The 71937-nt window shown below is 42.7% G+C and overlaps 3 protein-coding genes across 9 annotated transcripts in view; 2 read left to right on the top strand and 1 right to left on the bottom strand.

Annotated features, from left to right (window-relative positions):
* adcy7 (adenylate cyclase 7) overlaps window positions 1–1358 on the top strand; it is a 45670-nt gene extending 44312 nt beyond the window's left edge. For all 7 annotated transcript variants that reach the window (XM_058992902.1, XM_058992898.1, XM_058992905.1 and 4 more), the window contains one exon: window positions 1–1358. This exon is cut by the window's left edge and continues 574 nt beyond it. The gene's annotated coding sequence lies outside the window, so the exon portion shown is untranslated.
* A 456-nt stretch (window positions 1359–1814) lies between these two features.
* On the bottom strand, window positions 1815–10148 carry brd7 (bromodomain containing 7). The gene is made up of 17 exons (XM_058992918.1): window positions 9988–10148; window positions 9337–9548; window positions 8625–8748; window positions 8439–8500; window positions 8180–8320; window positions 7615–7725; window positions 7040–7245; window positions 6608–6728; window positions 6235–6310; window positions 5921–6028; window positions 5427–5562; window positions 4164–4275; window positions 3835–3891; window positions 3387–3480; window positions 2774–2917; window positions 2325–2468; window positions 1815–2034 (listed from the first exon to the last, which is right to left on the bottom strand). The coding sequence occupies exons 1-17, from the start codon at window positions 10034–10036 to the stop codon at window positions 1970–1972; spliced, it is 1962 nt and encodes a 653-aa protein (XP_058848901.1). The 5' UTR covers window positions 10037–10148; the 3' UTR covers window positions 1815–1969.
* A 36817-nt stretch (window positions 10149–46965) lies between these two features.
* On the top strand, window positions 46966–70750 carry LOC117424069 (protein naked cuticle homolog 1-like). Its single transcript, XM_034040101.3, has 10 exons — window positions 46966–47392; window positions 47587–47619; window positions 47892–48034; window positions 61024–61081; window positions 64476–64579; window positions 65381–65476; window positions 66454–66601; window positions 66794–66866; window positions 67576–67703; window positions 67938–70750. Exons 1-10 carry the CDS (start codon window positions 47368–47370, stop codon window positions 68753–68755), a joined length of 1626 nt encoding a protein of 541 aa, XP_033895992.1. The 5' UTR covers window positions 46966–47367; the 3' UTR covers window positions 68756–70750.
* Window positions 70751–71937: the final 1187 nt, after the last annotated feature.

Here is a 71937-nt window from a genome sequence, read left to right as displayed (position 1 = left end):
AATTAAGAATTACCTCATAATGAGGAATTGACAGGGTCATGGTAAGGCTGGGGGTTCATTACACAGAGGGGTTTTAAAAGAATGGCTGTCATACTGCATTTGACTACACTGGGAATTAGTCTTGATTAAAAGCTGGTGTCAATTAGATGACGGGGAAGGTTTACTATGATGCCATATTTAGGAAATGGCAGCATGTACCAAGCCCAAATTCATTGCATTGCCTGAATGACATTAAACTGAGGTTTCAAGTTGAGTTTTAAATGCTGAAATATAATACCATTGCTTGGATGTATTTCCAGGCAGTTGTTTTGCACTTACGTGAACAAAAAAAAGTTTGCGGACTTTTATGGAACATTAAAAAAAGGTCAATTTTTTATGTTTAAAATAAATGTATACATTTTTTTTTTTTAATTTGTGACAATAAAAAGCATACATTTTTGGGGGGAAAACAAGCATTCAGAATCCACATTAACAAGCTTTGATAGTAATGTGCACTTGTCTTATTACTGTGGAATGTTATGATTTTAGATGCGTCATTATCTGAAACAAAGTATCTTATCTTTATTCACCTGGTAATTTAAAGTCTTTGTTAACAATACAGTATTTTATATCAGAAATCTGCCACCAAACAACATACCAATAGTTTACGATAAACTCGCAACAGAAAAAAAATAAAAAGTATACAAAAAATCCAGGAATGGTATCTGGAAAGATTCCCTTAAACGAAATCCTGTTTTTGAAAATGACAGCTTTTAGGTCAGATTTAAGTTTGAGCTGTTCTTTACAAATTCTTCTTTCTTATGAAATTTTAGAAAACTGCCGATATCACTCCTGAAACTGGAAATCTTAAAGGGAATGGCATTTTGTTTAGGTTAACAGTGGTACATAAATATAGTGATATTTCTAGATCAAAGTCTATGTGCGCCATTGAATCCATGCTGCCATTTTAACTGTGTAGTTACTATTCAAGCACTTATGCGCTGTACAGTATACATTGTTGTAAAAAAAAAAAAAAGCAAAAAACAAACAACTTTGTTTTGTTTTTTAAATGCTTAACTGCCAATTTAATTCTTTATAAAAATAAATAAAAAAAAAAAAACCCACACAGGTTTGCCACTTCAGAGCACTCTGTGGGAAGACCAGCTTTGTGACTTTGTAAAACCTCTTCTTTGCCTAAACAATCTATACAAATGAAGGACAGCCAATCTATATGGAATGTAGTTAAAATGTTACTTACTCTCTCAGTTTCCATGTCGATATTCAGTTTCCCCAGAATATCGCATTTATAATTCAGTAAAATCCTGCAGAGGTTTTGCATTTTGTAAGGTATAAAATAAAGGATTTACCAAACATCTTAAGCTAGAGTGATGTATCCTCCTTCCACATCAGCAGCTTCCTCTGGGTGGAACATTACCCTAATGTATCACGATGCGCTACATGCGATGGTCCTGATGTATGATGCATAATAACAGCAGATGATCATTTCATATTTTAAGTAAAAATAAAATAAAAATGGGTTAGGCACACATTCATTGAAGAACCGCTTTATGAACCACACTGAGCTATGAGTTTATTCTTGTATCACGATATAAATAATACATACTGTACCTCTATTACGATTCGACATGTAAAGAAAGTATCTCTATTTCATCGATTACATAACGAATCATTACACCCCTAATTCCAGATGGCGCAGACCAAGCTTGTAAAACTGACTATAAAAAGGTTAGCAGGTATACCTTTAACAAAAGATTAACGCACCACATTAGTGTGGGTGCAATGTTATTTAATCAGTCCATGTCAATGATTCACAATTTGTATTACATAAAAAGGTTTATTGTTTAAAACCAAGTACAAATACCATGTACATTCTGTACAGTACAAAAACACATGCTTTGTTTAGTTTTATTAAACACAACTTGCACAGACAGAATTTGAAAAAAGCTTGCCAGTGAAACAAGGTACTGGCTTACACTGCTATAGGTGGGACGTCTTCTTGGTTGGCATACAGGCTCCTGTCTGAGTCTGAAGCACCTGAAACAAAGATAGAACTGGTAAGGTATACACTGTATACTATAAGACCAATCCCATCCCACTTTACTAAAAACTGAATTGTTTACAGTTCTATCTAGTGTGAATATTTTCCAATGCCTAGAATAGAACCTCAGTAGCTGGTATAATATAATTAAGGACATGTTAAGTTTGTTGCTGTGGATTTGCAACATACCAAGAACTTGCTTCTAACCTTTTAAAAACCAATGACACTTTCATATGTATTTGTATCCTGACCTTCACAATCTAACTGCAGCGTGCTGCACACTCACCTGCAGTCAGGTCTACCAGGCTCTGCTCCAGCAGACGTGCAGGCACAGCAACGCCCATGACCTTCCTGATCCCGTACACACTGGTGATGTCACCAGGAGTCACTTGGCTGGCCAGGTGCGTTAGATTTCCAGTCACCTTCTCAGCTGCAAACAGAAATAGAAAAATTGACCCCCACTGCTTTTGTTGTAATTTTTCAAATAACTATACGATTCTTTAAAATCACCTAATTGTTAAAACAGTTCTGTTTATGACCTCAGACCAAACATGGCTAAAATATGTGCTTGTGTTTTGTTCCCCTGACCATTAAGAAGGGGGCTACACATTTCCAAATCAATCTGACAAGTTGTTCACAAGTCACAAGAGCTACAAGCTTTCATATAAACAAATTAATTTCCAAAAAGAAAGAACCTGGAAGAACAGTAAGCATGCTGCTGCAGTGCTCACTCACCCAGCTGGATCTCTTTGACGGTGGGAGCGAGCAGGCAGATGATGTTGGGCGGCGGTTTTGCACTGAGCCGCTCGTTCTGCACCTCCTGCAGCTCCTGGAGTAACTGGGTGGTTTCATCCAGCTTCCTCTGGAACTGCTCCGACTCTGGAATACATTGACAAGAGAACCCGTCGCTGGAAACTCTTTGGATCGGTTTCACAACACAACGGCAGTTACATTGTTTTTTTTTTTTTTGTAATCATTTTTCTTCTCCCCAAATGGGTTGCCTCACTACAGCAATCTCCACAGCAGCTCAGCAGCCATGTGCAGGCTGGAAGGTGGTGAGAAACGGCTTGACGCATACCAGGAAACTAAGTGGAGATTACACCAGCATGCTATAATTAAGCTTGTTTAACTTACAGCTACAATTTAACTTAATACAGTTTACTGCAATGGCAGTGGTGGCTGTTGAATTGCCACCTGCATTATTATAATTTTTTTTTTTAAAGCTGCCAGCTTGCATAAATTTACAGCTTTTCTTAAACGTGTTAGTCATCCCGCAGGTGGACCATTCCATTCATTTTTGAAGGATGTTTAATAGCTGCCATTGACTCGTCCTGAAGTAGCTACTTACCTTTGGAGTCAAAGGATGTCGTCTCCATTTCCAGACCCGCAACAGCACTCATGGAGGTAAATCCGTCCTTGCTGCTGGCATGTGCTTCAACGATCTAATGAGACCATGATGGCAAACGTTTAGGCACAGCGCGGTGTCAAATCAGAGTTTCTCCTTATCCCTATTCAGCACCAAAAACACTGCTGCGGAGCATGGCACTTGGCTTCGCTCCACACATCACAAACATGTTCAATAATAATGTTGGCGGGTAGATGCAATCTGTTTTTGGAAGAACTTTTTTTTTTTTTTTTCTGTAAGATAAACGTAGCAAAGTCAAACAGCGTTAGACTGCCAAACACAGGACACACACTTGTTTGTACAGCTGCAGCCATGAAGTTCATCAAGGCTCCGGTTCACTAATGTTTTCCGAAGCTCGTGCTCAGTACACAGACCAAGAAAGATGATTTACCTCGACATCATTAGACTCATCAGGCCCGTCTGTGCATTCCTCACTTCCTTGCATTGTCTGAAAGGATATTGACTCTTCTTAAACCAATATATATCTAGTCCACTCTAAATCCCATAAAGAACCAAACCCCTTTGTTGCTGATAAAGGAATTGACAGGAAACAAAGAATTGTCTTCGAGATTCAATACCATGCTTTACTTTATATAAAAACAAACATGTGTTTTACTCTCCGATTGAGTCGTACTGGTCATAGGGCTTTAAATAAACATGTGTTTAAATCTGACCGGCACTACACTACACTAGCTTTTTTTTTTGTATTCTACTTCTTACCGTTTCCATTTCTCTCAGGCTCTTGGAATGTTCTCCATTGGTCAGTGCATCCAGTATGTTGTCTGCCATCTTGTAAGTATATTCATCTGCATTTGCCAAAAACTGCTGTATACTGTAGATGAACAGGAAAGAGACATGAAAAAAAAAAAAAATGAAATGAACCTTTGTAATAAAATTGGCTGGCACTCAAGCACTACTTATGCACCACTTTGTAATAGTGTTCTGTAGTGGGGCTCCTGAGTGGCGCATCCACGTGGAGTGCAGGATGCGCCCTATAGCCTGGAGATGGCAGGTTCGAATCCAGGCTATGTCATTGCCGACCGTGACCAGGGGTCCTAGGGGGTGGCGCACAACTGGCCGAGCGCTGCCCGGGTAAGGAGGGATTAGATTGGCAGGGGAGTCCACAGTTCACCGTGTACCAGCGACCCCTGTGGCTGATAGGGCACCTGCAGATCCGCAGTGGAGCCATTCAGATCTGTGTTGTCCTCCGGCACTATAGGTCTGGTGGCTTTGCTGTGGATCCGCAGTGCGAAAAATTACGGATTGGCAGGAACACGTTTTGGAGGACGTGTGTTTCAGCCTCTGTTTTCTAAGTCACCGGGGGGTTGCAGCGGTGAACCGGGATAAAAACAATAATTGGGCTTTCCAAATTGGGGGAAAAAAACAGGCTAAAAACCATTGGTGACGACTACATTTATATATATTAAAAAAAAAAAAAAAAAAAGAAAAAGGTGTTCTGTAGTATATCGACATGCTACTACAGGTCAAGGTCAAGACAACCAGCTTCCCCCCAAAATGCTTTGACTACAATGACCCAAGATGGAAAGCAGTAACAGACTTCCTGGAAGGTAAGGAAAGCAAACTGGGAATTTCCTTTAAGCTAATGTACTGCCAGATGTTTTTAAAATGTGTGCTACAACATGTGCTTCTTTTTAAAATCCCTTTGGATATCTGTATAGATAAGGCCGTGCATGACTTACTACATGATTCTACTAGTGACTGCACAGCCACTTGAAGATATGTCCCTTTATATAACCCAGCAAATATGAAATATGTAGCTCAAAAGGGTTGAGACCAAATCCCTAGCAGGTGCTGCATGAAGTTAAACTTTTTGGTGGTTGACTGGAATGTTTCATGATTCTAACCTGCGGGCAGTGAACAGTGGGGGCAGAGCTGGCTGAGAGGATCACCGATTGCTGCTAAGAGATCAGCCTTTTCTCAGGTCTGCCATACCAGAATGTATTCAGTGGTTACGGTACATACCTGGCTGGGCCCTCCAAGCTTGATTCCTCTCCGTAGAAGGAATATATGAGGTCAGAGTCTGCTTTGCTGACATTTGCAACACTGGAGTCGTAGACTGGGGCGTAAGAACTGTAAGGCCCATAATTCATGTATGACACTGGGAAGAAGTCCAAAATGATATACAATTATAATTACAGGCAGCTATTACTCTACAGGTGACAAGATGGTAAATTCCCCTCTACTCCCACATGAAACCAAAGTTACAAAAACAACTAATATTTTATTATATATATATATATATATATATATATTAGTGACTGCATGCTCTCTTAACAGCCAGTAATTAACACTACCACCATAACCAACACAGGACCCTCCTAAAGACAAGATTAAATAAATAAAAACAATTTAAAAAGTACAGTCAATGTCAAATATGTGCCGCATCCCACTCCACCATCTAGATTACAGCATTCTTAAACACAGCTTGGGCACCCCATTAGTTTGTCGGGACTCACCTGGAGTTACTCGGTTGCGCTTGTCTTCTTTAAATCCCTGCAGAGTGTTAATGCCTGTCTGTAACCTGTCCATCATCATTCCCAGCTTCACCGGACAGTACCCGGGTTCTGCAGCACAGACACACACACGGTTTAATTACAGGTGAGAGAAGTCAAAGTATAAAAGATAGGGGCAGGTTAACGTTTGGCTTGGTGTTCAGTAAGCTGTGAGCAGTCAAACGGTTGCATTAGTTACTGAGTTACTTCTGTTTCATTTGTCTCACTAGGATACACATGTGTGATGTGGGTGAAGATCTTATTTCATTGACTCTTACCTCCCATTGACAGGTCTGCAGGGTTCAGGAATCCCAGAGTTGTGGTCCCATCAGATTTCCGTCTCTCAAATTCCAACTAAACACAGGGAAAAATAAAACAGTCAGTTCTATATAGCAGCGTCTGTTCACTAACAATATTCTCAAACCTGGCAATAAATCCCTTCCTGACCATCTTGTAGGAGTTTGTTTCTGTCCAGTCCTTGCACTTGTATATAAAAAAAAAAAAGTTTACATTTGTGCATCATTAGGCCATGTGGTTCTATCTAGAAAAAAAGGCCACGTTTTCAAGAGTGTGCCAGGGGAGTTCCAGACAGTTTATTTCAATAAACAGTCATATGGTCAGTTATACATGTAAGCAGTCCATTACACATACCTGGCTCTCAATGTTTCTCCGGGTTAATTTTCCACCCGATTCCTCAATGATTTTCTCTATCTGTTCCAGCTCATTTTCTGCTGCACTGATGATCTTTGATACAGAGTCTTTGGAGTCTTGCCTGGACAAAGGAGAAAGATTAATTAAATGCAATATAAATGGTGTCACACAATCACATGCAATATTAATTACTTATATAACCTTAGTGTGTACAAAAAGTGACGGGTGGAACAGTCTGCCCCTACACTCCCCTGTATCTCTAATGAAGGGCAGCTCAAGTTATTTCAAACGAGCCTCGATGGGTGGACAGTCTGCCTGACACTCCCCGGTATCTCTAATGAAGGGCAGCTCAAGCTATCGTTTCAAACGAGCCCTGATGGGTGGACAGTCTGCCTGACACTCCCCGTTCTTGGCTCCCGTGTTCAGTATTACCTTCCGGTCTCCTTGTTTGCTGTAGCGGAGGCTGTCTTCACCTCGTCAGTGTCCATGGGCTCAGCTGGCTCTTTGGACTGGTCGAGCGCAGAGTCCTCCTTCTGGTCCATCTCCTCCTCCTGCTGCTGCTCCTTCTCTTTCTGCTTGTTGGCATTTTCCAGGTCTGCCATGAATTCAATGCTCTGTTTCAAGCTTTGGAGCCTATCCTATAAATAAAACCAGAGGATGAGAGCATTTTGAAATACAAATCTGAATGGCTTAGAATTCAGAGGACACATCACTTTCCCCAACGACTTCAAGCTGGAACATGTAGAGAACAGGCTCCGCCACATTGGGATTGCAAAGTAATAACATTTAAAAGAGTAAACCTGCAATCAGTCTAAATCGGGCTACTTTACTATCAAAGCTCAAGAGAACAGGCTGGGACAATAATGCACAGTACGAAAGTTCAGAAAACCACTACCTGGTGAAAAGCACATGACCTCCTCAATTCCTTTACAGTCTATTTCATTATGTCTTATGTACTAGGTCTAAAATGATTTCAACATGTACCACTGTTAATGACGAAACTTTACCTGGCTGAGGATTTTGGTGCCGGAATGGAGCAGCTTCTTGGCAGCTTTAAAATAAATGGTCTGTGGCTTGTTGTACGTCATCGCGTTTTCACACATGGTTTTGAAATCAGCCTACCAAACAGAAACAGTTAAATCAGTTAATCCATTGTTCCCCTGTATTTAATCCAGACTACTGAAGCACATTCACAAAGACACTACTGCTTTAAACCTGATGTTTACTGACAGAAGCACACTAAACTTCCAGAGGAATTACAGGGGTGGAAATAAGCCTCCTATGTTTAATAAGACACACCTGAACTTGCTACCTAGTATTAAAACCAAGAATGGGTAAAACTGCTATGCAATAGGAGTCTTATTTCCATCCCTGAATTGTCTTGGAACTCTGTATCTAGATCCCTGGTTTGTTTGGTTGATTAGTATCAACTTTATCAACACTTTGGATAACAATTTACTTGCAGCATTATATATGATTTCTGCAGACACAGACCATCTGTGTCTCGGTGCTCTCTAGTGTACCAGAGGATCACCTGAATAGTCTATACAGTAAAAGAAGCAGCAATTCTACCCGGAGTTCCTCCAGAGACTGGTACTCATCAGCCTTGATTTTCTCCTTTATGGTGCTGAAGTCCATTGGGTGCTTGATGATCCGAGAGTACCCAGGCGCAATGAAATCTGTGACGGGGAATGAGAAGAAGGCACGCGGGTCCTTCCTGTAGGCAAAGAACAACACAGCCAGACCGGTTAAAAAACACTGCTTATTTATTCAAATGACTCACATATGGTGTCCCAAGGAACCTAAACAACAATACAGTACAATCTCACACTCGCCTCTGAAGCTGCCGGGTCAGTTGCGTTAAAGCTTCTTGTAGAGGGGACTGTTCCTTTTCTGTTAAGTGAAAAAAAAAAACCATTTTTTTAAATATATATCTCGTTTGGAGATGCTCTAGTTTAGTGCTTCAGTGCAGGTAAATGTTACTCCTTCTACACACACTTAAATCCCAAAAGCTCACCTTCTACTTTGGCCAGGGATGAGCTCATGTGCTTTTCATGCAGCATCTCTGCTCTCACAGGAGTCTGGCTTCTCTCATCCATGTCTGTGTCCATGGAGTCTTGACCCTTCTTCTTCTTTTCAGTCTTTAATAAAAAAGAAAATAACTTATTAAGATCACAGAGCTGCTGCTACAAAGAGATAATTGACAATCAAGCCAAGAGCATGACACTCCGTGCAACTGAACCCCTGGATTCATCTGTGTGTCAGGGGGCTCCTGGTTTCTGATACTGCACCACACTGGCCTCACAGCAGAACAGCTTTATACAACCACAGTGCCTGCTTAATTATACAAACTCAAACCAGGGAACAGTAAAGCCTGCATCTTCTCACATTGTCATGTAATGGGAGTCTTTGTTTGTCTTTTAGATCATATAGTGCATTAAAAAAATTCAATGTACGAGTTTGAGGTATGTCTCTAATGATCGTCATCACTTAAAAGCTAGCACAGCAGTAGTGTACAATCGTGGTCCTGGGTGGATTCCACTCCAGGTTTAACAGGTAACATTAGTCTGGATGGGGGTTTAATTAAACAATTTTGAACAGGGTAGGAAAAAAGACCAGGAGTGGAAGGGCCAACTTTGGCCACCCCTTCAGTACAAGTCCTACAGTGTTTGTATCTGACCAGGCTGTTGAACCACTATGATGCTGCATGAAACGCTATTTTCTATTGCCTTTTTCTTCTTCTTCTCCTGCACCACGGGCACGGAAGGGGGCTTCTCTTTATCACACTTCTTTTTCTTCTTCTTCTTCTTGTCCTTGTGCTTGTCGTGGTCCGACTTGTCCTCGAACATGCTGGAATCGTGTCCGGAGCTCGCCGTGGACAGCTCGGTCACTTCACTGCCTCCCACCTTAAGGACCAGCTTCAGAGGCTTCTCCGCGTACTCTGAACAGAAATGGAACAGAATTTGCGGTCAGTGGTGTAGCACGGGCTACTTTTTATTGATCTCTTTATTATTATTTTTTTTGCTAGCTGCCAAACAAACACATTTTTTAAAAATAAAACACAGCAGCGATATGTCTAGGCGCTGGCTTTATGCTCGTGTTAGCCATTAAAAGCATTCAAACAAACGGAAAGCCAAAACACTTAGGCCAAAAACAGCTTAAACTATTTTTTACTAAAATCCATTCGGCAAAACACACCGTATATTCGTATTCTGTAGTTATTCAAGCACCGACGTGACTTGCATAGTATTATAAGAGGTACATTTCTGTTTATTGACAGCAGAGAATGTACCATCAACGTATGCCAAGATTCATCCGCTCTCAAACGTTTTTTTTGTTTTTTCTCCTACAGCAATAATTTCGCCTTTTGCCTTTCTTACCTTCATACGCGTGTTTCTCGGACTTGTGCTTTTTATGCTTTTTCCCCATGTTTGGGATTTTTAGTGTACAGTAAATGGCTGAGAATTAAAACTGTAGTTAACTTCCGAAACCTGCGCGTCTGTACCGTTTTTCTTTGTTATGTATACGCACAGGATTTATAGTTGATCGCAGAGCGGTTCATCAGAATACCCTTTTTCATCACAGCGCCCCCTGTTAGATTGGAGGTCTGTGGGGCCGGTTTCACAAACCACTTGAAGCTCTATTCTAACTCCAGTTCAGTTCTATTGAAGACATGATGTAACTGAACGAGAAAACACGTGCAATGTGCATCCTAAATCATTTGGACTTGCAGAGAATATTGTTTTGCAAAACTAAACCGCTCTGTCTTTAAATATTGTTTTGTATTGTTTGCTAGCTAGTGCCAGCTGAGTGCTCGAATTGTATGGTGCCACAGCTTAACAAAATAACGTATTATCTCACGTTATCATTACGATACCAGGGTCTGTCTTACTTTTTGTGTATTGTGTGTACATGTTCAATCTGATGGACAAACATGTTAGACTTTACTAGGTAGCAATTAAATGAGGTTTTTTATTAAAATATACAGTGTGTATATAGAAACAAGCATGATCCTGTTGGTGTTCACCACACCATACTTATATATTAAAATAGTTCAATTCCAATCCACTGATACTCTGATTTAAAAAAATAAAATAAAATAAATCTACAGAATTGGATGCTGTGCATTGTTTCGATGTACCACAAGGTGGCGCAGTTTGATGCTACAGAATTTGCACAGTATTTTCTGGAGAGTTCCAATCCGGCAGGAGGCAGTATGTGAACACTGCAAACCAACCACACGCACCCGGATTCACGGTTACTGCGCTGGTAAGTTTCCCAGGCCATTAGAGCACATACATATGTTTCAACACATCCACTTATTTCTGTTCCCGGGACACCTTCCTCAAAACCGGGATGATCCAGGGAAAACAGGGACAGGTGGCAACCCTACCCCAGTACCATCAGGGTCAGAAGAGCATTACTTCAGTGTACAGAGTCAATGTCAGTGTGCTCAGTTAATAATAATAAAAATAATATTCCTTTGAACTTCCTGGACCATGTTGTTATTTTAATTATTTATCTTGGTCTTGCCACTGGCCAAGTTAACCTTTTAAGTTAGTCCCAATTGTGTCTCGATTAACACAGCCCTTTTTAAAGCTTCTTCTATGTATAATATATTTGTTATGATCTGCAATAAACACACCCGATGTTTCACTTGGTATTATACACAGTTATTTGACCTGCTCCAGAGTTGATACAGCTTCAATGGATTTAACTCTGGAGATATGGTAACCCTACCTGTCTAAGCTACACATTCTACACATCACCATGTCTGCAGACAGTCGTTTCTGCTGTCAAATCTCTATCTGTAACGCGACACTAAAACAATCTGACTTCTTTATTTTGACAGGCTTTAGGAGACAAGTAGCTTTTGAGATGTACAGTATCGTTGTGCTATTGAAATGCAGTTACACAACCACCCAATCTTGACAGTGTCGGGTTATTCAAAGAGGATTAGCTTTAAGACTCTGTGCTCCAACGTGTCGCTGAGTGAGGGGCTGACAGTCCGTGAGGAACCGTAACCCAATCTTCACTGTGAAAACCCGCTGAAGCGGGTCACTGCACACACACAGAGGACAATGGAGGCCCTAACCTTTTCATATCTGACAAACCCTGAACATGGCAGAGGCAGACGATGCTGCTCCTCATGTGTGAAGAGAGGCGGTGCTGCCAGTGCAGTGAGCTCACTGTGCAGCTGGCAGTGACAAGGGGCTCCGTGCACGGCAGCTTGTCACTGGTACAGTGCCCAGGCCGAGGGCTCGGGAGCTTATTCTTGTGATGGGAGTCTTAGCCCTTCTGCTGGCCCATGTATTTTATACTGCTTTCATTATTTTCACTTTAATCGCAATGGAGCATCAAATGTCATTTTAATGTTTGCTAGTTTATTTTGTACCCCTTTTTCATTATGTTTATCTTTTGCAATTATTCCAAATGTTCTTTTTTTCCAACGCTGGGATTTCATGTTTTCTCTATGAATGTATCTTTGGTGAATGTCTTTGTTTCCTGATTGCAGAAAACTTCACGTGGGCCTTTTGAACTTTGAACTTTGGCCCCCACCTGCTTCTGTAAGAAACGGCACAACTGGTTTGCCCACCAGATTGACTGGATTTGCACTTATTGTATCTCTTCACTGAAATGCAGGCCAGTGCTGTCAGCAGTATATATGCTCCTGTTTCTACGCTGTTGCACATTGGGCAACGTGTTTGTGCTGAAGAAATTCAATTACAGGGTTGTATTCAACAGGGTCAGTGACGGATTGGGAAATCCAGGAAATATCTGGCAATAATGAATGCAGTTCTATTCCAGTGTAGATCATGCCTGCTGAATCGTGCAGTGTTTGCTGCCACCATCCATTTCTACTGTGTATCACTCCCTCAGTGTTCAGTGTTTCCATAATACTAATAATAATATTTTCAGATGATAGTACAGGTAAAGCATTATAATGGCTGTAGTGGGTAAAATACTTGTATGTCATTTATTGTGCCATGTATGAACTTGCATGTGTAAGGCTTCTATTTATCTGGGACGACCTTGTCAATGAGATATTTCATCTCTACAGTCTGGTCCTGGTTAACACACTCAATGAATACATCAACAATCTATAATAAATGATGTTTTTCCAGATTATCTTATTTGGAAAATTAATCTTGTTTTTATTTGTAAACATTCTTTAAGGTTAGAGAGAGTTTTGAAATACCAGATTACTGCGATGACAGATTATAATGGTCAATGCATTTATCACAGTTCCAGATTTAACACACTGATGACAGTTTACAATGCTTAATGCATTTATCATAGTTCCAGATTACTGCGATGACAGATTACAATGTTCACTGCATTTATCATAGATCTCCATAGGTATCCTTTGCTTTACCATGGTTTGACTTTGCTTTAGTAAAAGCATAGCGAAGTCTAATAAAGTGTCATCTTTCCAAAGGGACCTTTTCAAAGGCAGTTGAGAAAGGCTTCATGGATACCAAGCACCAGTGTTTAAAGTGGATTTTATGAGGCAGGGCCCCCCATCTCAAATAAGATGCACAAGTGCTCCTTCCAGATGCTGGTCTGTTTCATTTCAGCTGTGGTGCATTGTACGCATCTGGAAGTTCATGTACGATTCAAGATTAAAGTTGGATCAGTTACACCAAACAGGGCTAACAAATGGCAGATGTGTTGAAATTCATTATCTTTCACCACAACAAAAAGATTAGCAGGAACGAGAAAACGAATGCCAACATGAAAGCTGGCTCTGCACAGAATCTGCGCTGTTCAAAGTGCATGAACCCTCGGCACCAGCAACAACAAATGACATGCAGAGCATCTTTCTAGATTCAGAACATAAGAACATCTACGCCAGGGTCCTGCCAGCTGATTGATCCCAGAAGTTGTTTGTCTGGGTGGCACTCTTGAGATCAAGGAAACAGTTCCTGTCCCCACCGTCCTGCAGGGCATGATTGAAGAATTCCTCTGCAGAGCCCACGTCTGTTCGCACAGTTAGTTAAGACCTGTGAAAATTTCTAGCATGTGTTCTGCCCACAGATGTTGGCTTGCCCAATTCAGGGCAGTTACAGTGGGAAAGCATCTGGGAAAATAGCTTTCAACTTTCTCCACCTACTGGAGAGGATCGGTACTGCACACTGTATAATGCACACTGCACACTATAGTACACGCTGTACACTGCCAATCCAGCAAATCTTTTGTGATGGTTACATGTGCTCAGTACATTGCATGCATATTTGCTCGTTGCCTCAACTCAAAACACCTCCTCCTACAGCAGTGGCTGTGAACGAGCGGGCTGGGGATCGTTCTGTATTCATTTATAACTCTACCAGACGGCTGTCTGTGTAACTGTAATACGTATAATCAATAGCAGACTGATGGAACAATCCGAGAAATTTCCCAGAGATCCATCATTGTAACGGGCTGCAGGGAACAATGGAGGAGATGCAGCATTGAAATGAAACGTGATCGCGGGGGTGTAACACATAGAAAACCAAACAAGCAGGTGGCAGGATCGTCCAGCGGTGCACCCCCTTCCCTCCCTCACCACTCCTCCCACTCCCCCTCACTCACCACCCCTTCCCCTCCCCTTCTCCCCCTCCCCTCCCTCAGCCATCACTCACCCCTCACTCACCACCTTCCACCCTTCCTCACCCTTCACTCACCACCTCTCCCCCTCCCTTCCCTCACCACCCCTCCCCCTTCCTCACCCACCTCCTCCCTATCATTGTGTAGGTGAGTCTGGGAGGGGCCTGAGAGAAAAGGAGCTGGCTGCTGGAGGTCCCGACAATCCCAGCATCCCCTGCTTTGAGGTCACAGGCACATGCCTGCATGGCTGCTCATTATGAACACTACAATGAGAAGGAAAGTCATGACAGGGCACAGCAACCGCAGGCAGCAATAACAACAATGCCATGTTTGATGTTTGTTGGTTGGGTTTTGTTCTCTTCCCTCATGCATTTTGAAAAAGTGATAAACAAATATTTAAAATTAAAATATGTGCGGTTAGACTTTGCGTTTAGACTTTGCGCAAGCAACGCAAGGTGTCTGAAGAGGGAGGGGGGTTCTTGGAAAGAATGCCGCACATCACAGGGTTCAGGATCAAATGAAACCAGCCTCTTGTGTGAATCAGAGCGTGACGGCTCACTGTCTGTTCAAACATGTCAGCTGTCAGCATGTAAACAAGTCTCCTGTCCGGTGTGCTTTTATTGAACAGGAAATTAATTTCAGATGAGAAACAAAGACGCACACATTAAACACATGAGAACGCCGGAGGAGGGCTGGAATAATTGTCTAATTGCTCGACAGATGGCCACAGGTTAAATTGATTATTGTTCCCTATTACAGCCCTGTCTTCGGCCCTCCTGCAAAGCCTCCGTAAGCAGATTCCCCCAATGTGTTCCCGCCAGCCATGGCCTCGGTGCTCTGCGCGACTGCTGCATGTGACACATGAAAGACAAAAGCCCAAATCAACAAATCTGCCAGGCAGCCATTGTTGCTTTGAAGCGACTCTTTCAATCACTTCATTCGGTCTTGATGTCAGTTTGCCAGATGGCGCGGGTCTTTCTGAGGTCCTGCAGCGACCGGGCTGACAGAGAACAGCAGCAGCTTCAAAGGGCCTTTCTAATCTGACTGCAGCAACATCACAGGGGCTGAGAAAGGGACTGGCTCCCAAAAGCCTTCTCCGAGCATGCCTGTAATGAAAACCAGATAAAGGGATTGCTGGAATAAGAAGTGCAGGGAAAAAGAGCAGGAGTTAGTCTTTCTTGTAGCTTTTCATTCTTTTTTCTTTAAGGAACTCTAAGACAAATTATGGGTTTGCTCATGAAAGGATTAGAGTGAGAAACTGGTGCTGAGGCAGAAACACTTTTACCTTGAATGTACAAGAGGAGCGGGAGGCAGCAAGGGGCGGCAGAGGCTGGGGGGGGCGACGGGCTGGTGGGAGGGATGGAGGGGGTGGTGTGGGGGCGGCGGGCTGTTGGGGGGGGGGGAGTGGGGGGCTGGTAGGGGGTGCGGCGTAGGGCAGGGGGGCGGGTGTCGCGGTGGTGGGGCAGCACGGAGACACAAAGCTGCTGTGCTATGACGGGAAGGCAGGTGTTTGATCCTCTTGAGGAGGAATCTTGTAAAATGTGAGAAGCTGCTTAGTATAACAATTGAACTAAACAATATATATGTTGGTCTCTTGGTGAGCAGCCTGCCATGGGCCTCATTGGCGACTGGCCTGGGTGCAAGGGAATAAAAAGCAGTCCTCTCTCAGTCCTCTGTGTTGGTTATAGCTTGCCCTTAAGTGCTGGACAATCAGCAGTTTATTTTATGTCGTTTTTTTATTTTTTTATTGGAATTAACAAAGTGCAGAGCCAGGGAATAAAAAATAAAATACAAATAAAAACAATAGCCAGAGATCTGTGGTGCAATTTAATTAGCGACAAGTTGTTGACAGCAAACAGAAGGAAATGAGCACATAAAAACAGGAAATTAAGTTTTTGAGGTCAGGGTTAGTTTAGGGGGTTACAGATTGACCTGGTATTGAGACATGGTTAATGTGAAGGATCAGCTACTAATAAATTAGTATCCACAGTTCTTCATACACAAGGGTCAATCCAATCTCAATAGACTATGGGATAGACTTGCAAAGCTATTTACTGCAAGGAGAAAATCATTCCAATTCTAAAATGAACAAGAAACCATTTAAAATGACTTACAAGCTATTAAATGTAAAAATCCCCCCCATATCCCATTCTAACCAGGAATTTCCTGTGGAGAATGTGGGAACCGACACATCTGGGAGCATGGTTCCCAGATCAAAGTGAGCACTCCTGTGTAACCCGACTGAATCAGCTGGCTCCAGATCTTCCTGCCACGGGAGACACCTGGAGGGAGTCCAGCCTGTCCGGGATCACTCCTCTCCCTTCTCATCTTCTTCTGAACATCACTGCAATGCACACGTTACTGACAAGTACAACACTGCAATGCACATGTTACTGAAAGTTACTCAGCACTGGCCTGGGGTCTTCTCTTTCAATGATCCATGGAGCCTCAAACACAGAAGAAATGTCCTGCCTGTTTTTTTGCACCCTCGTTCCGAGCCAGCTTGCTTCTCGGACTACCCTCTTTTTCAGATTGTGCTGTGTTGTGTGCCACACCTCTGTTAGGACAGTGCTGAACGCTGTATACAAGACGAGGCGATATGATATCCAGTAATTTCTTTTTGAAGAGGATTGTATTGTTTCATACGCTAGTTAAGAAGCTCTCTTGTGGTCTTTGAGGTCGTATGGTTCTGTTTCCTAGCCTGGCCTGTGACTCGGATGCTGCAGGTGATCCCCTTGGTGTCACATGACACTTCTGTGACTTGTATAATGCTGAGACACTAAGGATACACTGCCTGGTTACACAGCGCCTTCAACCCCAACATTGTGTCTGTCTAAATTGTCACAAAATTGTAAAATAAACGTTTCTGCTTCCACGTCCCCTCTCCTGTGCAACATATTGGTTTCCTTTGAATCAGACACTGTGAAAACTTCAAAAGGCTTTTCCCTTGTAACAGGTTGTTAAGGACCAAAGACAAATTCAAAGGAGATAAACCTGCATTTCATTGACCAAAGCTGTAAAGTGAATTGGATCAATGTAATAAAAGATATGACACAAGAACAAAAAAGAAAAAAAAAGAATACATTATTTAACCATTCAAAACTGTACCTCTCTCTGACTCCTTCATACGAATCGATCCAGTGTCCATTGAGCGGCCGTTCCCTTGATGCCGGTACAGGTAGATCAATGCCCTTCATTCAGCTCCAAGCTGCTAATTGCATGCCGCTGCCCATGCAGTTGCTTCAGGTAACTTGCTAGCGCTGCCTGGGCTCTGAAGTACAGAGATGCAGAGATGAATCGCAGCTCTGGGGTTCTTTTGAACTACGGAGGGTTTGGAGTTTCTTATTAAAGACTGAACAATATTGAGATGTGTCTCCCTGGTAACTGTATTGAACTGAACCCACTTTGTTTGGACGCATCAGCAGTCCTCTCAGCCTACAGTTTACTTGCCTTTGATACTGTGTTAGTATAAATCAAAGGGAATGACAGTGCAAACTCAGACAGCAGAAAGAGTCCCAAAAGTTCAAATGTTTTTATTATGAGCTAGACCAGTTTTGGAGTTGATTCACTTTATTTCATTGAAGGCGTGAGGTTCAGCCTGCTTTGCTACCTTTATTGGCTAACCAATCCTATATAGACCAAGCCCACCTTTCCCTAAATGTTCTGAAAGACTTTCTCCCCACCGACTCCTTTGCAACTGTATCACTCGGCCTAGGTTGACTTCAATTGAGATCCTGGTCCAGACAGACCAATCATTCCATGCTTCTGTCAGTGCTGTGCCTGGATCTTTGAAGGCTTTTCCAAGTTATATATAGTCTGTTTACTCCACTGATTAATTACCCCTTTACCAATGTGCTTTTCCTAGCAGGTGTGTACAAAGCAGCTTTGAATCGAGCAGGTTTTCTTGTTTGATCTGTGGTACCACCTTCCTGTGGAAACCTTGTTAAGCTACTTTGAGCCACCTGGAGTTTGGTTTTGTTTTTCATCCACTCCACTGCTGCCTGTGCATCCGAATCAGAAACAGGAGACCGGGCGAGTACAGCAGGTTCCTTCTGGCTTGGGTGCTTCTGATTGTGGGGTGCCTCGACTGATCCTTTCACTGCAAACCTCTGGAGCTGAACTGAAACAAACAGATCTGGAAACCGTGGGAAGCTTTGAGCTGCCACCTGGACATTCGCGGAAGGAACTTGAGCTTGCTATTGTGACCAGCAAAAGTTAGGAACGGGGGGGGGGGGGGGCGGGGGGCTCGAAGTTGCACCAAAATGCAATATTTCCCAGACCCTGAAAAATATATACTATATATATTTTTGTAATGGTCATGGATCTAGTAGCAGTAGTAGTACTGAGGCACGTATGCACTGTCACATGATCATTACAGACTGTCGTATTGAGAGCTAAGCAAAACACTGTAATGACTGGCCCCTGTGAGCACAGCAGTGTTCTACAATACAGAAATACACAAGGACCAGGAGAGACATTACTATTAGTCTGAGATCAGGTCAGCCACCACAGTGGGGGGTAACCACCTCTGCCTTTGCTGGGAAAGCTTCCCTGGGAGACAAGAGCATTTTTAGCCTTTGCACTTTTGCGCACGGGTCACAGTGTTGCCCGTATTGCCAGTACAGTATGTTTCTCATAATAACAGAAACAAAGAAAGAAAAGAAAAAATAAGAAGTTGGAGATACAGAGTAATTTTTAGCGCTTTCGATAAAGCGGAACTCTGGAACTCCAACAATAACTTGTGCGACCCTGTTTCCTTTAAATAAAAAAAGGGAGGGGGAGATAACTTCAAAAGGAATATATAATGGTTCGACCTCGTTTTGTTGTTCTGATATGGATCGCCGGAGCAGCGAGCGGTAAGCAAGCTGTCTTTGATTTGCTGCAGACATCCTAGCGCGGGGCTCCCCGTTCGTGTCAGTGTGTTGCTGTTCCTGCATCAGGGTAGACAGAGCCTCTTGATTAAATTCATAAGAACATAAGAACATAAGAAAGTTTACAAACGAGAGGAGGCCATTCAGCCCATCTTGCTCGTTTGGTTGTTAGTAGCTTATTGATCCCAGAATCTCATCAAGCAGCTTCTTGAAGGATCCCAGGGTGTCAGCTTCAACAACATTACTGGGGAGTTGGTTCCAGACCCTCACAATTCTCTGTGTAAAAAAGTGCCTCCTATTTTCTGTTCTGAATGCCCCTTTATCTAATCTCCATTTATGACCCCTGGTCCTTTTTTCTTTTTTCAAGTCAAAGAAGTCCCCCGGGTTGACATTGTCTATACCTTTTAGGATTTTGAATGTTTGAATCAGATCGCCGCATAGTCTTCTTTGTTCAAGACTATTTTTGTGTCGTCTGCAAATTTAACGAGTTTGCTTACTATATCAGAGTCTAAATCATTAATGTAGATTAGGAATAGCAGAGGACCTAATACTGATCCCTGTGGTACACCACTGGTTACCTCACTCCATTTCGAGGTTTCTCCTCTAATCAGTACTTTCTGTTTTCTACCTGTTAACCACTCCCTAATCCATGTGCATGCATTTCCTTGAATCCCTACTGCGTTCAGTTTGAGAATTAATCTTTTATGCGGGACTTTGTCAAAAGCTTTCTGGAAATCTAAATAAACCATGTCGTATGCTTTGCAGTTATCCATTTTCAATGTTGCATCCTCAAAAAAGTCAAGTAGGTTAGTTAGACATGATCTCCCTTTCCTAAAACCATGCTGGCTGTCTCCCAGGATATTGTTACCATATAAGTAATTTTCCATTTTGGATCTTATTATAGTTTCCATAAGTTTACATATAATAGAAGTCAGGCTTATTGGTCTGTAGTTACCTGGTTCGGTTTTGTCTCCCTTTTTGTGGATTGGTATTACATTTGCTATTTTCCAGTCTGTTGGTACAACCCCTGTGTCAAGAGACTGTTGCATGATCTTGGTTAGCGGTTTGTAAATAACTTCTTTCATTTCTTTGAGTACTATTGGGAGGATCTCATCCGGCCCTGGGGATTTGTTTATTTTAAGAGCTCCTAGTCCCTTTAACACTTCTGCCTCTGTTATGCTAAAGTTATTTAAAACTGGATAGGAACAGGTCGACATGTGGGGCATGTTGTCCGTGTCCTCCTTTGTAAAAACCTGTGAAAAGTAATCATTTAATATATTTGCTATTTTTTTTTTCTTCATCTATGATTTTGCCATTTGTGTCTCTTAGACATTTAACCTCCTCCATTTAACAAATTCCTATTTGTTTTAATCTTACTCTCTGACTGGAAGATTCAAATGGAAATGCAAAACGTCCTGCTGGGATGCAGCCCTGAGCTTTGTCGTTCTGCTTTGTTTTAGAACTAACTTGACGAATCTGCGCTCAAGGTTATTAGGAGACGTGAAGGCCAGGGGAAAGAAGGGCCTCGCCACGGAAAGGGTGCAACAAATTCAAAAAATGTAATTGATCCAACGAGTCTTACATCTGGACACGCACGCACGCACGCGCACACACACACACACACACACACACACACACACACACACACACACACACACATACGCAAGCACGCACGCATGCAAGCGCACACACACACAAATAAGCACCAACACATAATTTACATAAAGCTAGAAAAACAAAATGCAGATACTTAACAGAGCTTGGGCCTAACTGAAAAACATGTGCGATGGTTATTATTATTATTATTATTATTTATTTCTTAGCAGACGCCCTTATCCAGGGCGACTTACAATTGTTACAAGATATCACATTATACATTATTTTTACATACAATTACCCATTTATACAGTTGGGTTTTTACTGGAGCAATCTAGATAAAGTACCTTGCTCAAGGGTACAACAGCAGTGTCCCCCACTGGGGATTGAACCCACAACCCTCAACCCTCCGGTCAAGAGTCCAGAGCCCTAACCACTACTCCACACTTCTGGTTACATGACACTAAAACATAAAGGAGAGGGCGGGGGGGGGGGGACGGACATCTTTATTTTGTAAAGTTTTGAATCCAGTTCCCCTTTTTTTGTTTTGTTTAATGTGCTCGCCAGGTTGCAAATTCCCAGGGAAGCAGTTTTGCAGAAGAGGTTTTATTTGAGCTGAACTCAGTGTTTTGACAGGTAGTGGCAGGAGCAGAGCAGGAAGGCTGGCCTTTATTGTCCAATTCGAAATGGACAAAGGGTCAAGCAGGGCAGATCAATACAGCAGCAGGGGGGTGGCTTGCTGAGACAGCGTGACGAAGAGGAACTCGGCTTCTAAACACTAATCCTCATAGGCTACCTGTGTCCATGCACAAGACAGGCTTTTGTAGTGCTTGTAACGTTTCCTCTCTTAACCTGCTCTGCCCTTATTAAATGATCTCCAGTAGGCAATGCCAAGCAGACAGTGATGCTACAACGTCAATGCAAGAGTACGTACTAATAAGCAATAGAAGCACAAGTGGAACCATTGTCAGAATGTTACCGTAGTGATGTAACAGTATGGTATCACAACAGATAAGTATGTCATCTGGTTTGGACTGATGTGATCATGCAAAATGGGAAAAGGGCTTCTGTTTCTAAGTGAAATTATTGCAATTTCAGTAGTTATGGGCATAATCTGCACACAAGCAAAAACGAAACACCATAGGGGCTGAAAGGGTGTTTGACTATGAATACCTAAGCTCTTTATTTGCATACATTTGGAAGTTTGCAACTGATATTATTCCAAATGTATTCCGTGATAAACACGTGTTTCCGGCCCTTGTTTACTTTTCATATTTGCAGGAATCGAAAGTAATGCAACCCAACTTCTCAAGAAAACAAAAATCAAACAGGCCACACCAGGAAGTCACATTAAATGTGTTTATTATTAATATCAAATAAAAAAGGGCCTTATTCTCAAAGCATTTAGAAGCAAACAAAAAAGAAAATAAATAATTGCAAATGCTATTGAAGTTGCAATAAAACAATGAAAGTGCACTGAGCTGGAAACATAACCTTTTGTTTTGTTTGTGTGATCTCAGCACTGGTGTAAATGTGTTGTCAGAACTAGTGGACTGTACCTTCCCTGCAGTTACCAGAACTGAACTTTTCATAGAGGTGCAGTGGATTTCTGATTGTCTATCCAAATCACCTTTATAGTAGAATGGGAAATAAATAGAGCATACATGTGAGTGTAAACGTTAGCATTTGAAATGTTAAATGAAGTATTTATGGTACGTTATGTGAGAAGATACATACTGACACGGCAATGTATTTTTTAACAGCTATTTCCTTGCTAACTGCCTAATGATTGTGGAGCAGTGGCAGATCAAATGGAATGTAGATTTTCATTCTTGTCAGATCAGACATGCTGAGGCTGTGTGTGCACAGAGCGGGATGCAGTACACCGGGCCTGTCACTGTACAGATCAGTGAGCAGACATGCTGAGGCTGTGGGTGCACAGAGCGGGATGCAGTACACCGGACCTGTCACTGTACAGATCAGTGAGCAGACATGCTGAGGCTGTGGGTGCACAGAGCGGGATGCAGTACACCGGGCCTGTCACTGTACAGATCAGTGAGCAGACATACTGAGGCTGTGGGTGCACAGAGCGGGATGCAGTACACCGGGCCTGTCACTGTACAGATCAGTGAGCAGACATACTGAGGCTGTGGGTGCACAGAGCGGGATGCAGTACACCGGGCCTGTCACTGTACAGATCAGTGAGCAGACATGCTGAGGCTGTGGGTGCACAGAGCGGGATGCAGTACACCGGGCCTGTCACTGTACAGATCAGTGAGCAGACATACTGAGGCTGTGGGTGCACAGAGCGGGATGCAGTACACCGGGCCTGTCACTGTACAGATCAGTGAGCAGACATGCTGAGGCTGTGGGTGCACAGAGCGGGATGCAGTACACCGGGCCTGTCACTGTACAGATCAGTGAGCAGACATGCTGAGGCTGTGGGTGCACAGAGCGGGATGCAGTACACCGGGCCTGTCACTGTACAGATCAGTGAGCAGACATGCTGAGGCTGTGGGTGCACAGAGCGGGATGCAGTACACCGGGCCTGTCACTGTACAGATCAGTGAGGTGGAGGAACAGAAACGGCAGGAAGTTGGCAAGGCTGTTAAAGGATTTCTGATGGCACAACTTCAAAATACTTGAAAATATAACACTGCAATTGCACTGAAAAGCTATTACAAAAGAAGCATAACGATTCAGTTAACATTGAATTGTTGCATAGTAACATCTCAACCATCGGTTTAATTGCTGTGCTATTATTTCAATGTAATTACTGAAAATTTCTGGCTTTGTCCCACGGATTCACAGACATTTTTAAAAATTATTTCTAAGCTCAAAACTATAAACTTTTTAAAGAGGTGATTCATTCTTCCATCAAACTGGGAGATTTGGCGATTTGATGGGCTTCCTACCCCTCAGAGCTCCGGACTGCATCAGCAGGAGGACCCCTGGGTGGGCTTCCTATCCCTCAGAGCTCCGGACTGCATCAGAAGGAGGTCCCCTGGGTGGGCTTCCTACCCCTCAGAGCTCCGGACTGCATCAGCAGGAGGTCCCCTGGGTGGGCTTCCTATCCTTCAGAGCTCCGGACTGCATCAGCAGGAGGTCCCCTGGGTGGACTTCCTATCCCTCAGAGCTCCGGACTGCATCAGCAGGAGGTCCCCTGGGTGGGCTTCCTATCCTTCAGAGCTCCGGACTGCATCAGCAGGAGGTCCCCTGGGTGGACTTCCTATCCCTCAGAGCTCTGGACTGCATCAGCAGGAGGTCCCCAGTAGTGAAGGAGTGTGCACTCTGATTGAGCTTGTCTCATGAAGCCCCTGGGCAGCATTGGTTAAACCTGCAGCAACTCCAGTCATGCCCAATGCTGGTTCCAGTCATGCCCAGCACTGGAAGCCGTTCTTCTGATTTTCAGTTGGCCCTGTCGCTACAAGTGATGGAATGAGCGTGACGTCTGTTCTGAGTCCACACAGGAGTGGATAAACAGTGACCCTTATGCCTTGTTCCCTTGTTAACCTGTTAACTTTCTAGGTGGGGATAAACAGCTTTAAAATAAGAGAGGAAGCTCAGGTATCTCCATAGGAATATACAGTCAGGGCATGGAAGAGAAAATAGAAGAAAGGCACCAGGGCAGAACTTTATTTTTTCTACGAGGATCAGATCTGAGGCAAAGGGATTCATTTCATACGTAGCGTGGAGATCACAGCAGCACTGCAATCTTCTCGTCCAGTTCAGCCCCCGGGAAGCAGCATGAAAAAGCAGAGGCACAGTGAAACTGCTCAGGGATTGTAGAGCCCTCTCCTGCCTGTGAAGGAGGAGAGAAGAGTTTGAAAGAAGGAACCATTTAGACTTTAAAGCAAAAAACCTTTATATTGACAGTAAAAAAAGAGGCACATGGAGACTGCTCTGGTTGAACCACTCCAAAGTCTACTAGGATTTCAGACTGCTTGGGAAAGTTCACTTTTACTGGTCAGACGGCTAACCCTTCTGTCTCTGTCACCAAATGGGACTCCAGAGATGAGAGGCAGACCGCAATATGAGCAGAGACTCCTGGCTCTGGTTGGATATGTGCTGTACTGTCAGCATCTTCCTTGCGTGGTGACTCGACTCTAATAAAGACTTCAAAGCTTTTAGAGAAGTAATAATTGTACAGAAGAAGGAAGTCCTTGTGGTGTCACCATCTTGTTTTATTTGGAAACCACTTCTGTGAAGAAAACACAAAGGGAGCGCCAAGCCCCACTGGATTAACGAGTTCCATCAGCTTTGAGCAGATTTTTTTTTTTTTTTTTTTGTGATCACATTTTCATTGGAACAAAAAAACAAACAAAGAAAACAATACAACAGTACAGAACAAAAGAAAATTCCCCATATTTTCCATTAATACACATTTCTGGCATTTCTCACGTCCGTACCCTTTCAGAAAAAAAACAGATCCAACTATACCCTTGCAGTAAAACACAAAACAGCTCCCAAAAGTTTAAACTAAAGGGAGTTTACAAGTTTGAATAAACAGCCAGTTCTATTTTCTGAGATGAAAAGTGCCGACACATTAATTTATTATCCTGTGCTGTACCACAGCTAACTATATTTGGATAATTTTAGGCTTTTCTTTCAGTGTTTTACTTTCCTTATCTTCACTCTGAACCTTAACCTAAACAGTTGCTTCTCGCTTCACTTCACCCATAACCTCTGTAACTATTTTTTTTTCCTCTCGGTCAAATCCCAGCTTGTTTAGTAAACTTTTAAACACTCACGCAAGCTTCGTGTTATCCAGGTTTTGTTTTGGTAAATGTTCACTTATAATATTTAACAGCATGTCAGCTGCAATAGTTTATAAAACAAACCAAAAAAAAACTAACACAGATGGGAATACAGGCATCTGCTGAGAAAAGTACAAAAAACAAAACAAAAAAAATACAAAACAGTAAGCTTGGACCAAAGATGACCAATGTTTGTGAGTCTTTCCATGTTGAGAGTAACACCGCCCTGAACAGCACAGAGCTGTGTGAAATCTATTCATTGACACACAATAGCAGGTACTGCTGCCGAAATACATCCTTGAGATGTGCAACTCCGGTTCACATCTTACTGCGCTTGCCATGCGGTTTGGTGAGAAGCACGAGGAAGCTGACACTCTTCCTCAGAAACAAGCATGGTAATCATTCCATTATTTCAAACTGATTTTATTACTCGGGCCCTCTGTTCCTGGGTGGTTTCCAGTTCAATAAGCATAATGCTCCCTCTCTCCCTCTTGAGGGGCTTGCAGTTAATTAAAAGAGGCTTCTGAAGACGGAAATGAATGGACAACACTCCTTTATGCTCATCCCAGCACTCAGTGTGAGCTTGGTGGCTGTGCCGGGCTCTGGGGTTAACACCACTGAACTGCCAAGCCCCAGTCCAATGTCAATCTGCCCCGGCTTTAGCAAGGGGACGTTTTAAGACATTATTGTTCTCAGAAGTCAATCTTAACAGCTACCCAGGGTTCAGGTTTAACTGGCTCAGCTTTCTACAAACCAGGGGAAACTCATAAATTACCATAGTGATGAACATAGTGAGCAATCTCCTTGAAGCTCTAAATTGCAGCCTTAAAATTTCAAATGATATGTTTTGAAAAAATGCAATTTCTGGCACCAGAAATCCCGCTGCAATCCCCACACACATGCTGAAGAATGAGAAATATGCTTTTGTGGTTATGTCAAAGGCAGCATGTTATTATATGTCTTGTTTCTCTCAAAGTGCACCTAAGAGGAGCAGTGTGTATTGAGTTGATGGATGGACTCGCTTCACTCCATGCTTAATTCCCTCTTGATTCGAACCAGGTGCTACACAACTCACTTTGAATCCGCTCTCCTTGATTTTCTCCTGACTGGGTGTGATGATTTATTTAGTGCTTGGATCAGAAACAGCTGAGAGAATTTGACAAGGTGTTGGCTGTGAAAATGCAGACCTCTGGAGACAATCGGGATCCAAGAGTCATATGCCATCCTAGCTGTGTGTATGGAGGGAGTTACCAACTATCTGAGGGGACTTGTCTTATTCTACAAAATGAATTGGAGGCTCAGCTGCAACCAGGGTATGCATGCAAACAATAACTAATTAGTGACAAGTGACAATAGTGAGATCTGAAATGCTGAACAATAATTCTTAATTTTAAAAAAAATAACGCAAGTTGTGTTGAACAGTGCACAAGGAGCTAGGCAGGATGTAGTATCCACTTCATTAGGAACACTGCCTGTTGAAAATGACCACATACACTCTCTATAAATGTGGGGTATGGATGATTGCATATCACGTTACCATAGTCAATGACATTTAGTTGGTGCAGCCAAGAAAAACAAACAATAATAAATCAAAATCCAAGGATTCAAACAACTCAAGGGGAGATTAAGAGTTATTTTCTCACAATGTAAATCACAGATATTAGGATTTAAGTAACAGTAACAGTAACTGTCCTTTTTTTTAAGGAACTGATAATCTTTACTGTCTGTGAGAAAGAGCTGTGTCTAGGATACTTGCTAAAGTAAACGAGTATAAAAGTGTGGTAATTCATGGTAAAAAAAAAAAACATGGTAAAGCACAAGGAGTGTGTGGCAGCTGCAACATCACTTTAAACATTTTTCCTGGTAACCCTTCATAAAGGTAACCATACAGAAAAAGTTGGTCAACATATGAAATTGTTACCTGTGTAGTACCATTCTACCAAAGGCTGGTACCATTGTAGCTGCCCCTGTGCTACCATTGGCACTTAGTACAGAACTATTGCATTGTACTGCACTGCAAATCCACTCATTGTAATTAGGGTGGTTTGTAATGCATTTCAAACAGTTCCAGGTTTCCTGGGGCCTCTTGTATACTAACAGTTATACCATCATACTAACAAGTCATCATACTCACAAGTCCATCTCTTTAATGATAACTTGCCCTGAATTAATTTGCAATAATAAGTGAGAGTGTAAAGAGAGTATAATTAACATTAAAGTCTACCCTCAAGCCTTTTAGTTCCAAGCAAATTGCTGAAGCCATCATAACTCTTTTACCGAATCTGAAAGAACATGGTCATTAATATCACATGGGATAATGCATGACATTAATATGAATTCGCTGTATTTTGATCTAAGCATGGAAAAAGGAAAAAAAAGCATGGTCTAAAGAGCATCTATAAAAGGCTTACATTTCCTATAATATGAACCCAAATCCTCCTTTGATCTTTTAATCCCATGCTTATAAGGTTATGAGATAAGCAGGCATAACTAACTTCTTTTTTTTTGGATCAATCTAATAGTGGAGAAAAAGCAAAGCTAACATAATGAGCTCTTTTACCTTCTTTTGAAGATAAATTGGACTTAAAATTCCTTGTTTAATGGATCTTCTCCGTCTGCCCGAAACTTCATGCACAGTGTACAGAAGTGTTATTGTGTTGGAAGGGCTGCCAGTTTGAAACTTCATGCACAGTGTGCAGAAGTGTTATTGTGTTGGAAGGGCTGCCAGTTTGAAACTTCATGCACAGTGTACAGAAGTGTTATTGTGTTGGAAGGGCTGCCAGTTTGAAACTTCATGCACAGTGTACAGAAGTGTTATTGTGTTGGAAGGGCTGCCAGTTTGAAACTTCATGCACAGTGTACAGAAGTGTTATTGTGTTGGAAGGGATGCCAGTTGCTCTGGAATATAGACTCTGCTGTCACTTCTCTTTTTGGATGGGACTAAGAAGATCTTCCTCTGTTGCTTGTATGAACTGAGTGGTGTTCGGGAACAATTTGATAAGACACAATTTGCAGAACACACTGAAATGAAATGTCATCGAGTTTGTCCACCACATTTTCTATTGATTTTCCGGCAAATAATTTTTGATGGTAATATTGATAAGGAACATGAGATGAATCTGAAGTGATGGCATGTCACGCATTTCATTCATTCCGCTATCAGACATCCCTTATTTTCTTTTGCAGCTTAGTGTACTGCTTTGTATACTAGAAATTTCATTTGTATTATTATAATTAAGGAAAATACCGTTGAAATACAGATCTCTTTTTCAAGTGGCCGTCCTGGAGTTTCACAATCTAACATTTAAATGTATCATCAAACGCATCACTCTTAATATTCATCATCATCATCATCATCATCATCATCATCATCAGATCAACTATAACGCTCACACTTTCTCAACATGGAATTCCTTAAGCTTTGCTTTCATTTTTGTTCGGTAAGTCATGATAACCCCCATGTGTAGAGGAATTGTTCTCTGATCTGGCACCCCATTAGAAGCTGCATACATTATATTTGCGTTTTCCACTTCAAACGCTGTATATATGCTGGCCAGCTATTATCTGGCCTTTTGATCAGCCCTTTGATGTTGTTTGAGAGAGAAGGCTCCTCTTGTCTCGGGTACCCTCAAGGCATGGTGTAGGTTAGGTAGAAAGTCAGAGGTTCTGGGCTTGTTAAATGTCACCCGAATGGCTGTCTTCACATATTGAAATGCCAGCGTCTTTCTTTACGAGGGGTTCGGGGGTGAATGAATCACATTACTGCAAAGGGAAGCAGTGCTTTTGTTGGAGGAGCCTGTTTGTCTGCTACTGAAGAAGGAGGGTTTAATTCGTCCCTCGCAGGCCTGCGGACTAAAGCCATTCCCAGCCTCCAAACAACATTTGCTTTTGTTGAAGTGCGGATTCACAGCATGCAAAAAGATAGCAAACCACATGGGCCATTAGTGAAAGTTCATTTCCCTGGCACTGATCTTGGTTTGTATAATTAGTTGTTTCTTAAAAGTATAGCCCAGAGTCTAAGTGTCCGTTAGTTTTTCTTTATTGGGGACCTACATATAAGACATGTTCCTGCTGAGATTTCCTGAAGGAAATCCCTTAGGATTATTGTAAATCCCTAAAAGAAATTTCGAGACAGTGACCTTTGATCTATTGTCTTGTAGTGAACTTCCTGATTCCTAATGATGTTGGAACAACACAGACGAGAACCAAACAGGAGGCTCTGTCACTCCTCGTGTCTCTCCCTGACAAGCCCACTTTTCACTCACACAGGTGGACAGAACCACAGGGAATAACATATAAACCTCTTCAATGATGGAGGCTGATATGAGGTGTAAAGGGAATTGGCAATTCCAGAACCGAGACCGATTGATTTTGTGTTTAGAATGAAAACTACTGAGTTTCAGAGGTTGAATAATCCCCTGAGAGAAACAGAAACATCTACTATATATATATATATATATATATATATCTTTCAGATCTCTTTAGAAAACAAAGACAAAGATTCAATTACACAGAGCCATGCTATCTATCCAAAGATTGGAAGAAAAACTGTCTTGACTTAAAAAGGATATCGACAAGCAGGATATCTGAAAGAATGACCTCCCATTGGCATGCTTAGGGAGAATCAAAGTACAGAGGCTGCCATCAGATGACTACTGTTACCGTGTGGAAACAGTACTAGGCAGTCACACTGACAGGCAATGGATTTTTCTTCAGACCCAGTCAGTCATTTTCATAACTCTGGCTCCAAGTCTTTAGATTTCCTCTGTGTGTGTGTGTGTCTTAGTGTGTGTGTGTGTGTGTGTGTGTGAGTGTGTCTTAGTGTGTGTGTGTGTCTCAGTGTGTGTGTGTGTGAGTGTGTGTGAGTGTGCCTTAGTGTGTGTGTGTGTCTCAGTGTGTGTGTGTGTGTGTGTGTGAGTGTATCTCAGTGTGTGTGAGGGTGAGTGTGTGTGTGTGTGTGTGTGAGTGTGTGTGTGAGTGTGTGTGAGTGTGTCTCAGTGTGTGTGAGGTTGAGGGTGAGTGTGTGTGTGTGTCTCAGTGTGTGTGTGTGTGAGTGTGAGTGTGTGTGTGTGTGTGTGGAGCCTAGACAGACTTGGTAAAGGCCCAGAGACAGAGTCTGACTTCCACCTCTGTGTCAAGCAAAGCCCCTTATCGCAGTTCCATCCTGTCTGGTCTCTGTGGATCAGTCAGCGAGACCTGCAGGGTGACTCTGTCGAAGATCAAGCCCTCACAGGAGCAACTGTCGTTAAGACCACTCCTCCTTCACCTTGCACTGGACTCACCGATCAGCCAGCAAGCTCCTTCTGTGAATAACACGAACCTGAAACCTATAGAAGTTATCAATGAAAATCTCTCTTTTGTCACTTGCTAGCACTAAGACAAGAAACCTTCACATAGTATAACTTCTAAAATGTTATAGCAAATGTTTATGGTAAAAGTGTAATGGAAATTAATAATCTAATCCTATAACAGGTAATGACATAATCAAAAGTTTAGAGTGAGGGTATAACCACTTAAAATGTGAACCCAACGTGTGTATGTTATTTGCAGCCCTGTATAAAGACACATGCCTATATCTACAAATAATTAATAGATGGGTGGTTGACAGCTGTCTTATTAAATTACATTGCCAGCTCTAATGAAATTTTACCATTGAGCCCTGGCTGCATCCCTCTTTCAGACTGTCTGCAGTGTTGAGAGCAGCGGACTCCACAGTATTTACTTTCATTTATCAAAGAGCTGGAGGCGCACTCTGGGACTTCAACTCAAGATTGTTTGCTTGAACAAAAGAAACCCCCCAAGTCCGGCACAAATGCAGAATCACACGTACACTTAGACTTTTACATGTTCATTACAGAGTTTTTATCCCTACAGAGACTAAAGAAATACTAAGTAACAAAACAAACAAAAAACAGTGAAATAGATTGTTTATGGTTTTTGCACAAGTCGTAGTGTAACATAATTGTTATTGTTATAACAATTATGTTAAAATACGAGATCCTGCTCCTCTTATTCTATCGCTTTTCTGTTCTAAAGATAAATAACCATTCCCACGCTTACAGTATGTTTCCTGGTTTATTGAATTTTTAAATATGTTATACCAATCAATATAAGTCACAGAACTTCAAAGAAAAATGCTATATTCTGTTATTTTTACTCCATAACACCAGTTATATTTTGTAATGTTTGTTATGGAAAGATAATGATAATCTTTCCTGCTGTTTTAATAATTGCAGATGCCTCCCTTGTCCAGTGGAGAAATAATGATCAGCATGCAGTGTGAAACGGCTGCTGTGGCGTTTGAAGCATATGACCCAGCTCTTCTCGTCCCCTTGCCTTGCTACATGCAACCCCAATCTTTGTTCACGCAGCTTGATGTATAATTGGCTCCTTAGCTGATGAAACTGTGGATCAGTCTTGATGAAACGGGCTTCGTTTGAGAAAAGGTAGCAGTTTTGTTCTTATGTTGTTGCATAAGAACAAAATATATATAATTTCTTATTATTGGACAAAGGGCTACATCCTCAAAAGCTTTTTATCTAAATTGCACTGAGCACAATTGCACTGATGGTGATAAGAAGTAAACTCCTGGTAATGTAACAGAACTTAGAAGCAACACAGCAGCTAAATCCGAGGGGGCTCCGAAGCGCACCTAAGTTGTTTCTTACAAATTGACAGTTTTTGTTTCCTTTTAGAAAAATAAATTCTGCAGCACTGCAGGGTTTCCAAGTGGATTATTGGGGCTGATTTCCGTGTTCATGGAAACCACATTGCTGCACTTTCCTTCTGTTGCATTCTTCTTTTTCAGTCCTATAAGGACCTTTGTACCAGTATGTCAAAGTGCATGTGTCACTCATGGGTCCTAATTTAGCACTCCAGGAAAAAGCATTGAAAATCATACTCTGACTGACCATGTAAAACTGAAGAACATCCTACTGGGATGGGAATTTTCCTGGGAAGGAGACTCAGCACAAACAGAAACCACTGAGATTTCAATAGATGCTTTCTAAGGGTCAGCTTATCAGAAGACTGGACCAGGTGTAACACTTGCAAGCCTCTGTGTGTGGTAGTGTTTTTATTATTTCAATGTTATTCACAGTATTATGAATACTATGTTATCAAGCCAAGACATGGGGCAGAACTTCCTATCGTCATGTGTCTCATGCAGGGTTTTCTGTTTATGCCATCATGCTTCCTGGATTGGCGTGCTACGGGTCTTCCCAGCAAGCTTCCTGGCAGTCACAGGATCAAAGTGTTTGTTTTGAAGACTCTGCAGCAGGAAAAGGTAAACGGGCTGCCCTCATCCCCTGTGTATTTGAACGTGAGACTGTACTGGCGAGCGCGTGTTTCCCAGAGTTAAAACAATAGCAAAAAGATCAAACCCGCGGCCCTCTGATTTATTCGTTAAGAGATATAACTAGTGCACTTTCTGCAAATTAATCAGAATGGATGAAAGCTGGGACGGGGTGGAAACACATTGAAGAACGTGGTGCTGTGAGAAAGTATTCATGTGCATTAACATTGTGTTTCCTTTAGAGAAAGGAGGTATCACAGAACGAACAAAACCAGTGATAACACCATGAAAGAGTGAAGACAGATTTAACACACTGTGGTACACGGCTTCAAACACACCCTACTGTGCTTGATGAATCGGCAAAGGAGCCCACGGGATGTTTTGCTTGAGAATGTTTGCCTTATTAATTAACTTTAAAAAAATAAAAGGATTTTATTCTACTGAGAAAGAAAAAATAAATGTTGCTTGAGCAGATTTTGAACGGCATCTGAATGACATTGGACTTAAACACATTATAAATTAATTAAACAAAAATAATTATTTGATAACAATAACAATTCTTTGCAGTTAGATGGAAGTGTGCACGAAGCCAGAACCAGAATCCTGAAAACTGCAGAAAAAAAGAAAAACCTTCACCCAACCACTAGAGTCTACCAAAAAACATATCATTCCCATTAGGGGGCAGGTGAGGGGAATGGAGACTTGAGTATTTGACAGCTATGCAGGGGAGGAGGGATTTAACCTGGACCCTGTTCATCCTTCGAGGAGCAGCAATAGATGTGTAATGCAAACAGGGTTGGCAGGACCTCCTTCTCCAGCTCCATTCTCTACAGTATGATGGGATCTGTGCTGTGTGCAGGTCTACTGTAAACAGCAATTATTTCTTAGGGGGGGGGGGGGGGGGTTCATTGCATTCCAGAGCTATTTTAACAAATGCCAGTGGATCTGTGGTTTGAAGTGCATGCCAGTCAAAGGGGCTGCAATGTTTACTGTTTGAGAGAGTGCTGCTCGGTGTTTAAACAGAGCTGTGATTCAGCAGCTTTGTTCTTTCCTAAACAGGTCACCCCAAGAATGCCATGTGTGCAGAACAGAGCCCTTCTTCAGCCTGCCAGTCATTAACATTGTACAAATTCTCTCAGTTCTTTTCGATTTTAATGAGGGTTCTTTTAAAAGCGTCGCGGTGGATTTCAGAAAACAAACTTTTCTGAGCGTTCCTTTGACATCACAAATTCTTTTTGCTGAATTGAAAGGCGCTCTGGAGTAATTAGGCATCTCTGTCTTTCATCTTGCTTAAAAAAAGAAGTAATGAAGGAACAAATTGTGTCCATCCAGTAACAGGGTTGAACTGTGCGAGGTCCGTATTTAAAAAGGCAGTTGTTTGAATGTCTCTCTTTCCTAACCTTTGATCTAAATCTTCTTAACTTTAAATAAAGTGCTGCAGCCTTTTGAAGATCCCAGCTTGCAAGCCACTTTTCATCTTGAGATGCAAAGCCTGCTAGAAAATAAACATTTTGATCTTTAAATGCACAGTTAGAAACATCACAATTGAAGCAGCATCAGCACATTGAGCATCAGGCAGCAAACATTGAACCTGTTACTGAATACTCATGCATTCATAAAGCTGGACTGAAGTAGAACTGCTGCCATCATATTCCAATGGGTTTCAGTTTATTGCAAATACTGTATATATATAATGTTTTTGGTTTCTTTTTAATTACTCAATCATTCATCCTTGACCATGACACACTTGAGTGACAATGACTGAAGCATATGCACTTAATCACCTAATTAGTGAGACATTTGATTGGACATTGGATATGGAGTAATTTCAGCTGTTGAATTGCAAGCTTGAATAAAAGCAATAAAGAAAATTACAGAAAAAAAAAAACCAAAATACCACGTCTGTCAAGAGAGCAGTGCCTTCGTGCAATCGGCATGTTGGAGGCTGGACTAGGGCAGCATACTGTGGCTTGCCGTCTTGGGTGCTCACAGTCAGCGATTTCAAACCTGGTGAGACGATATAACCAGACACACTCTATCAATGACAGGCCACGAACTGGGAGACCAAGAGTCACAACACCTGCCCAAGATCGACAGATCATTTTGCAGCATCTTCTATAAGTGATAAGTTGAAAGGCTGTTCCTTGTTATCAATGGTGAATAAGCCTGGTAATTAGCAAGGCGTGCTTCTGGTTGATGTTCTGATTGTGTCCGCTCCCTCCTGACCCTCGCACACATTCAGCAACTAATATAGCGTGGTGCTGTGAGAAAGCACTCCTGTGCATAAACATTGTGTTTCCTTTAGAGAAAGGAAGGCATCACAGAACGAACAAAACCAGTGATAACACCATGAAAGAGTGAAGACAGATTTAATACACTGCGGTACACGGCTTCAAACACACCCTAGTGCGCTTGATGAATCGGCAAAGGAGCCCACGGGATGTTTTGCTTGAGAATGTTTGCCTTATTAATTAACTTTCAAAAAAATGTAATTGGATTTGATTCTACTGAGTTCAAAAGGAAAATAATTTGTATATTGTGCAGAATCTCTGTTTCTACCTAATTGCAGTTTAGATCACTTAAACACATTATACATTAAACACAAATAATTATTTAATAACAATCCTTTTATTATTTTCATTACATAAAGATAAACAGTTTAAATCTCAACCTCCAGTTTCACAAAGTACAGAACCAAACACACAGGTGCTGGTGGTCCCTGTTGGCCTGGTGTCTTCTACAAAAAGGTATTTATTGGGGTGCTGTTGGAATGATCTGTATTTCAACACATCCACACGACAATCCTGAAAATCCACAAGACATGGCCACAGTATTATCTGGATAGTTAAGAATATAAATGTTAATGTCACAGTGATTCTTCTCCAGTGGCATTGACTCTATTCTTTAATCTGTTTGAAGTTTTTCTGTTAACACCTGTCAAGTTAAAGTACGTGCTTCTATCACAATAATTCCACTAAATCTTACCTCAAATATATTGATATAATATCAGATTATTCTGTATAAAAATGCATACATTATGGTAAAGGTGAATTAGATTTGTTAATGGTAAGGGAAGCTGAAGATGCAAAATGTGTTGTTGGCTAAGCTGGGTAAAGGCAAAATATAAGCATGTTAAAATCAAGGTAAACTGCAAAATTACTGTGAAAAAATCCAGTTTAGACTACCTGGAATGGACTTTTATAACACACACGGTCTGGGGGGAATGTATATTTCTTATCAAGCGAGTGAGGAATGGAAGCTTCTCCTCTGGGCGAGCCCAGTTATCCCTCAGGATTGAAACATTGCTATCGCTGGACCTGGGCCCTGGAAATACAAAACATGCAGAGGCAGTTAGCTTCTTTTGATCTGGTTCTAAGCTCTTCAGTCCCTGGAGAAATCCTGGACACCAAATAGAACAAGAGGGAGAGAGAGATAGAGAGAGATAGAGAGGGGCAGATAGATGAGAAAGAGCCGGATGAGGGAGAGGGATTCATTACCCAGTGGTCAGTGCTCTCCCAGTTCTTTGATTCATGGTGTATTTACTAGAACACTTTTGTACTGTTTAATTTACATGTATGCCAACAGGCTTTAATGTATTTAAAACTTGGGCGACGTTCAAAGGAAACCATAATTCCTCTGGAATAGGCCTTTTGAAGGCTTTGTCTTGTTCTCACTCTTTTAGCTAATCTTAAGGCCCTCAGCATGCCAAAGCAATTTTTCTAATGCCAATTAAGCTGGGCATTAGCATAAAGCAGCCTTTAAAAGGTGTTTTAACACATGTTGAAGGAGCTCTTTTTTATGCTCTGCAGCGAATGTGTTTTGAGTGCTCCCATTGACATCCCTGGTATAATAAAGTACAGCATTTTTCTGAGGCAGTCTGAAAATTGTGTTGCAGAGCACTCAGCGAACAATAGCTTTACAGACTCCCTGATAACAAGGTGCCTCCTCAGTGAGATATCATGAATAATGTTCAGTGAAAATGAAGGCTATGTTATAAATATATGTCACCAGCCAGCCACACAGTATTCTCCATAGGAATGGTGTAATCGGTAGACAGTTGTCTTAGGAAATAATGAATTACAATTACACTCCAGCGCACATTAAAATGATGACAAACGGTTTCAATAGCCAATCAATATGACCCTCAGGAGCCAGGGGAACTGTTTGCCGATTTCTTTAAGGTTATTTAAGGAGAACAGGAACGTTCCCTAAACAGCGCCCTTGTATATTTTCAACAGGCAACCTTCTTTGTGGGATTTTATGCAAATCTTGTTTGTCTAACGTATTCTGCCATCTAAACAGACTTCTCAGAAGTACTGTCAGACAGTTGTCGGAGGATTTAATGAATTACTATCGCACTCGAAAGCACATTTAAATGATGACAAACAGTCTCATTTGGGTAAAGGCTTCCCTCTTTAGAATTAAAATACATTCCTTGCAGATTGAGTACGGTATTAAGGTTCCCCCTTGGAGCTGTAAAAGAAAAAGTATAAAAGCATTTGGTAATTGCAGGAATCCAATGTACGTCTGCTGTCAGTACCTATGAGGCTGTCAGTTGAGACTGCTCATATTTTGTTGTGTTGTAATGGCAGTGTGCATCTCATTTACAATGGAGTCCTGGCAAGGCGACGACCATTCATACAAAGAAAAATGAACAAATCATGACATGATTATGCACAATCAGAGAAAACACAGAGTACAGCTCTGTATACAACAGTTTCTTAAAACCAGTAATGGTGAAGCAGACCTGAGTTCCAAATGAATGAGGCACCACAGTTAAAGATTTTTAGTCCAGGCTGAGCCCCCGTCCACATCGCCCCATTATTTTTAGCAGTTCTTATCTCACATGAAAGTCATTTTAGCAAGCAGCCTTCTGCCTTCCAGTGACTGCAGCGTATGATCAGACAGCCAACGCAACACCTGAAGGGTATGGCAGTTCAAAAAAGAAAAAGAAAAATAGGAAGGCTGTCACCCCGTCTGTATGAAAGCAACAAAGAATACAAACACAAACAAGATGTGTTTGCAAACTTCATAATGTCGAGGAAAAAGAAAGAACCTGACTGTCCTCATCGCAGCCGAAGAAAAAGAGCGCTCAACCCATCAGCAAACAGTCATTAGAACAGGAGCGCGCTTTCAACACAGGCCCTGTATTGAGCCCTGGCAGATTGGAAGGGTTTTGCTCAGACTGTATGGGGCCACATGTTGAGATAGGGTCCTATAGAAGGGCAATAGAAAGAACAAAGGGAACGTTCTGCAGTTAAGCAACCAACCACTGTGCATTATGGAGTGTATTGTTTTCATTACGCTGTGAGACAGAGAAGCTACGTTCCTGTGAGGCACAGGTTTTCAGCAATGTGATTCACCTGTAACGTCATCAAAGTTTCATTGTTTTTTTTGTATAGTGAATTAGCCTTTTCACTATAATAATAATAATAATAATAATAATAATAATAATAATAATAATAATAATAATAAAGTTCAGGTCTCCACACCAGAAAGTTTCATTTTCCGTTATCGATTAGCTGTATTCAAAGGCATTCAAATGATTTGGTCCCTAACCCACATGTTAGACTGTTTGGATCCAGATTCTTAAACCTGGAATCAAAGTCATTCCCCATCATTGTAGAAAAAAAAAAACACATTCCGTTTCATTGCATCATTCCAAAAAAAACATTCTGTTTCATTGCATCATTCCAAAAAACACATTCCATTTCATTGCCATTCCAAAAAACTCCACTTCGTAGCAGTCTATAATACTGTGAGGAAGTGATGGGAGAGTCAGTATCATGCTCAGAAAGCATGGCTGTTTAATCCATGCACACCACGACAGCCATGTCAACTACATGTAAACAATACTGTAAAATTGAATTACAGAGGCCTGGCAGCCTGCTAATACTGTGTAGCTTTTGAACCCGTCAGTCAGAATGAATGAATATATTAATAAAGATGGGAGGGGGACCTGGGTGAGCTCTACCCTAAGTCTTGCTCACAGCAGTCTGAAGGACAGGGCTTATTAATGCTGTCAAGACTGCTTTTGAGAAGCGGGCGTGATTCTATTGTAAAACGCACACTAGTAGACCAGCATCTCAAACACCCCCATAACAACTATACTAACATGGGAGGTTTTCTCAAAGGATAATAATACAAAATAATACTTTAAAACTACCCGTGCAGCAATCACTTGGAGTTCCCTGCAATTACTGAGAATTTACATTCCAAAACATTATCAAGAATGACCTCAAATACTCTACGCATCTACTGCTGAAATCTTAATGCTGAGCTGTTTACAAGTGGACATCTAAAAGTGACTGGTTCTCTGCAACCTTCGCCCTCTGCCAGTGATTAATCATCTTAGTATCCTGGATACACCAACGATACCAGCTCCTTGGGGGGCGGGGGGGCTTTTCTCAGCAGTCATGTTCTTAAATCCAGTTTGATGATTTTTCCCATCAGATTTAATAGGAGGATCAATGGTTCTCCTGGGAGAGCCTATGAGAGAAGTATAAAGAAGACCACAATGAATTATTGTTAGCTTAATGATATCACGCACCATTTGAATGTGTTCTAGCTGTTCCGAGTTGGCACTTTGTTTTTGGATAGCCTTGTCTGTGACTGTGGTTCAGTAGAAAGAAAAAACATGACTGCGCTTCGTAGAGCTGGAGTTTTGTGCCTCTGTTCTGCCTTGTTCAGGGCTGGGACCCAGTGCAGTTTTGAGGCTCGCTGTTCTCGACAGAAGCCCTTGGACTCTTTTTTAGTGCATTCCAGAATCATCTTGGAATTACGTTTTATTGCTAATTGTATAGCTAATTAACAAGTCATAAATGCATAAATAGTGAGCTCGAGATCCTTTAACACTCCTGGGTCTTGTAAAGCAACAGCCAAACCAGGCTTAATGAAACCCACATGTGGCTGAAAAACAACAAGCCTCTTTTGTTTGTGCTCTTTTTAAACTATACAGCCCAATACAACTGGCTAAGAAGATGAAACTACAATAAGCCCTATGAAACCAAGCTAAGAGGCCCTGCCCCTTTAGGAAATTTAGGAAACCAGGGTGCAATCATATAATAGGGGAACATTAAAACTGGAGTCTAAGCGAGAATGTAACCTCACTGCTAGACTGCAGAGTGTCTCATAGACTGGATGTCAGTCTCCACTCTTTAAAGAGTTTGGCAGAGTTGGATATAGCTTTATAAAAGAGAGTGCTGTAGTCTGACTACACCCTGTTTACCTATAGCAGTTGTTTCCGACAGGTGATTTCTGACTTTGTTTATTTAAAAAAAAGACTTTATTGCAGGGTGTGGCATACAATCTTTATGACAGGGCCATTTATTAGTATAAAAACACCACATCCCTAATGGTTGTCTCAAACCCTTGCATGTTAAGCTTTACAATTCTAAAAGGAGACTGTTATGAGTACAGAGGTGATGCTGACTTATAACAGGGATGATGGTTTTCCGGGATACCGTTACAAAAAGAATGGTGGTACCAATTCGCCAGTATTATGCTGTTTGCAACCTATTGGAAATGTCACCAGATGTGAGCCCAAAGCAAGCAAGCGAACTTTCTTTCAAAGCAGAAATCCATCAGTTGGCGAGATTCTGGGTAAACTGCAGATGAGACAGGCTGCTTCTGGAATTATAGACACAGTTGTGAGCTTTAGAGGGCCCCAAATTTCATTGAGCTTTTTTTTCTCTCTCTACTGCTGTGTTTTTGTAGTAAGCTTCTATAAAATCTATAAAAGTCGACTAAATTACATCTCAGGGGAAGCTCGTAAAACTTAAGGGAAATATAGAAACTAAAGCACAGCTGCAATTCAGAGATGAAGCGCCGTCATACATGAGTCTTCCCATTTGAATGCTTCCAGGCACAGGGCTGCTTTACTCTACGTTATTTACTCTGCTGAAATTGTCCTTGTTAGAGAAGGCATCTCTATCACATGAACAAGTTCAAGTTCTCCAATTGAAAGATGTTTTATGTCTGCCACAAACATTCAGCCTTAGCTTTGAAAAAAAGTTTGAGTGTTTTGGACCCCACTGCATTATCTGGCAGGCTATTCCATGCATTTATAAAACTCTGGGTAAAAAAGTGCTCTTGGGTTAACTTGATCTGTACCATTTATGCTTTTATAGACGTAATTTATAGACATGGATAAAGAGCTCTTAGCAGGAAGACCTTCTGAGCTCAGCACAGGTTGTGCTGGGATTGGCAACAGTATGTGCAGTATATTCACATCTGGTAGAGATTTCAGAAGCCCTGTTTTTGGGGAGAGGAACCAGGAACATGCAACGCTCACGCACACACACATGCACACACACGCACACATGCACACACATGCACACACACGCAAGCACACGCACATGATCCTTGTCGAGCGATTATTCTGGTTCTGAAGGAAACAGAAATTTCCTCGAGCTGGACCGGAGTCGCTCGCCTCTCTTCTCCAGTCTCTCTCCTGATTGGTCGCATGGATCAAATGAAACAAAAGCCCTTTCATTTGTGCTCTGAAGTGGTGGAGTAAACCAGGGGTCACACCCAAAGGGGAGCAGCCATGGAAGGGTGACCTCATCAGAGAGGAATGTGGTGTGACATCATTAGGTGTCGGAGAGTCAGGAACTGCAGTGTTATGTTTGCTGTACACGGCTCTGTCTGCAGCGATGCGTGTCCTCTGCAAGGAGAAAAAACAAACCAACAAACAAAACCAGCACGTGGGAACTGGTCATTTACATGGTTGTTTCTGGCTAGTTTTATAAGTTAACATCGGCGCTCACTTCTGACTGCTACAACAGAACAGTAAATGGGCCATTAAGTCTTAAAAGTATTTGGTATTTAGATTCAAACTTTTTAGCTTCCTCTTTATTTAATTTAGCATTTTTGTTCCTCTAGCATTATGATTCTGAACAGGTCTCTTCCTGGGGGAATAAAAAACTCCATCAAAAGAGATCATGCTGACAAATTCTCACATATATTATCACTCAAAGCAAAAGCTGTCCAGTTCTGTGGCAATAACCCCTATCTGCAGCTCTGCGCTTGTGTTCACGGTTGATCTCAGGCATTAGACACACACATCCCTGGTTCCTCTTTCCACATCTGTTCTGCCTTGACCCAGCAGCCCCTCCCCCCTCTTCATTCAGTGTTCAGTTTGATAAGATGAGCCCCTGAACTCTCTCTGAATTCCCATTTCCAGTCCTAAATATCGTCCACTCTCCCAGGCCCTGCCCTGTACAGCCAGCTCATTCCTGGCAAGCACTCCAGCTGCTTAACTCGCTTTCCTTTTGGCTTTTCAACCCTTTCCTTTCAAGTGGAAGTCCTTTTGTAAACACGGACTGCGTTTTTATCAAGGCTCCAAGCAGAGTAAACAGCAGAGTCCGTTCATGTTGGGGAACGATAGTAAGTCCCGATATTGAAGCACAGCATTTTAGTACTACTTTCAGTCACAGTATTAATATTTGCTAATGGGTACATTTACTGGTCCCTAATGAATTGGTGTAAGTAATAATTTAACACTTTTCAGTTGCTCAGTCAATCATTTCCATGCAAGTTAAATTTATTTTTTATTCCATTATCATTTTGTATGCAGACAGTAGTATTCAGGACTAGCTTTGGGAATGCATCCACAGGGCTGTGTTCTAGTTTAGTTTAGTTTCTTCACTGTGTGCCGTAAGTCCAGCACAGGTACATCTAAATAGTGCAGCACAAATACAGACCAATATATATATACACACATACACAGCCTTTGATACTGCATATACAGTATGAAGTTTCTGTCCTAAAGGGGTTAGCTACAATGCTAGTGAAACTAACTAACTAACTATTTCAATGACTCAGTGTTTTCTTTGTGGATCAGGTGGAAGTGCTCAAATGTGAATGTGTAATATTAACAGCTGACTTTGATGACTGGAGCCCCAGTGTTTGGGCAGCTTGAGCAGCATTGTTCTTGTATCTGTGTTGAAAGTGTGGGTACATCAGGCAGCCCTGCCTGCTCACTCACAGGCGTGGCTGTTAGCAAAGTCATTTTGTTAAAGGATCCTTCAATTCATGTGCTCGGCTGGTGCTGTAAAGGTTTACACAAGGCAGGCTTGGTGCTCTTTGAAGTCCTTGTGCTGGTGGCTGTATAATCAGGGCAAGGGGATTACTCCTCTCTCTCTCTCTCTCTCTCTCTCTCTCTCTCCCCCCTCTCACTGCTGTCTCCAGTCTCTTTCTCAACCCCCTCTCTTTCTCATTTTTCTCTCGCTTCTCCCCTCTCTCTTGTTCTCTGTTTCCCACCCCCTTTCTTTTTTCTCTCTGTCTATCTCTCACAATCTCCCACCCCTCTTACCCTCACCACTTCCCCTCTCAATCTTTCCTGTCCTTTCTTTCCCCTCCCCTGCCTCCAGCACATGACAGCTCTTGGTAATTAATGAGCATCATAAAACTCTCTTTTTCTATTAGATACCCATTAGCAAACCTGGCAAGACCGTCATTTTGGACAAAAACACACAAAAAAAACTCATTTGATCCCCCACATCAAAGGGGATCTCCTGCTGTTTTCCTTTGAATGCACTGATTGTGTGTGTGTTTGGCAGGGGGGTGGGTTTGTGTATGTGCTTTATCCCACTCTGCTTTTGTGACCAGGCAGAAGTCATGCAAAAAGCAACGGTAGGAATGCAGAAATTATTATACATAATTCATCTAAATTAGTCAACTGCTTAGTTTTAGTTCTTTTTTGCCCTTCTAATAAAAATGCTGTTTGAGGTGTCAGATTAAAGATGGTGCAAGTCCATTTTAACGAATTAGGGGAACTCATCCCCTGCAGGTTGTTTTTGATGCAGTATTTATCAGGTTAATAGGAATGGGTGAGTGTGCAGCATTTTCTATAGCCTCATCACTCCAGACCTGTCAGACAATGGTATCAGAGCTTTATGATGTAGGTTGTTGGAAAACTTTGTTTCAGGTTATATTTCAGTGATCTTAGAGTGGCAGTTCTGTACACACTGCCCTTGCACTCTGCATTAATCCTGCTGGTGTTGTTGCCCAGGGCCGGGGTGATTGGATAATGATAGCATGCCTAACTACAGACACATTGAAATGAGGGGAAATCACATTGTAGGGCTGGCTGTACTAAGATTCTCCACTAGTTAGACCCCAGCCTCTCTGTGTGGTTCAAATTTCATCTTGCTTGTGTTTCCCACACATACTGCAGTGAAGCATCGTCTCTTTCTACTCTGTGCATTCCGCTCAGTGTGTCTGGGGCTGGGTTGAAGAGTTGCTGATGGCTGTCCTGCACTGTCTGCCTGTTTAAAGTGGTGTAAGTTCCACTTCAATTGGCAAATCAAGTTGGGTTGGCTAGCATTCAGCAAAAATCCTCTCATGAAAAAGTACAGGATTTGAGTAACTGCTTACTTCTATTTATATTATCACTGGGACAAATGCAACAACCATGCCAGGTATAACACAGAGCTGAGCCTGAGGCATATGAGAGAGTTAGGGGGCAATTAATCAAAGGTCATGCCTGTTTCTTTATTACTTCCATATGGCATATAATACTATTTTCATATCGAATTTCTTTTAACCTCCCCCCCAACATGTCTCTAAACTAATAAACAAAACTTTTCTTTTTAGGAAGAAGTCTTGATTTCAAAGGCAACCAAGAACTTTGAACTGATTTTATTAAGCATTCATTTAGCATTACTAGTTTACACTGCCAAAATATCAAAATAAACACCACCCCCATAATATAAATATAAACACACACACCCGTAAAATATCAAAATAAACACACCACCCCTATAATATAAATATAAACACACACCCCTAAAATATCAAAAGAGTGCACATCTTCAGCTAAACCTCTCATGAGGGCTGGATGCAGGATCTAATAGTAGATCTAATCACTGCCACACCTGAGATCATTCAAATAAAGCACTTTACAGTTTACAGACTAAACAACATTGAAGCTGACATCAGGCTCCAAATAACGATAGTGGTATAGACTTAACAATAATACATCCATTTATATCACCAGGCAACCATCTCATTTGAATTTTTTTGCTATAAATACAACGTCACGGCACACTATTCTTGTTTCCATAAGCCGTCCTATATTCACTCTTTATTTTTGTATTTCTAATTCCCAAGGCAATGCTACAATCAGTGCTGTTTCAGGATGCAACACATTTACGCATTGGATCCTGAGATGAAAGGACCTGTTCTACTGTCTCCCTTTGAATACTGCATTGTGATCGTGTTGTGGAGGGGGTGGATGCAGAGTTTTATTACTGAATAGATTACTGTAAAGATGTTTGTCATCAGGACTAGGGGGTTTAGGAATTCAATGTGAAAATCCTGCCAGGTATTTGTATGCCTTTAGATGCTGCAGTGGCTGCTTCACGCCACTCAGTTCTTTCTTAGCATGTGTTTGTTCCTTGCACGGTGCTGTTGGGATGCATTGTTTCTTCTCTTCCTTAGTGACTGTCTCATCTGCTAGAACAATGCGTTAACAAACAACAACAAAAAAAATGTTGCAACATTTGTTTTTAAATGGCATTAATGAAATTGATATTCCACATGTACTTCTCTTCTGTTGAGCAGGAAATAAGCATCACCAACTAACACCAAGCACTTGGGTGTTACAGGGATATTTCATGTCACCCAAGTGCTCCTAATATTGATTTCTTACCTGGGTAATATCCCACTGTGTATGTGCTCTATTGTTCAGTATAGCTGGTTCTGCTTTAAGCATTACTTACCAGGCTCAGACATCTGTAACGCCCAGTAAAATGGCCTTTAGCTACCGTACCGATACCAGCAGAGCGTTTACAATGGAAAGCTGGACCCTTCTGCAGTTAGAGGTGGTCTCCAGTGTATTTAATGAACAGTCCATCCTTCCTTAATACAATGCCCTCACTGCAGGGGAATGAGAGAGCACACAGAAGGGGGCGCTTGACTGCCATGGCATGCTGTAATGGGGCTGGCTGTCTCCGATAGGAATGTGTTCTGCTCTCTTTGATACTCTGAAGTCACTGCAGCCTGCTGACCAGTGAGACTGGACATGCGTCACTGCGACAACAAGACGCTCCAGTATTTTGAGTCTGGTTGTTCTAAGTTCTAAACACAGGAAAGCACGATACAGCTTAGTGTAAAGCACAGACAGCTATGGTAAAACTTATTAAAAAACAAACCATGCTACCCTTATAAAAGTTTCCCACAGTAAAAGCACAGCAAAGTGGAATAAAGCAAAGTGAAAGCATGGTAAAGCATACTGTAGGTAGGCATTGTAAAGCACAGTGAGGTATGGCAAAGCATATTTTTTTTTAAATAAAAAGGCACACCTGGATACACTATTGTAAATGCATGGTATAAGCATGGGGTAAGCATGGTAAAGGTGAAAAAATACCCTGCAAAAATACTACAGTCATTTTAAAAGGGATACCTCCATGCTTTTACTGTTTTATTCAATCTCTCTGGAACTGCCAGACTGCAGCTGATGGAGATCTAGCCCCTTTTCATGTGGTATCCTTTCGTATCAAAGACTTGGTGGAGGAATAGCTATAGATTGGATTGATTTCCAGTTGTCAAACTGCGATTCCCTGCATGTCAGCTGTCAATGATAGGCAGATGATGTATCTGCAGACAGTGTTCTTTTGGAACCTGTTTATGAGGGAGGCTTGTCAGCGGACTGTTTAAAGATTACAGTTGTGGGAGGCTGCAGAGGAGGTACACTGTACCTGGAGTGACAACAAGAGGCATGTGGGAATCACAACACACAGTGGCACATTGAGGCGTTCATTAATACATGTCAGATGCATAACAAGCTGATTTATAAAGACGCTTCTGAATATTCCATTCTCCCTTACAAACACATGGCAATGATATATCATGAGATGGGTCTGAACGCTGCAGGCTGTGTGGGTTCCTAATAAAGTGGCTGCATTGTCACTCCTGCTGAGTTCCATACAGCTTGCTTGCTGCTACTGGCATGTGTTGTTGCACCACGGGTTAATGTGCTCAAATAGACGTCCTCTGCAGCAGGATTTAATTTGACAATGACAATGACTCTTGTAGACTTTTAAAGCATTGCAGTGTAACAGACTCATTATTAGACTGCTTTCACTACACGAAGCGTAAGTTTCCATTAGTTTAAGCTCGGTTTTTATAACTATTTTCATTGTGTCACTTCACAAAGACTCGATAGTGAACAAAAAACAAAACAAAAGAGCATTGATTTAAGACAGTATTTGTGTTATCTGCGTGTTTTCTATGACATTCCTCTCTCTCCATTGCTCTGCGTTCCGCTGGCAGTGCCTGGCTCTGTAAACGAAGCATGCAGACGCGGCTCTCTTTATTTTTGGAGACTCCAAAAGGATCTTGAATCCCTTTCATGTGCCGCCTTGGTCCAATAAAAAAAAACAGAGGCTGCCTGGAAGTGGTCTAATCTCAACGAGGTGTCAATCACGTTTCTCAGTGGGTGAAGTAAGGCTTTTTGTAACCGCCTTCTCTCTAGAGAGAGAGACACAGCTAAAGAGAAATAAAATTACTTTCGTGGGCTCTGTCGGCGCAGGATGGAATGTTGAGTGGTGGCTGCTGTTTCTCTCACGGGTCTAAACTCAGGCACCGCTCTGATTTCTGGAATATAAACTCATCAGATGGTTGGAAAGTATAATAAACCAATGCATTGAAATGGGTAAACTTCCTTCGAAACATGGTGAGTTAGTAATGCTAGTAATAACAGAGGGGCTGGCTGCATCGCTGCATTAATGCTTTCTCATATATATATATATATATATATATATATATATATATATATATATATATATATATATATATATAAAGTTATTGTAGTATCGCTTGTCTAATAAATACTTCTTGTTTTTTGCTTTTACCATCTTTTCCGAAAAGCTGCTGTTTGTAAACCCAGAGAAAGCCCCGAAGGTAAGACATATTACTGGTATATTGTCTTTTTTTGTTTTTTAGAAAGTGGAGATTCTGTAGTTTTCAGTGCGGTTCAGCTTTGTCAGTCACGCAGCTACAGACAGTAACACAAACGAGTATGTTATATTTGCACGCACTCCTGTACTGTGTCGTTGTTGAAATATGAATCCATCTTTCAGCGTTAATTATGCTTGCTTTAGACTACGTGGTGGTGGTAGCACTTCGCGTTCCTGTTGATGGATTGCGTTGTTTTCTTTCTTTCTCGCTTTTAGGAGACAGTTTTGTAGTCAGTGCTTGTTTGGCTCGGAAAGGAATTGAAGATTGGATTGCTCGACAGAAGTATTACTGCAGCTCGGCACACCAGCATTCGAGCTGTCACAAGAGCGCGTGCAGTACGACTAAAGTGTCCAGCCGGGTAAGGACAGTCACTTTAATGTTTCTTAAGCGTTGCTGTTAATATGTTTTAATAGTACTGTACTAATACTATTTATTATATTAGTTTACGCAATTATGTATGATTTTTTTTTTGTGCCGTACCAAATACTATAAATTGGGCTAATCCCTTTTTGTATATTATGTCAGTGTGAAGTCACCGAAGTTCGGTTGAAACTCAGTTCGATTGAGCAAATGAATAACTGTGCTTAACCACACGTCTGTCTTTGATGCCGCTCTTTCAGCAGTTACTTTAGATCACAACGCCGTCTATCTATAGCCTATTGTAGTAGCACGAAACTAAAAGATATTCTGTTTTTAAGAAGTTCTGATGTGGGCAAAAGTATTTGGGCTGTCGTTTTCTGCTATGTGCTAAATCTGCATCGAAAAGTTCCGAGTTTTATTCAATTTATAAATGTCACTATTTTAATTTAGCACGGTTTACTGTCTTTATAATGTAAAACCATCACAATTACTGGAAAGCGTATTTGTTGCGGATTGCAGATGAAAACTTTAGTCCCAGATGCGACTGTTTCAAACTTTATTTATTTATTTTTGACAGCGCTGCTTATCCACTTAATAAGTTCGGATAGTACAATCATTTATTACCTTTAAAATAATCTTGTAATGTAGGGTTAGACTTTTGTGGAACTTTTCGTTTTATTGCCTTTTCTCCGGTACAAAGTGTTCACTGCGCAGTTTATACAGCACTATTTATGAATCAACAATATTTATTTTTGAAAACTTTGCACTGAAGTCCAGTCAGTCTGGTACAATTCACATATTAGGGAAGGCAATCCAAGGTGATTGCTAATGGAGGGGAAGAGAAACCACGAGTGTTTTAATACAGCAAACCCCGACAAATAATACTAAGCAGCAACACCACCAGAGGAACCATGGTGGAGAAACCCAGCTAGCTGGGTTTGTTTGGGTTCAGAGTTGATTGGCTTTCATCTCCATACTCCCTCGGGTTGTTCTGAGAAAGTTCATAGAGTTTGTCAAACTCAAGTACTGGATAACAGCCTTAACTAATCTGAGGCAGAATTGTTTAGAAGACCAAAACCAATCCAAATCCACTGCAAATTAATTTTGTTAAGCATCACTTTAAAAAAAACAAAAGCAAGCAGAAATATACTTTAGTATTTTTGGATTTCAGAATTTGAAAACCGGAACTAGACCCAAACCCCCAGCCAGCACCCTGACTGCTGCTAATTAACCACAGCTCTGTGACCTAGTTCTCCTGGCAGTGTTTAACAGGCCCAGGTGAACTGACGCAGACGTACACATGGAATACCAGGCGCACACAAGGAAAACATTTGGGGCCAAAGTAAGTGATAAAAGACTGTTCTAAAGCTGGTGTTCAGACAACCTGTGTGGGGCCTTGCACAGGGGGCTGCGTGAAGCTGTTCAAGTTATCCAGGGTGCTGTGCAGTCTGATGGAGCAGCACTGTGAAAGCACACAAACGAGGTGTGCTTGAAGTGCTGCACTGTCAGGGTGTGCAGATCAGAGAGCTCTGAAGCAGGGCAGATTCCAGCGGAAACCGTCTGTACACTTGCTGTGAAGAGCTGAATGCAAACTTCATGCAAAATGCATGAAGTTTTCAGAAAGGGCACTGTGAGGAGCACAGCTCAAAATGCTTTGACCTGTTAGAAGCTGATTGAGTTTCACACCTGATGTGACCGCTCAGTGCACACCAAGCAGGTCTGCATGGTGTCAAAGCTATTCATTTAAATACACTTCCGTGCCAGTGAAAATGAGGCTGCTAATTCAGAGCCCAAGTGCATCAGTTGTTTCTTCCTGTTTTTGGCACAGAAGCTCAGCTCAGTTTGTTCGCTGTCAAATGCTTCAGAAACACCCTTGTCTGCAGAAGCATCTGCTGAGCACATAAAACGAATCCTGACCTTTGAGCACAATGTTACACCAAACCTTCACCCTTAAAGACAGTCTCAGATTGCAAAGCTGCTATTCAGCCCCGCAGAAGATGATCCAAATATCATTCTCTACACAGTAGATGCTATTCAAAGTGCAGATGTTTTGAATCTATAACCCGAATGAGCCCTTTCTGCTCTGCTACTGTGTTAGCTTGAATACAGGGAATTACAAGTTCTCTGGAATGATTAGGGGGATGTTTCTACCACTTGTTCCTGATCATAAAAGTTTGCTTGGGTAGTGTACAGTTTGCCACGCTTGTCTTATTACTTTGCTTTTGTCATGGTTGCAGCTTTGCAATACTCTTAGTTGGTACCATGCTTCCCCTGTGAGCTGCAGTATGGCATGGTGCAGAAAACTCTTACCGGGGAGCGAGAGAGAATGAATGCTGAATTGCGTGTTTATTCCAGTGGAGCTCAGTTTTGAACGACAGCAAGAGGAGTTTGGTGGCAGATTGTCTAAGGATTGCAGGAATATGACTCGGCCGGGGAATGAAAGGAGGGTCGTGTTGCTGAACTAGGCTCTGACGTGCTGGCACACGGCAGGTGATCTTGCAGGAAGATGACTCGGTTGGGGAATGAAAGGAGGGTCGTGTTGCTGAACTAGGCGCCGACGCGCTGGCACACGGCAGGTGATCTTGCAGGAAGATGACTCGGTTGGGGAATGAAAGGAGGGTCATGTTGCTGAACTAGGCTCCGACGCGCTGGCACACGGCAGGTGCTCTCATAGTGAATGTTGTTTAAAGCCTGACCTGTCCTGCGGTTTCACGAATGTATTCCAGCTACAGGATGTTTTTGTAACTTCAAAGGGGCTGGGAGTCTGGCTCCGTGCCTGGCAGTCCACAGATCTTTCCAGATCTGGGCTTGATGGAGACGTGTGTGATTTCAGACAGACGTGTTTTCTTAAAGAAAGCTGCCTGCGCACCAGCCCTTTTAAAGAGAGCAGCTCGCTGTTTAAAAAAATTCAGAAATAGAAAGTCGCCGAACAAGCTCTTTTTACATTTCTTTTTTTTTTTTTTTTGCACTGGATTCAGCAGCAGTGCTGTGTGGTCATTTTTATCTTTTTAAGTGACTCCAGTGTTCAAATCGCAGGTCAGAGTGAACTGTTTGAACATGCTGTATATGCATGCATGGAATTTCCCCCGTCGTCCTCCTCCATCTGTTTCTTGCATTTGCCCAGCAGTCCTGCAACCTGTTGCTGATGAAATCTGACTAAATCTGAGCCAGCCCTCTTTACATGCGGATGTAGTGAAATTCTATAACTTTCCTGATCGGGCCGGTGCATTGCCTTTGAAAGACATTATTCCTGACCGACTGACAGTATCTGGTAACCCAGGAGCACAGTTGGTCTAATAAAAAAATACAAAATAAAATAAATAAATAAATTAATTAATTAATAAAAACCTGAATAACCCCCAATATACACAGAGAATTTTACAAAGGGTTGAATTAATTAACTCCTACATTCTGTTAGTTTTTTTTTATTATTCCTTTTTCTAAAATAAATGCAGCTTAGAAGTGGGGAAAATGCCCTTTTAAACTCTCCCAATTCCACTGTGTGTAGAATAATGGGCAATTTATTATACCTGAAGTATTACTGACTTAAAGCCTCAGTGCATGTACTTTGTGGCTCCCACTTTTTTAAAACGACAGATTAATACACCATGGTACTTCAGTTCTGTTCTGTTTAGACCTCGGTCATGGCCCTGGACTTGCACCGATTGGTTGGTTCAGATTGTGGGGAAGTTCTTCTAAGTTATCAGCCACCCAGAATTGCTTAAATCAACTGCAAACTCAAAGGGTTTTCCAGTCTGGATTGTTCTGTATGCCCAGTGAATTGAACTTTTTAGAGCAGGAATTGAAACATTAGGATCTACTAGCAATGCAGTTAATGACCATGCCTCATACAATTCCCCTTTGTCAGCTTGGGGTTCCATGGACCCCCCTGTAAAAATGTGGAAGCGTTAGGCAGCTCCTTTTGAACACTCTCGTCTATGAGAAGCGCTGATCAGATCTTTAGGAACTTTGTTTCCACTCCTAAGAAGATGCAAAGGAGGGTTCTGTTTTAGAAGCCTCTGCCTCTGTCAGGAATTTCAAAACAGAAACAATCACGTAAAGATCTTCGATGTCAGGGAGACTCTGCTGCACTCCTGCTTTTCCATGTGTTTCTGGTAAAGATTGAGACGCATCATCTTCACAAAATTGAATTTCCTATTATTATTATTATTATTATTATTCCACTGTACCGCAACACAGCCACAGGAAATGAGCTCTTGTAACCCTTTGAAAAAGCAGGCAGTAGTTTGTTTGATCAATAAAGTTTGTCTGAATAATAAAGCTGAAGCCAGCGTTGCTCATTTAGTTTAATTCAGTTGGAAAGCGGGTCTAGTTTATGAATATTCATTTAGACACGCAGTGTGTGAAATAACCCTTTAAATAGCACATGACGGCATGTTGGGTGGAGATTGTAAACATACCCAGAGTAATGTTCTGTTTATTACGTCTAATTATTGTGAGGTTACAGCGCACATGAGAATTCGGGCACATTGCAAAGAGCTTAAAGAGGTTTTTCAATGGCTCAGTGTGCCCAGCACAGACCTGCTGGCTGGCTGAGGTCTGATCTGAATGAGGAAATGAAGAACTAACATCCAAGAGGAAGTGAGTCATTAAGAGTAGAAGAAAAAGAAAGCCGTGTTTCTTCATGGTTTTTATTGATCACTGTCAGAGGGGTTCGTTCCCCTCTGGAGGTCAGCAATGTTTTTTCTTTGTGTATTTCTATATGCTGTGTGGGTGCAGCTTTAAGATCAAGGTGCACTATTACATCTCCACTGTGTGCAGGTCAGTAGCTTACTAAGAAAGCTCACCAGGTATAGGCACTCCACTGAGCACATCTACTTGTTGCTGGAACCCTCCTGTGAAAGTGTTTGCAAAGAAGACCTTGCTTTCCAGAACAAAGCATCATCAAACGATTTGCAACTGAATGAAAAAAAAAGAAATACATAATTTCTTCTATAATTATTTGTTGTTGTCTCCAGGGCAAAAACACATTTAATCTAAATTGGTGGTAAGTCCTCCCTAATTATTTTTTCTCAAATAACTTTGATTTAAGGTTTTTGAAGCATTGATTTGCTAACTGAATCGGACCCCAAGAGAGAAAGGCCAGCTTTTAGTTTGGGTGCTGGATTTCACAGGAACAGCGCCTAGATTTCTCTTGATTTCTCATTTTTAAACTAAGCAGCGTGCGGTGGAGCTGTCTGTAAAGGAAGCCTCAAGTTTAAAAACAAAAAGCCCTCAGTTTACAAGTGTGTGATTACCAGCCAGACCGAGCTTACCATTTAGGATAGTCTCCAAAGAGTCAGTTACATTGCGGAGATATGCTGGAGTCTGTTTTACTGCAATTATGGTAACTTTTACAAAGTGAATTAAACCGGATTACTACGGAATTGGATACATTAGCATAATGCTTCCCAGTGTGGCTAATCTGTTCTGTTTCACTACTTTGGGCTTTTTTTATCATCATACAAAATGTAGTGTTTTAAATGCCGCCGGAGGCAAAGCTGTTTCTAACAGCAACGTCCTGAGAGTCGGTGCTGTTAGTCGTCACCCAGACACCCACACGTTCACAATGGAAGTCCATTTTGCCCAGAGCTGGTGTGTGTATTAGAAGAGAGCAGCGCGCTCTCGTTGCATGTGCTGTACAGTAGCTTGTCCAGAAAACCCTTCTGGTTGAGCCAGCAGCAGGAGCCATTTAAAATTCCCACCTCCGCGTGTCAGCGAAGGGGGAGTCGGCCCTTTAAAACTCTCAAAGCATCCAGACTGCCACCGCAGTGAGCTGTGCGTGACTAAACCCACTGTGCGCCACTGAAATGAGTCAACACAAGTGTGAATAAATAGCCCCTTTGAAGTTCATTACAGTAACCACCAAAGCTGACCAGCTCCAATGACTGTATTTGTTCATTTAAACCTGCACTGGGTCCACCCATGAGATGCGCTGTTTGTAAGCTCAGCACCCAAGCCGAGTTCAGGAAACTGCACCTATGGGTTTTAATGCGTGCAAGTGCTTCTGCAGGATTCAGGAAACCAATTTAGTTGACCTCAGTTTGAATCTACAAAGCAGATTGCTTGGTAGTTAGCCTGGTCTGGCGTGGGGGGGGGCAGGGCTCTCTCTCTCTGGGTTAATTCCAGGGGTTATATGTGTGCTGGGACTTTAACTTTTTAAGATGCTGGAGGTTTTTTCAGAGCAATGTCTACTGTACTGTGCATGCAACTACTTGGCATTGCTCTGCTCTGATCCAGTATGCACACTCTTCTTAGCATAGCCCTGCTCTGATCCAGTCTGCACACTCTTCTTAGCATTGCTTTAGTTAGACAGTATAATCTTTGTATCTGGTGTGATTTATTGGGTCCTGGCAAATGGTATTATTATTTTTATTATTATTTATTTCTTAGCCGACACCCTAATCCAGGGCGACTTATAATTGTTACAAGATATCACATTATTTCACATTATACACATTATACATTATTTACAGTGTACAGTGGCTCTCCGCTCAGGTATCTGAATCTCCTGAATTATCCAGGTTCCAGACCTTAGAGCCGGCACAGCTGCCATTCCTGATGTGCAGGGTATGATTACTGTTATATCAATTTGCAACTTTTCTGGGCCCTTTGACACGTTCCCCCAAGTCACTGCTGCTGACTGTGACAGGTGTTAAGACATGGTCCTAGTGCATGGGACGCATTGCTTTGCCTTGCGAGTAGGAGAAAGCCCTGACCCCAGCTACTTCAGTGTGCCGCTCTGTCTGTGCTAAGCGTAGGCATTGACAGGTTCCAGGGAGCACTGACCTGCTTTTAAGGGACTGGAGCCAGGAGTAAATGAAGATATTTCATGAAGACAAGAGCAGCTCCTCAGCTGTTAAGGCCAATCACTCACGATGGTGATCTTGTTTATACCGCTGCTTGTAAAGTTCCTTAATAGACACCCGGAACTCCGAGGCCAGCTGAGGGACAAGCAGAAGAATTCTACGTTGGTTAAAATATGAACCCTTACAGTAACTCAAGCGTGCTGTAGTGGTGCATGCAGAGCACTGACCTGTTTTACCTGTCCCAGCTTATTCACTTCGCATTCTTTACATCTGAAGGTTCCTCCCATGCAGGCATACCTTTTGGTTTCATGTACCTCGTATACAAGTCAAGTCCATGTGCTGTGCTCTGTGTCCGTTGGCAGAGATGACAAGGCCTAGCTGGGATCTGAGACTGACTCTCCCTGGCAGCTGAGTGTGTGCAGCTGCTGTGCTGGTGCCCGAGGGGGCACTCTGTGGTGAGAAGCACCTTTTACACAAGCGTTTGCAGGTCATTCCAACTGCAAAAAGCAAGCCGCAAAACAAAGTGGATCCCGTCCAGAAGACCTCCAGAAAATCAATCTGCGTTGTTCCTTAATTATCTGAAAGCAGGTTTTGGCATTGAATGCAAATCCTTTTGGGAATGAACGTGTTTGCTGCGGTCTGGATTGTTTCAGCAGGCAGGATATTTCAGCAGCCACGCTTCCAATCAGGGTCACCTGCCTTGTTATTAATTACAGCTGTTCTCAGATTTCTAGTGAAAAGCATCGGGAGGATTGCTTGCATGAATTTCCTATTGCATGACTTACAAAAATGCTTCTGCTGTGTGTAGTTGTGCTGGCTGCTGAAAGTTGCTTTATATATATATATATATATATATATAAAAAGCCTGGAGCAGATTTAGGGGCTGGATGGATGAAACTTGTTTGGCTTTTATATTTCTATAAAGCGCAGTATGCACATTTTTGTGAGTGTTATTAAGTGTGTGTGTGTGTGTGTGTGTGTGTATATATATATATATATATATATATATATATATATATATATATATATATATATATATATATATATATATATATATATAATGTGTGTATGTATGTGTGTAATTAATAACGGTTCACTTTTTGTATTCATTTTTTTATTAATAGTGGTAGAAAGTACTGCAGTATTATTGCACAAAGTCTTCAATGAAACGTGTTCTGCAGTGCTGCCGACCGCCTGGCCAGGTTTGCTAACTTTCTTTTGCTTTGGTGTAAGGTTTACATCACTGTTTGCTGTTAGGATTACGAGAGCTCGCTATTCTCTGCACCTAGATTAGATCCAGTTTTTGCACGCTTGTTTTTGCAGAACCGTTCAGGGGTTTGACATCTGGCTCTGGTTACCTGGAAGGTGAGTGCTGATAGGGTTTGCTTTGGGGCCCTGGAAATCTCTGTGAATTAATGGGATGTGCAACATGATGTAAGATAATCACAATCGCAGTTATCATTTTTAACCGATAATCACTAATTGTGTATTATATCACCTATCGGGATATCAAGATGTTTTTGTAGCGCAGCGGTTGTGACTTCAATCAGTGAGGAAGCTTCAGTTCCTTGCAGTGGGCCTAGAGGGCCAGGTTTTATTTTTTTTACTTTTAATCTTGCAGGCTTTGAATTCACCAGGTCTGGTGCTTTTCAAAGCACAGTGGAAATGCAGGAATGCTGTGGCTAGCTCGGAGTTTCAGCAGATCTTCAAGCAGCAAAATAGAAAAGCAGCCCAGCCACAAGAATCACGGCATGGCAGGGTACCAGAGCTTGGAAAAGAGCAGCCAGTGTGCTCTTTACGTGTGTGTGTGTGTGTGTGTGTGTGTGTGTGTGTGTGTGTGTGTGTGTGTCTATAGATCTGAAAACAGGGCTGGGCTCAAAGTAGGGTTCTGAGTCACAAATGAAGTTGGGGGGATTAGGAGCATTCTCACAGCAATTAATAAGCGACAAGGAGCTTTAATCCTTCAAGGGGATTTGACCCTTTCTTAAATATATTATCTTGGCTATTGAACTTCAGGATTTGGTTCAAGAGCCAGGGATGTGAGCTAAAGAAAAAGATCGATGGGGATTCCAATGTGAAGCTCATGGGGCTGCTGCTGCCTTCTTCTTCTTCTTCTTTAGTTTCTTTGGTGTGACTCTGATGCTGGATATTACTGGCAGTGAATAATGCTTCAGCATTGCAGGAGACACAGCAAATAAGAGGCTGAGGGAATTGTATTGCTGTTCTGGGGTTTGAAGATGTCTGATCTGTGGACTCCTTTCTGCGTTTCTTGTGGAAGAGTGTTTAAACTTCCTTCATTTTGGAGTCAAAGGTTTATAAAAAACGACCGGGTTATGTGAAGACCAGGCAGAGTATTTGTGCCAGCCTGTGGAACGATCATGTGGTCAAGATGTTGTGATGTCTTATTGGCAAGATCTAAAGAGACGTACTTCTAAAATGATTTGCTCGGGGAGTAAAGGCTTGACACGCCTGTGTCCAGACCCTTATGAACTGGAAAAGAGAGAGCTCTCCAAGTCACAGTAGCAGTTAATAGCAGTACATGGGGCTGTGCAGCCTCTGTGGCATTGATGGCTCCTGATTGCAGAGGGGTCGACTACCGAACTGTGAGAGACGTTACACCCTGTCTGTGCCATAGCTAGTGTGTGGGAGAGCTCCATTACTGAGAGAGGGTGGGAGAGCTCCATTACAGAGAGAGGGGGCTGGGTGGGAGAGCTCCATTACAGAGAGAGGGTGGGAGAGCTCCATTACAGAGAGAGGGTGGGAGAGCTCCATTACAGAGAAGGGGGTGGGAGAGCTCCATTACAGAGAGAGGGTGCTGGGTGGGAGAGCTCCATTACAGAGATGGTGGGAGAGCTCCATTACAGAGAGAGGGTGCTGGGTGGGAGAGCTCCATTACAGAGATAGTGGGAGAGCTCCATTACAGCGAGAGGGGGCTGGGTGGGAGAGCTCCATTACAAAGAGAGGGTGCTGGGTGGGAGAGCTCCATTACAGAGAGAGGGGGCTGGGTGGGAGAGCTCCATTACAGAGAGAGGGGGCTGGGTGGGAGAGCTCCATTACAGAGATGGTGGGAGAGCTCCATTACAGAGAGAGGGGGCTGGGTGGGAGAGCTCCATTACAGAGAGAGGGTGCTAAGTGGGAGAGCTCCATTACAGAGATGGTGGGAGAGCTCCATTACAGAGAGAGGGGGCTGGGTGGGAGAGCTCCATTACAGAGAGAGGGGGCTGGGTGGGAGAGCTCCATTACAGAGAGAGGGTGGGAGAGCTCCATTACAGAGAGAGGGGGCTGGGTGGGAGAGCTCCATTACAGAGAGAGGGGGCTGGGTGGGAGAGCTCCATTACAGAGAGAGGGTGGGAGAGCTCCATTACAGAGAGAGGGGGCTGGGTGGGAGAGCTCCATTACAGAGAGAGGGGGCTGGGTGGGAGAGCTCCATTACAGAGAGAGGGTGGGAGAGCTCCATTACAGAGAGAGGGGGCTGGGTGGGAGAGCTCCATTACAGAGAGAGGGGGCTGGGTGGGAGAGCTCCATTACAGAGAGAGGGTGGGAGAGCTCCATTACAGAGAGAGGGTGCTGGGTGGGAGATCTCCATTACAGAGAGAGGGGGCTGGGTGGGAGAGCTCCATTACAGAGAGAGGGGGCTGGGTGGTTATGTTTGCACTGACTGCTCGGGGCAATTAGTGCAGTTGCTTGGAGTTCTGAGAACATTTGACTCACTATACGTGTGAATCTCTTGATAATACAAAAATATACAACATATGTGATATGAAAATATTTATATGCGCTTATTTTCCATGCGATTAATGGAAAATGAGATAATGTACAATACAGAAGAATAAAGGAAAATAAATGGATAAATAGACTCAATACCATGAAATACCATTAAATGGAAAGGAATAGTAGATGATTAGATCATTAACAATGTAGTAAATGGCATCACAAACACGTTGATAGATTTAAATAGAAATAAGTGAGTGTAGTTACCCCTTAAAAGCCTTCGAGTACCTCTACTGTTTGCTGACTCATTGGGAAGTTGACTCCAAGCAAAAACGTATATAAATATCTGTATATACTGTATACATAACCTAATCAGAATTGCAATACCTTTAGTGTCAGTGCTCCCCCTGTCCATGTGTAATCCAACCCTCCATGCGCTGGGGTCTGGCTGACCATATTAGTGGAGTTCAGACCAAGTTTAGATAGCAGGCTGATGATAAAGTTTCAGCTTTAAAGAACCTGTCTGGAGTTTCTCTCGGCCACCCACTGAGTTAAAAACCTGGGGGGGGAAGGTCTCTGGATAATCTGAGAGGCGACCTTGACTCCTGAGGATTAAATCCGATTTTCCTGATGGACTTTGAACACTTCCTCCATTTGAGGTTTGCTCCTCCAGAGAGGAGAAAGCACCCCAGCAGGCAGGTTTTCGTCCACAGAGCACTTTCAAGGCATGGAAAGTCCAAGAACTCCACGATTCTTTTTTCTTTTTTAAGTTTTTGATACCAGGGCCAAAAAACATAGAAAATGTTCCTGATTACATTATATATAATATATATATATATATATATATATATATATATATATATATATATATATATATATATATATATATATATATATATATTATATAAATTGTTCTCTCTTAGCATCAAGGGAGGGGGGTGGGGTGGCAGGCGTGTTTTAACAGCAGCTCTAGCTTTGAGTGTTCACAGACCCTCCTGTTAGGCTGTTTACTGTAGCACTGCGAGCGGAGGGCTCTCTCTCTCTCTCTCTCTCTCTCTCTCTCTCTCTCTCTCTCATGAGGTTCTCCCATGTCTCTGAAAGCACTTCTCCCAGATGTGCCGGACACCACAGGGAGAGTGCAATGTTATCCCAGAGCTGGAGGGAGGTATCTGTACTTGTCGCAACTTTAGCATTTAATAAAACAGCCAAAAACCTGTACAAAACGTGGAACCCCTGCCTTCAGAATCCAGGGTGTAGATAGATATTCTGTTGTGTTCATGCATTGTACTGTATATACTTTTGTATTTGCTGGTACCGGTAAGTGGCTATAGAATATTCATGCTGGCTTATTAGTGGTGCCTATTTCAGGACTCATTCATCACACGAAAAATAAGCTTTTAATTTGATCCTTGGGGTGCGCACACCAGTGGTGACAACAGACACATGGTGCATAAATAACTCTACCATCCAGATAACCAGCCAACACGTGGGTGTGAAACATGGGCACTGCATTCAGAGTGTGTGTGTGAGAAGGAGAGGGGGGGTCGCAACCACGCCTCAGCTGTTTTGTGTTTTGAGTCCTATTTGTTCCATTTTTAAAATACCTTCCAAATGCAGAGCCAAAAATCTGTGTTTTGTGCCAGTATTTCATGCACTGCAAATAAATCAAAAAAGGTCCTAGCGTGCAGCACAGTGAGGTACCGGACTGCAAGGTGACAAGCTTTAATGTAATGCAAGAGACCTCCCCACTGCAATTATTAAAAGCGCTCTGGATTACGATACAGGAGTGGGATCGGGTGGGGAGTGTCAGTGTTACCAATGTGTTCTGCTTGTTGCTGAGATTCAGTTGCTATCATTTTGTGTTACAGTCATCACTGAAGCGCCCCTGTGGCCTTGGAAGAGCTCTCTGAATCATGTGAATCAAGAGCTCTCTGAATCTAAACAACAACAAGGGGTAGGTTAGTTGTGATAACGTTGATATTCATACCTATTCCAAGTTGGTCTTTAATTCCTGTGACCAATGCTAAGAGAAGCGGTCCTAAATATTCCCAGGTACTTTGTGTGTTTCTTACAGAACAGTTCATGCTGATGGGGGTTTTGGTTTATTGTATGCCAGGTTTAAGCTAAAAACCACATGGGAGTTAAATGGCCGTTAGGAAATATTTTGTGGAGAACAGCTTTGCCAAATAAGGGCAATAATAAATCCACTACGGATAATTTGTTTCTTGTTCATTTTTTTTTTTTTTTTTTGAAACCTTTTTTTGTTTTTAAATTGTAAGTAAAATGAAACCAGGATTGGGGTCAATTACCTTTTTTCAATTCCTTTTTAAAATCAGTTCCCAATTCCAATTCCCATTTCCTTTTTATCAATTCCAATTCCTTCAAAGGCATTCCTTTTGAAGGACTCGGAACTGGGGTGTTTGCTTCCTTCTCTTCCTCACTGATGTTTGCTTCCTTCTCTTCATAGGACCCTGCAGGAGAAGCATGCCTGGAGACTCTGGGTGATGAGCACTATCACTTAGAAGGTACGTTGTGGCTGTGGTGCATTGTAGTGTGCATGTGTCAACTTGAACCCTTTACACCCTTCTTTTTTTATTTAGTGATCGCCAATTATTTTATTATTTTCTCCCGATTTGGCATATCCAATTATTTTTAGGCTCAGCTCACTGCTACCACCACCGCTCTGACTCTGGAACTGCAAAGACGAGCACACGCTGTCCTCTGAAGCGTGTGCCGTCAGCTGACTCACACTGCAGACTCACTGTGCAGCCACCTCAGAGCTACAGCGTCAGAGGAAAACGCAGCTTTGGGCAGCTTGCAGGCAAGCCCGCAGGCTCCCGGCCAGACTATAGTGGTCGCTGGTGTGCAGTGAGCCGAGGACACCCTGGCCGACCTAAGCACCCCCACCCACTGGGGGCAGTGTAACCCAGTTTGATTCAGGTGATGGAAGGGGTGGGGGAGTAGTCAGCCGTTTGGTTTTGAGCTACTGCAGCATCTAAAGAGGAAACAAAGAGTTAAAAAAAAAACCCTGGAATAGCTGCCAGGGTTAAAGTAAAGTGAAAAACTGCAAGCAAAAAAAATAAATAAGAAAACGGAATAAACAAAAGCACTGCGGAGTGTGAAATTGTGCAGTGATTGGCAGGAGGTCCGGATCCTGGGGTGCTTGTTACCGCCTTCATAAAAAAATCCCTCTCATCTGTCTATCAGAGCCTGTAGATAACGCAGCAGAGAAAACAGCATGCAGAGACACTTCCACGTCTGACTCTCGGCTCTCATTACGTTTGATCACAAAGCGCTGCTCGCGCTGGAAAGAGAAGGAAACTGGGAGTGATACTGCGCTGCAGCGATGACCCTGCTCCTCTGGCATGCGCCTGCTTTTCAGGGAGCTCAGTCCAGTGTCTTTATGGCAATGCAAGGCCTAGGGGGTCCATAGTGTCAGAAAGTGAATCTTCAAAGCCCTTACTAAACAGAACAGGAGTTCATCAGGCCTGCGGCGTCTCTCTGCTTGTTAAACTCAACCCCCTGTCTGTTAGTTTGAGAACTGCTGCAGTTGCATGGCTGGGAAAGGGGAGCAGAGACTCTTTCACCTGGGGGGGGTTGGGGTTGGGGTTGGGGGCGGGCTCTCTGTCTTGAGAGAGTTTTCATCCCAGATTGTAAACCCTTTCAACCAGAGCTCATCCTGACCCTGCAGTATTAAAGGGCTCATTTGGACCCCCTTGTGGTTTCCGTTCAGATTCATGAAAGGGTCGTCTCTGTTTGCAGAGTCCCGCATCCTGCTTCATTCCAGGTCATTTTTGCTGCTTGTTTTTGTTTATTTCTAATGTCTGGAAACAGATAAACAGGACTTGAAAGACCCTCTTATCAGTTGACCATACATAGATTTAAATACTTTAATACCCATTTGTGGGGGGGGGGGGGGGAATCAAACAAGCTTTTGGGGACAAACATGAATCTTTAACCAGTTGCGTAGAGAATGTCAAATGGTCTGGGGAGGGAGACTCTCCGCTCTCCTTTTGAGTCTGATAAAATAAATGCACACCGTGCACTTGTTAGCGTCTGTTTGGAGAGGTGCAGCACTTGTAAGCATTGTACTAACTGTGCTGTTTCCAAAGTGGTGCTAACAAAGTGTTTTCACTTACATATACGGCCACTACACTTTATCGAATGAAGGCACTAAGCCAAGAACTCAATTATCGCGGCTCTGCGGTGTCGCTCCCCATACCCTAGTATCACGTGTGAATAGAACACAGTCACAGGCCAGCGAATGCTCTGTAGCTGAAACACGTCTAGCTCTCCATGCAGAAAGCAGGAACACTTTCACAGCCCGCAGGAAGCTTTAACACTAGTCATCCCAGAGCAGTCGGTATTACTAAAAAAATTCATAGGCGGCAGTGTTGCAATATTGTGATTTCAGGGTCTAGATCATTCTTGAAGTGTTTAATTACTTCAGAAAGTAAAGCTTGTCACACAGAAGGCTGCCTGTGCACAATGTCTCCTTTGAAAGCCTCCACTGATCAAAACACAGGCAGTGTTCATGTTATTTGCTCTGCCAAAGCTCTCTAAGACTTTATTTTTACTTATGGAGGGGACAGATCCTTTTTTTTTGTAGTCTGTCGAGGGGGGGAAGACAGAGAGCTGCTGTTGTTTGGCCTTTTGGCTAACACAGTGTTTAAAATGTAACTTTGCTTAATTAGTAATTCTGTTTTAAAGTCGTCTGATCTCCATCCAAAAGGCATTTTGGAGTTTGAGAATAGGACATCACAGTGCGCCGTGGAGAGATGGTAAAGTAAAGCATTTAATCTGTCAGCCGCTACCTATGAGATCCAGCCAATTCTGTAACTCCTCTGAAAAGATCCAGCTCTGTCAGTATTTAACATCTAAACTCACAACTTGATTAAAGCATGTACACTCTTGAATTAGAGGGTGAACAAAGTGGCTGCTGTTTATTCTTTAAACGGCAGCCTTAATAGGTTTGTTATTTCTGTTGCAGCGCTCTGACCTTGCAGCATTGTTCCGTGATTTTTTTTTTTTTCTTTTTTCCCAAAACTTCAGAAACATAAGATGCTGTTCCTTCCGGACCCCAGTCCTCCCAGTGCAGCTGCTGGAGGTCTTCGTTCGTTTCCTTTCTGGACCCCAGTCCTCCCAGTGCAGCTGCTGGAGGTCTTCATTAGTTTCCTTTCCGGACCCCAGTCCTCCCAGTGCAGCTGCTGGAGGTCTTCATTAGTTTCCTTTCCGGACCCCAGTCCTCCCAGTGCAGCTGCTGGAGGTCTTCATTAGTTTCCTTTCCGGACCCCAGTCCTCCCAGTGCAGCTGTTGGAGGTCTTTGTTAGTTTCCTTTCCGGACCCCAGTCCTCCCAGTGCAGCTGCTGGAGGTCTTCATTAGTTTCCTTTCCGGACCCCAGTCCTCCCAGTGCAGCTGCTCTCTGGCACTGTGTAAACCCTCCTCTCACAGACTCTCTGGCACTGTGTAAACCCTCCTCTCACAGACTCTCTGGCACTGTGTAAACCCTCCTCTCACAGACTCTCTGGCACTGTGTAAACCCTCCTCTCACAGACTCTCTGGCACTGTGTAAACCCTCCTCTCACAGACTCTCTGGCACTGTGTAAACCCTCCTCTCACAGACTCTCTGGCACTGTGTAAACCCTCCTCTCACAGACTCTCTGGCACTGTGTAAACCCTCCTCTCACAGACTCTCTGGCACTGTGTAAACCCTCCTCTCACAGACTCTCTGGCACTGTGTAAACCCTCCTCTCACAGACTCTCTGGCACTGTGTAAACCCTCCTCTCACAGACTCTCTGGCACTGTGTAATCCCTCCTCTCACAGACTCTCTGGCACTGTGTAAACCCTCCTCTCACAGACTCTCTGGCACTGTGTAAACCCTCCCTCTCACAGACTCTCTTCCTGCTCTGTCTCCAGTCGCCCTCCCCCCGGAGAAGACGGCTAGCTGCTGCAATGATGAGAAGAAACTGGGGAAGGAAAGCCACGCGCACAGCGGCTCCAGCAAACAACTCAAATTGGAAGTAAGTGGGAGTGAACGTCCCGGGAAGGGCTCGGGTGATTTTTTTGTTTTGAGTAACGTGCATGAATAGAAGAATAGCAGACGATTGGTTTAAAAAAAAAAAAAAAAAAAAAAAAAAAAGAGAACCATCAACAAATGCTGACTTGAGAAAAACACCGTGCCAACCAGACCTAATCCCCTCATTCTCACGCTCACTCACTCACACAAGTATAAACATGTTTGAAGTTGGCACATTTAATATTGAAATATATTCTGATCTCATTTTAAATCTCTCTGTCTCTCTTCTGTGGGAGTTGCAGGGCTCTTACTTCACTCCTTTTTAAACAACCTTTGTATATATAAAAAAAAAAAAACTAATGTAGAGCTGCACTGTCAGCATCCGTAGCAGGGATGGAAATAAGACTCAGATTGCATAACATTTTAACCCATTCCAGGTTTTACTATGAGCTTGATCAGCCACAGTGTATAGGTAACAAGCTCAGGTGAGTCTTATTATTAAACTCATAGTAAAACCTGGAATGGATCAAACTGCTATGCAATGGGAGTTGTATTTCCTTCCCTGCATAGGTAACTTGGATATATAGAACATGGGATCAATATCTGGTCTCTGGGTTGATCTTGATATAGAGTGCTGTTGTTGGCTCATTCCATGGGAGTGTAACAGTCTTTGCAGTGGGTGAGTCTTCAGTGTTGGACCCATCTCCAGTCTCAGGGCGGTCCTGCACTGTGAGCTGCTCACTCCCATGGCATTGCCTTGCTGTTGTGGGTGCTGGAACCTGTTCTGACAGTGCGTTGTTCCCAGGAGCTCGGGTGCGATGTGTCAGTAGAGGAAGATAACAGGCAGGAGTGGACCTTCACACTGTATGACTTTGATAACAATGGGAAAGTCACCCGGGAGGTAAGGTGTCCTGTCTAGGCTTCTTCATTATTGTAGCGGGTGTCCAGGGTGCTAGCGAGGCGGAGCAGGGTGCTGACCATAGGGGAGGCAGTGAGGGATTAGCCCCCAGCCTGTGGGAGGGTTGAGTTTATCATAGAAAGATCTTCAGAAAGATCTTGTAATAGCTAGGGGACTCGTACACACGGGCCATGATAAACCTTTTGAACTTGAGTCTTTGCAGGTCTTGTTAAATTAACATTTCCCTATTCCTTTCATGTGTTATTCATTCGGTCAACACAGCCAGCACAAATGCAGGCCTGATTGTATTGATGTTATGTGTGGTTCAGAACTCCTTGTGTTGTGTTTGCAATTTGTAATGAGTCGGGAGGCATTGGGGTTCAATTGCAGCTTATCCACTGACCACCAAGGTAAGCTAGAGTACGTCCCTGGCCTACCCACTTGCAGTAATAAAGCAATGGAGCCGAGTGCCTGGATCAGGCATATTCCTTATCTGTAGACCAGAGTGAATTGGTTCCATTTAATCTGATGCAGATCTTTCTTTATGTAGCATATATTTAATATAAAATGGTTAAAGAAAAGTTGTAAGGGTTTGGGCTCAATAATCCAATCCTAAAGAAAAGACACACTGCATTGTCTTCAGTGCACTCCCAGATTACAGCAGACACACCCGTGTGTTATTGTGGCAAAGCCAGGGAATGCATGTAAAGACAAAGGCAGGCATGTTGAATGTGTGGGAATTTTTAAATAGCCTTTTAAGTATTGAATGTCCTTTTTAGATTTCAGATGTCTTATTTTTTTCTGTAGTAAACCTCCATGGTAAGTTTTTTGTGCAAAGCGCTCTGTATAGAGTTCTGCATGTGAGGGTTTGTGAGAAGCTTTGAGAGACGAGAAATGGAAAATCCACTCCTCCTTTCAAACCCGCACTGCTTTGTGCTGCAGAAATGGCTCATTGTTTTTTTGTTTTTTCTTTCTCCCAGGACATAACCAGCTTGCTGCACACGATCTATGAGGTAGTCGATGCCTCGGTAAACCACTCTCCCAGCACCAGCAAAACACTGCGAGTGAAGCTCACTGTGGCCCCAGACTCCATCCACAAGAGGAAAAACATGCCACAGAACCATGCAGGTATGGAGAGGGAGGGACTTGGAATACATTCCCTTGTCTCTGAAGCCGCTCCAGAGCTGGGGATACTCTTGTCTCTTCACCCCTCCAATTACACTCTGTTTTAAAATCTGAACACCAGAGGTACTGAAAGCTGTGACTTGTTTTGAGCTGCTGTTTCAAGACTGTACTGTTCTGTCTCTGTTCCTTATTCAGATACTACAAGAACTGAAAGCAAATGTACTGAAGAGCCAAAAAGTTCTGACAAGAACGCCCGGGCCCCCCTGAGGTAGGCAGCAGTCTGTCTCGGTCTACAGAACCCAACATCTCAACTCGCGACAGGACCGTGAAGCACATCATAGGCCTACAGAAGGCGACTCTGCTCCTGTCTTTATCAGTTCTGTGTAGGAATGCAGTTCTTGTTTAGAAAGAAAAGCACACCAGCCTGCCTTTCCTCCGATGTGTGCAGCTGCACTCTCAGCTATGGGGAGGGCTGTGCTGGAAATGTCAAGTGCCGTTCCACTCAGTTTTGTGCTGCGTTACATGTTGACAACAGCTGCTTATGAAAGGCAGTTTGTTTGTTTTTAATTACAAACCGTCCTGTTGATTTTGTGGATCCGTGTGACAGATGTGAGCATGCAGCGGGTGTGTCAGATTTCCAGGGAAGGGGAAGCTGATGCTTCAGCGTATTAAAAGTGTTGTCTATGATTCCTCCTTGCATAGATTTAGTCTGCGAGTCGTGAAATCTGCACGTATTATCTGAAGATGGACATGCGTTTTTATTGGTAATCAATCGTTTGAAAACAAATAAATACACATGCTTGATGCAGGGATGGAATTAAGACTCATATTGCTTAGCAAACTTAACCCATTCCAGGTTTTAATACAAGCTTGATTAGGTAACAAGCTCAGGTGTGTCTGAACTCATAGCAAAACAAGGAATGCAATGGGACCCTTGTTTCCATCCCTGTTGATGTGCTGCTAACTCTCCCTTGCAGGAGCCACCACAGTGACCACGCCCAGCAGAAAGGCTGCTATCGGCATTGCGTTGACGAGAACCTGGAGAGGAGAAACCACTACCTGGACCTGGCCGGCATTGAGAACTACACATCGACGTTCGGACCGGGTGAGGACAGCACACCCTGCTTTCCTCCTGAAACGCCTTTTTAATATTTCTCACTTTGATACACACCGAAATATTGATTGCAGCGGATTGGTGATGGAGGCTTGTACAGGGCATTGCATATTATATTTACAACATAGACGCTCCTTGGATTAGCTTCATTTATAATTGATCACTCAAATACAAAGGCCTTGATTTGTCCTTTTTTGAATATTTATCTTTAATTTATTATCGTAGGGTCCAATCCTGAACCTGCTAAACCGGAGCACCTGTCTCGAGTGGTGAACCAGGCCAGGTCTGGCTCCCATGAGCCTGAAAACACTCCCTCCTCATCCTCCTCCCACCCCCAGCGCTCCCAGGCGCTGGACCCTGCCTCCTGCACCAAGGGGCTGGAGCTCCAGCAGAGACTGCACTCCCAGGCGCTGGACCCTGCCTCCTGCACCAAGGGGCTGGAGCTCCAGCAGAGACTGCGCTCCCAGGCACTGGACCCTGCCTCCTGCACCAAGGGGCTGGAGCTCCAGCAGAGACTGCACTCCCAGGCGCTGGACCCTGCCTCCTGCACCAAGGGGCTGGAGCTCCAGCAGAGACTGCGCTCCCAGGCACTGGACCCTGCCTCCTGCACCAAGGGGCTGGATCTCCAGCAGAAACTGCGGTCCCAATACTCTGGCAGGCACCTGCTGAGGTCTCCCAAGATCCAGGGCAAATATGCTGTGGTGACCCCCTTTCAGCCAGGCGGGAGGGCTGTAAGGAACAAGGGCTCGACCTGCCAGAGCGCACCACCCCCAGCACCCTCCCATCCAGCACGTGTTGGCCAGAACCTCCCCCACCTCCCCACACCCCAGCCCACCCACAAGAGACACAAACAGAGGGCGAAGGAGGCGGCACAGCCGTACAAGTCCTTCCAGCCTCCCACGACGCTGCTGGAGAAGGAGAAGGTGCGGGACCTGCCTGCCCTGCTGTTGTATGAAGGCCACGTAGGGAAGGTGATCCAGAGACATGAACACCACCACCATCACGAGCACCATCACCACTACCACCACTTCTACCAGTCCTGAGCCCCAGCAAACTGGTGAACCCGCCAGCCACTGCTCTGTGCATCAGGGTCTACAAGGAACTCTTTACCAGGATCTGGACTAGATTGGATTTTTGGACCTCCCCTCTCCTTCCCACACCCCTCTCTAATCCTGTGAGGTGGTGGGATCTCCCCTCCCTGCCCCTCTAATCCTGTGAGGCGGTGGGATCCCCCCTCCCCATCCCTCTAATCCTGTGAGGCGGTGGGATCCCCCCTCCCCATCCCTCTAATCCTGTGAGGCGGTGGGATCCCCCCTCCCCATCCCTCTAATCCTGTGAGGTGGTGGGATCCCCCCTCCCCATCCCTCTAATCCTGTGAGGGCTGTGGGAAGCCATTAAAAGCACTTCCTGGTGCAGTTTCTGTCAGGCATTTGTGAGATACCTGATACAGAATAACATGAGCAATTCCAGGACTTTCATGAGGGGAAAAAGCTCAGAAACAAAAAGCTGCTACCTCGAGTATTCTATTCAGATGTGTTTTATTTTCATTAAGTGACTGTAATGTGCTGTACTATTCTGCAGTGTGTATATGTAGCCTTGTTGTGTTGTACTGCATAACCTTTCTCTTATTTTTAGTTGTGTCGTTATACATCATTGAAACACTAACTGTACTTGTCAACAATATATTATTATTATTATTATTATTATTATTATTATTATTATTTATTTCTTAGCAGGCGCCCTTATCCAGGATAACTTACAGTTGTTACAAAATATCACAGTACAAAGTATTACATTACAAAATACTTTATACATACTTTATTAGGGCTTTATTACATTTTATTTAACACTCCAAACTGTATCTATTTTCTAAATCCATTTATCACGTGAAGCTGTTTGAAGACCACTTACAGTACCCCTGAATTATAAGCAATCGAACGGGCCTGGTGCACTAGTGAATGAAAGGAGGGCTTTACTGAATGCAACGATGGCTTTGTTACTGTTGGCAAGTATAAATTCACTCTCAGGTACATTTTGTTTCTCTGTTTTATAACTGTGGTTTAATTATTTTAAGATATAAAAGACTTTAATAGCAGTGACTGTGGTCGTGTATATTTGGAAAAGGAATGTTCTAATTGACTTTCCAGTGCCTATAAATGTAGTTGTCCCACTAAGAAAGACAGAAACTGTACTGTAGCTGCTCGATCTGTCCCAGCAGTTTGACCAACAAAAACGGACAGATCCCAAATGTGCATATTTTGAGTGCTCAGTGTTACGGCTAAAATAGCTTCCCATTTAAGATTTCTTTATTATTTTAATTTTTTTTTTAATGTATTATTAAAATCTTGTGATTTTGTGGTTTTCTATTTTTATTTATTACATAGCACACAGCGCCACTAAGTGGAAGACTATTGTAACACTATCTATTTATTTGACTTTGATTTGTACTGCAGTCAAGATGTGTAATCCTGATGCTATACAACTACACCAGTAAATAATAATAATAATAATAATAATAATAATAATAATAATAATAATAATAATAATAATAATAATAATACAGATGTGTTCACTTTGGCAGAAGACTTTTATTCAAGCTGATTTGTTGTGTGGACCCCAGCACAGTAATGAACCTCGGGGCTCTTTCTCTTAAAGCATTACAGAACACTGTTCTATTAATATACAGGTGCTGTCTGCTGCAGATTGTATACTTGTGTAAGAGGCAGTGTTGTGTGATGCACTGCCGCTACACATTCTGTCCCCTGTCGGTGAGATGCGATGAGGTTAAAAACTCTAAAACCACAAATGCAGATGAACCCGGCTCTCTTGTATAGTGGTTAAGAGGCTCACTTACGGTGTGCAGGGTTGCCAGTTAACGCCCAGACTGCACCCTGTTACGCTTGCAGGGGCAGAGACTGAAAAACAGACAAGCAGAGCACTTTGTAAGGGTTTGAGTCCACATTCTGTAACTCTGTAATAGAGATGAGAGACGGCAGAACTGCTCTCCCATCTTCCCTGTAACATGTCATTAACAAGCCCTTCCGTTTCCTGTCTTTCTTGTCAGGACCATCCAGTTTAGTGACAAAACTGAGACTGTATTTTGACAGTGGATCAATATATATGATACAGGATAAGATATATTAAATGGGCTGTTCATCAAGACACAATCTTGCTTGCTTGTAATCTACTGCCACTCGCATACACCGTTGAGAGGCTTGTATATCTGCCTTATTATTTAAAAAACAATGTAAGGACTGCAGAATGGTATACAAGTGTCCTTCAGTTAACATCCCACCTACCTGGAGCAGTGTTGCAGTTTATGTTTCACTACACATGAGATACATGCTTGTCAATACTGCAGTGCTCCGTCATCATCCTCATCAACAGCCATGTATGAATCTACAGCACAGTATTTATTGACTTCTGACTTCCAAGTGCCATATACCATCAGACCTTGCTTTTGTGTTTTACGTGATTGCTATTTTTAGTACATAGATGGATTTGATTTAAATGCTTTATTTATTTAATAGCAAGACTGTGCCATGAGAAACCCCTTTGATTGAAGTTGAAACGAGTTCCTGAAGCGTGTTTCTGTGTCCCTCTCCATCTTCTAGCCCCAGTGGTGCAGGCAGCACCTGCATGACCTCACTCCCCATCCTGGTAAAATAAAGGCTAAAAGTAAAGACACACACAAAAAAAAAACCCTTCCATCTCCCAGCGCAGGAATCCTTGACGGTTGCTAGGTTACACAAAATCTAAAACTATGTTTGATGGAGACAGCACTGAGCAGCTTTCTTGCTGAAAGCACAGGGCTTTAAATAAACCAAATTAAATGCAGTTTGAAATACTCGAGGTATGAATAGCAGAGCTGCTTCCAGGCTCTTAGGGGTGATATTCCGTCATTACTGTCATTACTGACCCCCCCCCCCCCCCCCCCACTCCAGAACATCACATTCCAGACCAGCCATATGCCAAACACATGTGCTGCTGCTGAACAACGCTCTTCTCTCAGGTCCTTTCTCCTGCTCTGTTGGCACGTTCCATTGTTTAAAGCCTGTTCACTTCTAATGCGTTTGTGGATTAGGTATCTGGCCAAGAAGGACACATTTATTTTTTCCTCCAAACCTCCAGGAAATGTGAACTGGTGTTGACAATTTGGGTAGTTTGTGTTGGGAATTAATTTATTCAGGAGCATGTCCAAAAAAATCCAAGTGCAACAGACTAC

Source organism: Acipenser ruthenus, chromosome 19, assembly GCF_902713425.1.
Source record: "Acipenser ruthenus chromosome 19, fAciRut3.2 maternal haplotype, whole genome shotgun sequence".
Lineage (NCBI taxonomy): Eukaryota > Metazoa > Chordata > Actinopteri > Acipenseriformes > Acipenseridae > Acipenser > Acipenser ruthenus.
Note: the sequence above shows the minus strand (reverse complement) of the source record. Positions and strands in the feature narration are given on the sequence as shown.

Bases quoted from the DNA above. Each gene is read 5' to 3' on its own strand.
- LOC117424069 (XM_034040101.3), top strand. From the start codon at position 47,368: ATGGGTAAACTTCCTTCGAAACATG. The intron at 47,620-47,891 runs GTAAGACATATT...TCTCGCTTTTAG, and splicing joins ACCCAGAGAAAGCCCCGAAG to GAGACAGTTTTGTAGTCAGT. The intron at 64,580-65,380 runs GTAAGTGGGAGT...CGTTGTTCCCAG, and splicing joins GCAAACAACTCAAATTGGAA to GAGCTCGGGTGCGATGTGTC.
- brd7 (XM_058992918.1), bottom strand. From the start codon at position 10,036: ATGGGGAAAAAGCATAAAAAGCACAAGTCCGAGAAACACGCGTATGAA. The intron at 8,321-8,438 runs GTGTGAGATTGT...GCCTACAGGAAG, and splicing joins CCCGGCAGCTTCAGAGGCGA to GACCCGCGTGCCTTCTTCTC. The intron at 4,276-5,426 runs GTATGTACCGTA...GTTCATCTACAG, and splicing joins AGCTTGGAGGGCCCAGCCAG to TATACAGCAGTTTTTGGCAA.